We start from the raw sequence: 72089 nt of genomic DNA, 5'->3' as shown, positions 1-72089 counted from the left end.
AACTGAACTTCTCTCCCTCTGGTGCCTCTTAGATTGTTCTGTGCCAGAATAACATCCGTAATCAGGCCCATATGAACAGAGTGGTCACCCATGAGCTCATTCACGCCTTCGATCACTGCCGCGCTCACGTCAACTGGTTCACCAATGTCAGACACTTGGCCTGCTCTGAGGTAAGTTCTGGTGTAGAAGATACTTCCCCCCAAGCCTGACATTGTGTGTTTGAACATTTTATTCAAGTATGATTTATTTAAACATCTTTGTTTTCTTGTCATAATTCCATGTTAGTCTTCGATTTCTGTTTCCAACTATCGAATACAATTTTTGTCTTAAATATAACCTTTAAATCCTAATAATACTGATTTGACTATTACATGACTATGACTAATTATAATACAAAAAAATGGTTTTTCCTGTGGAATAAACATTTTCTATATCATAAAATTTATATAAACATTTACTGAGGGCTGTGTGCCTAACACTGTTCTGTTTGTGGATTCTTATTTAACCTTCACAACAATCCCTTGAGGTGTAGATACTGTTATTCCCATTTTATTTATGTGAAACGTGAGGCAGTTGTTTAGATACCATAGTTAGTAAGTGGCAGAGGCAAGATTACAATCAAGGTTCTTGATGGGTTTGCTGTGCTGCCTTCCACAGGTAAAGTTGCTAGCTTTCCCTGGAATAAAACAGTTCATTTCAAAAATACAACATTAGTTCAGTCACTCAGTCGTGTCCGATTCTTTGTGACCCCATGGACTGCAGCATGCCAGACCTCCCTGTCTATCACCGACTCCCGGAATTTACTCAAACTCATGTCCATCGAGTCGGAGATGCCATCCAGCCATCTCATCCTCTGTTGCCCCCTTCTCCTCCTGCCCCCAATCCCTCCCAGCATCAGGGTGTTTCCCAATGAGTCAGTTCTTCACATGAGGTGGCCAAAGTTTTGGAGTTTCAGCTTCAGCATCAGTCCTTCCAATGAACACCCAGGACTGATCTCCTTCAGGATGGACTGGTTGGATCTCCTTGCAGTCCAAGCGACTCTCAAGAGTCTTCTCCAACACCACAGTTCAAAAGCATCAATTCTTCGGTGCTCAGCTTTCTTTGTAGTCCAACTCTCACATCCATACATGACTGTTGGAAAAACCATGGGTTTGACTAGATGGACCCTTGTTGGCAAAAGTAATGTCTCTGCTTCTTAATATGCTGTCTAGGTTAGTCATAGCTTTTCTTCCAAGGAGCAAGCGTCTTTTAATTTTATGGCTGCAGTCACCATCTGCAGTGATTTTGGAGCCCCTCAAAATAAAATCTCTGTTTCCACTGTTTCCCCATCTATTTGCCATGAAATGATGGGACCAGATGCCATGATCTTAGTTTTCTGAATGTTGAATTCTAAGCCAACTTTTTCACTCTCCTCTTTCACTTTCAAGAGGCTCTTTAGTTCTTCTTCACTTTTTGCCATAAGGGTGGTGTCATCTGCATATCTGAGGTTATTGATATTTCTCCCGGCAATCTTGATTCCAGCTTGTGCTTCTTCCAGCCCAGCGCTTCTCATGATGTACTCTGCATATAAGTTAAATAAGCAGGGTGACAATATACAGCCTTGACGTACTCCTTTTCCTATTTGGAACCAGTCTGTTGTTCCATATCCAGTTCTAACTGTTGCTTCTTGACCTGCATACAGATTTCTCAGGAAACAGGTCAGGTGGTCTGGTATTCCTGTCTCTTTAAGAATTTTCCACAGTTTGTTGTGATCCACACAGTCAAAGGCTTTGGCGTAGTCAGTAAAGTAGAAATAGATGTTTTTTGGAACTCCCTTGCTTTTTCTATGATCCAGTGGATATTTGCAATTTGATCTCCGGTTCCTCTGCCTTTTCTGAATCCAGCTTGAACATCTGGAAGTTTATGGTTCACGTATTGCTGAAGCCTGGCTTGGAGAATTTTGAGCATTACTTTACTAGCGTGTGAGATGAGTGCAATTGTGCGGTATTTTGAGCATTCTTTGGCATTGCCTTTCTTTGCAATTGGAATGAAAACTGACCTCTTCCAGTCTTGTGACCACTGCTGAGTTTTCCAAATTTGCTGGCATATTGAGTGCAGCGCTTTCACAGCATCATCTTTCAGGATTTGAAATAGCTCAGCTGGAATTCCATCACCTCCACTAGCTTTGTTTGTAGTGATGTTTCCTAAGGCCCACTTGACTTTGCATTTCAGGATGTCTGGCTCTAGGTGAGTGATCACACCATCATGGTTATCTGGGTCATGAAGATCTTTTTTGTATAGTTCTTCTGTGTATTCTTGCCACTTCTTAAATCTTCTGCTTCTGTTAGGTTCATACCATTTCTGTCCTTTATTGAGCCCATCTTTGCATGAAATGTTCCCTTGGTATGTCTAATTTCCTTGAAGAGATCTCTAGTCTTTCCCATTCTATTGTTTTCCTCTGTTTCTTTGCATTGATCACTGAGGAAGGCTTTCTTATCTCTCCTTGCCATTCTTTGGAACTCTGCATTGAAATGGTTATATCTTTCCTTTTCTCCTTTGCCTTTAGCTTCTCTTTTTTTCTCAGCTATTTGTAAGGCCTCCTCAGACAACCATTTTGCCTTTTTGCATTTCTTTTTCTTGGGGGTGGTCTTGATCACTGCCTCCTGTACAATGTCACAAACCTCCGTCCAGAGTTCTTCAGGCACTCTGTCTATCAGATCCAATCCCTTGAATCTATTTGTCACTCCCACTGTATAGGGATTTGATTTAGGTCATACGTGCATGGTCTAGTGGTTTTTCCTACTTTCTTCAATTTCAGTCTGAATTTGGCAATAAGAAGCTCATGATCTGAGCCACAGTCCGCTCCCAGTCTTGCTTTCGCTGACTGTATAGAGCTTCTATACAGCTTCTGACTATATAGAGCTCAGTGATCAATGCAAAGAAACAGAGGAAAAGAATAGAATGGGAAAGACTAGAGATCTCTTCAAGAAAATTAGACATACCAAGGGAACATTTCATACAAACATTTCATCTTTGGCTACAAAGAATATAATCAATCTGATTTCAGTATTGACCATCTGGTGATGTCCGTGTGTAGAATCTTCTCTTGTGTTGTTGGAAGAGGGTGCATTCTCTTGGCAAAACTCTGTTAGCCTTTGTCCTGCTTCATTCTGTACTCCAAGGCCAAATTTGCCTGTTATTCCAGATATCTCTTGACTTCCTACTTTTGCGTTCTAGTCCCCTATAATGAAAAGGACATTTTTTTGGGTGTTAGTTCTAGAAGGTCTTGTAGGTCTTCTACAAGTAGGAGAACCGTTCAACTTCAGGTTCTTTGGCATTACTGGTTGGGGCATAGACTTGGATTACTGTGGTATTGAATTGTTTGCCTTGGAAACAAACAGAGATCATTTTGTTGTTTTTGAGATTGCACCGAAGTACTGCATTTCAGACTCTTTTGTTGACTGTAAAGGCTACTCCATTTCTTCTAAGGGATTCTTGCCCACAGTAGTGGATATAATGGTCATCTGAGTTAAATTCGCCCATTCCAGTCCATTTTAGTTCACTGATTGCTAAAATATTGATGTTCACTCTTGCCAGCTCCTGTTTGACCACTTCCAATTTGCCTTGATTCATGGACCTAACATTCCAGGTTCCTATGCAATATTGCTCTTTACAGCATTAGACTTTACTTCCATCACCAGTCACATTCACAACTGTGTGTTGTTTTTCTTTGGCTCCATCTCTTCATTCTTTCTGGAGTTATTTCTCCACTGTTCTCCAGTAGCATATGGGCACCTGCCGACCTGGGGAGTTCCTCTTTCAGTGTCCTATCTTTCTGCCTATCTTTGATGGCAGAGTAGAAGGACGTGTGCTCATCTTCTGTGAGAACTCCCAAATTGCAACTCGCTGCTGAACAACTGTCGACAGGAGAATGCCAACCAAAAAAACATGCCCCATGTCCAAGGGCAAAGGAGAAGCCCCTGCTAGACGGCAGGAGGGGCAAAATCAAAGCCCATACCTGCCAGAGACACGCGCAGGGCTCAAACGAAGCCGTGTACACCCGGAGACCCACAGAGACTGAGCCAGACCTGCCCCGAGTGTTTGAACGGCTTTGCTCGGAAACCTGCCTTTCTCCAAGGTTCATGTCCATCGTTCTGTGGCCTGGGAGAACTCACCTTGTGCCAGTGTTATCTCAGAATGCATGTTGTGGGTGAGGGGCCTGGCGCCAGTCTCTGAGCTTTCAGACATTTCCTTTCTCTTCTGCAGCCTGCTAGTAGCTATATAGATCATTTAAGGTGATATTAAACGTTTGAGTGTGTCCTGTGGAGGTATAGGTCAGCAGCGGCCTGCCGCTGGGGCAGGGGCTCTGGGTGAGGCAGACCTGGGTTTGGCTTAAGCCCTCTTGGAGGAGGTCTCCATTAACCCCACCACAGAGCCGCCAGGACTTACACAGGACTGGGAAACAGGTCTTGGAGGGCACAAGCAGAACCTAGTGCACCAGGGCCCAGGAGAAAGGAGCAGTGAGCCCACAAGAGGCTGGCCCAGACTTGCCCGTGAGTGTCCAGGGGTCTCTGGCGGAGGTGTGGTTGGCGGCGGCCTGCTGCAGGGTCAGGGGCACTGAGCGTGGCAGTGCGTACCTGGGACCCTTTGAAGGAGGTGACATTACCTTCATCACCTCCACCATAGTTTGGCCTCAGGTCAAACAAGAGGGAGGGAACACAGCCCCACCCATCAAACAGAAAAGTAGATTAAAGATTTACTGAGCATGACCCCGCCCATCAGAACAAGACTTGCAGTATCCCCCTGTCAGTCTCTCCCATCTGGAAGCTTCCATAAGCCTCTTATCCTTCTCCATCAGAGGGCAGACAGAATATAAACCACAGTCACAGAAAACTAATCAAACTGATCACATGGACCACAGCCTTGTCTAACTCAATGAAACCATGAGCCATGTGGTGTTAGGCCACCCAAGGCAGATGGGTCTTGGTGGAGAGTTCTGACAAAACATGGTTCACTGGAGAAGGGAATGGCAAACCACTTCAGTATTCTTGCCTTGAGAACCCCATCAGCAGTATGAAAAATACAACATAGGAAGATAATAATATCTTCCTATGTTGACTGGATTGCTTTCAGAAATACACATATATATGCTCCTAGAAAGACATTTGTATTTCATACTTGCATTTCATTAATTGAAGAGTGCAATGTGCTGAGAAGCTAAAAAAAAAAAAACTAATATAAATTTCAAGCCTATATTTCATAACTTAGATTATTTTCTCTTTCCCTTGAAATTAATAAGCAGCCTCACTGTGTCTGATTATAACTCATATGATTTGGAAAAAAGACTGAAACCTGAGCTTTTGAATATTTCTCTGTCTCTGGGGTGTTACAAGAATTAATGCCTGTTAGCTAGTTAAACTGTGTTAAGTGCTTTGAGCTCCTCAGAGGAATGAAGCTATGTTATTATAGGAGTAAAAAGAAGTGGGCCATCTGATTGCAGTGAATGAGCAAAATTGTGGCCAGGCTGGCTATAGAATGTGGGTAGTTCCACAACTATTTCACATATTAAAGCTGCTTTTCAGAGTAGGAAATGGCAACTCACTCCAGTATTCTTGCCTGGAAACTTCCATGGACACAGGAGCCTGGCAGACTATAGTCCATGGGGTTGCAAAGAGTCGGACACGACTGAGCACACACACAAAGCTTCTTCTTAACTTAAAGATACAGCAAATTAGAAGATATGTACTACCTTCAGGCTGTCATGTTCGTAGCATGAACAGTTTGGAATGTTCTTGATTCTTGTACCCACTAATTTTTCATAGGCCAGCTGAGGCCTCGGAGGAAGGTCATGAACTTACACGGGTTTAAGGGAAGGTCCGAGAGCGCGTCAGTGGTTTGGGCTGGGAGGCCCGGGAGGTTTGTGTGCCCGAGTGTCTTAGGTAGTGATGTGTTGTTTTATGCTCACACTGAAAATCAGTTTGTAGGTCTTTGGAAGAATGCTTTCTTGAAGCCCTTTTGGTCATTTCTAGAAGTGAGAATAGAGTATCTGTAAAGACTGTAGAGAGCATAATCTTTAACTCAGAAGTCCAACTCTGACTTTTGGTTCAAACAGAAATTAGTTCGGTCGTTAAGGTTCCAGAGAAACATTTTGAAAATCCCTTTTGAATAGGTGATTCCCCTCAGTATATTTGGTGTTTTGTAGCATAGCTCATAGATGTCTGGTCTTTTTTTTTTAAAATGCTTTTCTGAATTCGGTAATTCTTTATTTGTTTATTTATTGGTTGCTCTGGATCTTCGTTGCCATGCCGTCTTTTCTCTCGCTGCAGCCAGCAGGGGCTACACTCTGCTTGCGGCGTACCAGCTTCTCATTGCGGTGGCTTCTCTTGTTGCAGAGTGTGGGCCTTAGTAGTCACGGCACAAGGGCTTGGTGGTTGCGGTTTCTGGGCTCTAGAGCACAGGCTCAGTAATTGTGGCGCGTGGGATTAGCTGCTCCGTGGCACGTGGGATCTTCTTGGACAAGGGATCGAACCCATGTCTCCTGCATTGGCAGCGGATTCTTTAGCACTCAGCCACCAGGGACGCCCTCTGCTCTTTTTCTTAACTTAAGAACTTCTTGTCAATAGAGTTTAAAAAAAACCTTACAGATACTCTGTCCTCAGAAAAATATGCCAATTTTATGTTCTTTTATAATAAAAAAAAATCAGTTGATATAAAGGTATAGAGCACAAGTGCTTACTTTCTTTTTGTCTGCCTTCTGTCTTGTGATAGGTTCGAGCTGCTAACCTTAGTGGAGACTGCTCACTTTTAAATGAAATATTCAGGTTGCATTTTGGATTAAAACAACACCATCAGGTAAAAACTAACGTATGAAATCACTTAACTGTCAAGAGTGCTATGAGTGGAAATAATGAATAGAGAAATGAGAAGTACATTTAGTATTTGAAATGTGAAAGAACTATTATTTGAAAAGAACACAACATGTATATCACTTAAGCCAATAGAGGGAATTCAGTTATGTTTTACAATTATGGGCAAGCTCTGTGACTGGGAGATTTTCGCAGTGAAAAGGCTATGATATCTCGCATGGGGTCATTTTGGATGGGGGTAGATAATGAATGGAAATGAAATCACAGCCTGTCTTACTTCTAACAGTCTTGGACTTCTGTTTTCAAACTATCATTGTTCTTGAGACAAAAGAGTAATACGTGTCAGAACAGGGACTGCAGTTTAGTGCACTGTGTATTTGGGCACCTTCATAAGGCTGCGTGATGTGACAGCGATGCTTTGGATCGGCACAGACTTCATTATGAAGGACTGAGCTGAGAGATTTTGTGAACAAAACAAAATGAAAACTATAGGCAAGACCAATCCTGCTGGAAAGCTTTTAAGGTCACCCACAGATGGACATGGGGAGAGGAAATGTAGAACTGATGGGCTGGTGAAGGATGTGAGCAATTCTTCCCACGGCAACCAAGGGGCTCTGTGTCCACACTGAGGAGAGAGGCTGGTCAGAGCCTCTCTGTGGGAAGAGGTTGCCGGGCCAATTTGTGACGTACATGGGCATCAGGAGAGCAGTTTCGACCAGATGTAGAAAGGACAGGATTGGAGCAACAGGAAGGTCCTTGGTGGAGTAACTCAGCTCAGCTCTGGGGAGGAAGGCGAAACGTCACAGTGAACTGAGAGCAATCGAGAACTCAGTGAAAGGGCGTTAGAAGGCAGACCGGGGCCTGGGCAGGGTGACTGCTCGGCTGAGGCCGTCACGCCTTCAAGCTGTGCCGAGGTCACCTGTTCACTGACTCGTCCTGAGCACGTGTCTCCTGAGCCCTCCAGTCCCTGCTCTGCTGTGGAGTCGGCGTGGGCAGCATGTGACCGGGCAGTGTGTTCTGACTCAGTGGAGAATGGAAGCCGGGTACACCTCGGCACATCCCCGAGAAGAGGCTAATGCATTCAAGGAATGTGATCCGGGGCCGACAGTGTTTGAAGGAGAAATCCCTCCTCTTTTTACCTTGGGTTGGAAGTAGCGGTGGATGAATGCAGCTGGCAATGGGATGGAAGATAGGTGGGAGCAGGGGGAGAAGCTTTTGTATAGCATGTGCCCAAAGAAAAGTTGTTTGATTTTTTTTTTTCCCCGATGAAAAATTAGAAAACCTTCAAATTTTGTGTAGTTTCCTGTTGCCTCCAGGGGAGATTCCCCTCTCAGAGGAAAAGTTATCCAGCGATGGTCAGCTATGAAAAACTGAGAGAGAGAAAGGTACAGCAGTATATTTCAGATTTATTCAAGTTAAAAAAATTCAATCAGAACCTTATTTATAGACTTTTTAAATGATTTTTCAAATTGGGAGTTACTGTTTAGCAGATATTGCCTAGAACTTATCATCATTGGGAAAGATAAGAAGGGAGGAGAGGAAGAGATCTTTCTTATACCTCAATAATTTTAGATTGAGCTAAACATGCTCCATAATTGAATCTTTATTTTTTGGACTTGTAGAAATTAATAAAATAACATGAGAGAAAATTAATTTTGACCGTGGTTCAGACATTATGTGAAGTGTTACTATTTCATGAGTAAATTTTCATATAAGATTAACGCTCTATACTTTCTCGCTCCTTAGACTTGTGTGCGAGACAGAGCCATTCGTTCTATCCTGGCTGTTAGGAACATTAGCAAAGAAGTGGCTCAGAAAGCTGTTGATGAAGTTTTTGAGTCTTGTTTCAATGACCATGAACCTTTTGGAAGGATCCCTCATAACAAGACCTATGCAAGATATGCTCATAGAGACTTTCAAAACCGGGATCGATACTACTCAAATATATGAAGACAATGATATTTTATACTATAGAGCTTCAGTGGTCATGAAGAAAGTATGGTTCCTAAGCGGACAAACATAAACGATCAATTAAATACACGGAAGACACAGAAGATGCTGATTCTAACATCAGAAAAAGTAACTGTGGTGAGAAACGAAATTGCCTTAAATGCAAACATTGTATCTTTGTAGCTTTGGATCTTTATTTACCAGTTGGTAAATAGAGCAAATAAATTGTTCATTTAAAATTTTCTACAATATACTTGTTATTACTTGTGTTTTGTTTTTGTGATAGTGATTTGTTTTTATTATATGTGATTATTTTAATACTTGATTATGAAACCTGTGAAGTATGCCCTTGTGTGATGTGTATGTCTTCTCTGGAAAAATGTCTATTCAGATCCTCTGCCCATTTTTAAATCAGGTTGGTTGTTTTTTGATGTTGAGTTGTATGAGTTTTTCTATATTTTTTTAAGTAACCCCTTATCAGATATTGTTTGCAAATATCTTCTCCCATTTAGTAGGTGATCTTTTCATGTTGTTGATGGTTTCCTTTGTTATGCAAAGCCTTTTTAGTTTGATGTCCCTTTTGTTTATTTTTGCTGTTCTTTTGCTTGCCTGAGGAAACATATCAAAACAAAAATTACTAAGGGTGACGACAAAGAGTTTACTGCCTGTGTTTTCTTCTAGAAGTTTTGTGGTTTCAGGTCTTACTTTTAAGTCTTTAATTCATTTTGAATTTACTTTTGTGCATTGTGTGAGAAAATAGTCCAGGTTGATTTTTTTTTTTGTATGTAGTTGTTCAGTTTTCCCAGTACCATTTATTGCACTGAGACTGTCTTTTCCTCAGTGTATATTCTTGCTTCCTTTGTCACAGGTTAGTTGCCCATATAAGTGTGGGTTCATTTCTGGGCTCTATTCTGTTCCATTAATCTGTGTGTCTATTTTTGTGCCAGTGCCATTACTGTTCAGATTAGTATAGCTTCTGTAGTTTAGTTTGAAATCAGGCAGCATGATAACTTTAGCTCTGTTCTTCTTTCTCAAGATTGTTTTGGCTACTGTTTCTTGTGTTTCTGTACAGATTTTAGAAGTATTTTCTGTTTTGCTGCTGCTGCTGCTAAGTTGCATCAGTCGTGTCTGACTCTGTGAGACCCCATAGACGGCAGCCCACCAGGCTCCTCTGTCCGTGGGATTCTCCAGGCAAGAATACTGTTCTAGTTGTGTGAAAAATACTGTGGTATTTTGATAGGGATTGTGTTGAATCTGCAGATTACCTTGGATAATATGGTCATTTTAACAATATTGATTCATCTGATCCATGAGCATGGTATGTCTTTCCCTCTGTCTGTGTCATCTTCAGTTTCTTTAATTAGCATCTTATAGTTTTCCAAGTACAAGTCTTTTACTTCCTTAGATATATTCCTAGGTATTTAGTTCCTTTTGATGTAATTATAAATGGTATTATTTTCCTATTTTCTCTTTCTGATAGTTCATTGTTAGTGTATAGAAACACAACAGATTCAACAGCATATTAATAGGCTCACACACTGTAACCAAGTGGGATTATTGCTGGGGTCCAAGGATGGTTCAACATATGAAAACTGGTCAGTGTATTATAACACATTAACAGAGTGTGTATACATATGTGTGTATACATACACACATAACATGTGTATCTCAATCGATGCAGAAAAAGCATTTGACAAAATTCACCACCCATTTATGATAAAAACTCTCCAGAAAGTGAGCATAGAGGGAACCTACCTCAAAATAATAAAGGCTGTATATGACAAACCCACAGCTTGCATCATATTCAACAGTGAACAAGACAAGGGTGTACACTCTTGCTACTTTTATTCAACATAGTTTTGAAAGTACTAGCCATGGCAATCAGATGAAAAATAAATAAAAAGGCATCCAAATTGGAAAAGAAGTAAAACTGTCACTGTTTGCAGAAGGCATGAACTATATATAGAAAATCCTAAAGATGCTACCAGAAGATTACTAGAGCTCATCAATGAGTTAAGTGAAGTTGCAGGATATAGGATTAATACACAGAAATCTTTTTCATTTCTATACAGTAACAATGAAAAGTCAGAAAGAGAAATTATGGAAACAATCCCATTTACCATCACATCAAAAAGGATAAAATGCCCAGGAATAAACTTACCCAGGGCTCAGACAGTAAAGAATCTGCCTGCAATGTGGGAGACCCACGTTCTATCCCCGGGTTGGGAAGATCCCCTGGAGAAAGGAATGCAGCCCACTCCAGTATTCTTGCCTGGAGAATTCCATGGATAGAGGAGCCTGCGGGACTACAGACTACCCCAGGGTTGCAAAGAGTTGGACATGACTGAGCAACTCACACACACACACAAACTTACCAAGGAGACAAAAGACCTGTACTCTGAAAACTATAAGACATTGATGAAAGAAATCAAACATAATACAAATGTAAGATAAATAATATTTTTTGGATTGAAAGAATCAATATTGTCAAAATGATTATACTACCCAAAGCAATCTACAGACTCAGTACAATCCCTATCAAATTACTATTTGCATTTTTCACAAAACCAGAACAAGAAAAATTTAAAATTTGTATAGAAACACAAAAGATCCCAAATAGCCAAGGCATTCCTGAGAAAGAAGAACCGCTGGAAGAATCAGGCTCCCTGACTGGAGACTATACTACAAAGCTGTAGTCATTGAAACAGTACTGGCACAAAAACAAGTATAGGCTAATGGAACAGGATAGAAAACCCAGAAATAACCCATGCAGCTATGATGAATTAATCTACAACAAAGGAAGCAAGAATATGTAATAGAGAAAAGACAGTCTCAAATTAAGCAGTGCTGGGAAAACTGGACAGCCACATGTAAAATAATGAAATTAGAACATTCTCTAACACCACACACAAAAATTAACTCAAAGTAGATTAACGACCTAAATATAAGACTGGATACTATAAAACTCTTAGAGGGAAATAGGCAGAACACTCTTTGCTGTGAACTGCAGCAGTATCTTTCTGGAGCCACCACATCCTAGAGTAATGCAAATAAAAGCAAACAGATGGGGCCTAATTAAACTTAAAAACTTTTGCACGTCCAAGGAAGCCATAAGCAGGACGAGAAGACAACCACAGAATGGGAGAAAATATTTGCAAATAAAGTGACTGACAAGGGATTAATCTTCAAAATATACAAACAACTCATGCAGCTCAATATCAAGAAAACATGTAACCCTGGGCAGAAGATCAAAATAGACATTTCTTCAAAGAAAACAGAGATGGCCAAAAAGCACGTGAAAAGATGCTTAACATCCCTAATTATTCAGTTCAGTTCAGTCGCTCAGTTGTGTCCGACTCTTTGCAACCCCATGAACCGCAGCACGCCAGGCCTCCCTGTCCATCACCAACTCCCGGAGTCCACCCAAACCCATGTCCATTGAGTCGGTGTTGCCATCCAACCATCTCATCCTCTGTCGTCCCCTTCTCCTCCTGCCCCCAATCTTTCCCAGCATCAGGGTCTTTCCCAATGAGTCAGCTCTTCACATCAGGTGCCCAAAGAACTGGAGTTTCAACTTCAACATCAGTCCTTCCAATGAACAACCAGGACCGATCTCCCCTAGGATGGACTGGTTGGATCTCCTTGCAGTCCAAGGGACTCTCAAGAGTCTTCTCCAACACCACAGTTCAAAAGCATCAATTCTTCTGTGCTCAGCTTTATTTAGTCCAACTCTCACATCCATACATGATCGCTGGAAAAACCATAGCCTTGACCAGATGGACCTTTGTTGGCAAAGTAATGTCTGCTTCTTAATATGCTGTCTAGGTTGGTCATAACTTTCCTTCCAAGGAGTAAGCGTCTTTTAATTTCATGGCTGCAGTCACCATCTGCAGTGATTTTGGAGCCCAGAAAAATAAAGTCAGCCACTGTTTCCACTGTTTCCCCATCTATTTGCCATGAAGTGATGGGACCAGATGCTGTGATCTTAGTTTTCTGAATGTTGAGCTTTAAGCCAACTATTTCACTCTCCTCTTTCACTTTCATCAAGAGGCTCTTTAGTTCCTCTTCACTTTCTGCCATAACGGTGGTGTCATCTGCATATCTGAGTTTATTGATATTTCTCCTGGCAATCTTGATTCCAGCTTGTGCTTCCTCCAGCTCAGCATTTCTCATGATGTACTCTGCATATAAGTTAAATAAGCAGGGTGACAATATACAGCCTTGATGTACTCCTTTTCCTAATGGAACCAGTCTGTTGTTCCATGTGCAGTTCTAACTGTTGCTTCCTGACCTGCCTATAGGTTTCTCAAGAGGCAGGTCAGGTGGTCTGGTATTCCCATCTCTTTAAAAATTTTCCATAGTTTATTGTGATCCATGCAGTCAAAGGCTTTGGCATAGTCAATGAAGCAGAAATAGATGTTTTTCTGGAACTCTCTTGCTTTTTTGATGATCCAGTGGATGTTGGCAATTTGATCTCTGGTTCCTCTGCCTTTTCTAAAACCAGCTTGAACATCTGGAAGTTCACGGTTCACATATTGCTGAAGCCTGGCTTGGAGAATTTTAAGCATCACTTTACTAGCATGTGAGATGAGTGCAATTGTGCGGTAGTTTGAGCACTCAGAAATGCAAATCAAAACTACCATGAGGTATCACCTCACATGGTCACAATGGCCATCACCAAAAATATCTACAAACAATAAATGCTACGAGAGAGTGTGGAGCAAAGGGAACCCTCCTATACTGTTGGTGGGAATGTATATTGGTGCAACCATTATGGTAAACAGTATGGAATTTCCTTAAACTAAAAAAAGTTGCAATGTGACCCAGCAATCCCGTTCCTGTCCAGGGAAAGCTATAATTTGAGAAGATACATGCAATCCATGTTCATAGCAGCACTATTCACAGTAGCCAAGACATGGGAGCAACCTAAGTGTCCATCGACAGAGGAATGGATAAAGAAGATGTGGTACCTGTATACAATGGAAAATTACTCAGCCAGAAAAAATAATGAAACAATGCCATTTGCAGTAATATCGATGGAGTGAGAAATTATCATACCCAGTGAAGTAAGTCAAAGAAAGACAAATATCATATGATAATCACTTACATGTGGAATCTAAAAAATGATACAAATGAATTTATTTACAAACAAACAGACTCATAGACTTTGAAAACCAACATGGTTTCCAAAGGGGAAAGTTAAAGGGGAGGGATAAATTAGGAGTTTGGGATTAACATATACACACTATTATATATAAAGTAGATAATAAACAAGGTCTTACTGTATAGCACAGGGAACTCTTTATTCTGTAATAACTTACATATACTGGAAAAGAATGGATGCATGTATATTTATCACTGAATCACGTTGCTCTGTGTTGTTGTTCAGTTGCTAAGTCACGTCTGACTCTTTGCAACCCCACAGACTGCAACCTGCCAGGCTTCCCTGTTCTCCGCTGTCTCCTGGAGTTTGCTCATGTCCATTGAGTTGGTGATGCTATGTTGCTATACCTGAAACTGATACAACATTGTAAATCAACTATAATATAAAATCAACATTTAAAGAGAATAACTCTGAAAATCTGGCAAACCATGGATTGGAAGAAAATATTCATTTATCTGACAACTCTAATGTGAAAATGAGTTTCTATGGCTCAAGATAGGGGTGGCTCAGATGGTAAAGAATCTGCCTGCAATGTGGGAGACCTGGGTTTGATCCCTGGGTTGGGAAGATCCCTGGAGAAGAGAATGGCAACACTTCAGTATTCTGTGTGTGGAGAATTCCATGGACAGAAGAGCCGGTGAGCTACAGGCCATGGGGCCGAAAAGAGTTGGACATGACTGGGTGACTAATACACACACATATCTATGACTTAAGAATAAAAAAACAACCCATTTTAAAAATTGGCAAAGACACTTAACGGACACTTTCCAAAGGAAGCTACATAACTGACCAATAAACTCTGCAGTAAGAAACTACACACTACAGACCCACTAGGAAAGCAAAGACTTAACAGACCGCTGGCAATATTTGTTACGATGTGCAAACAGAACTCTCATGCGTTACTGGTAGGAATATAAAATAATGTCACTTCAAAAAAAGGTTTGGCAGTTTCATATGAAGTTAGACATTCATCTGTCCCTTGACTGTGTTGTCCTGAACTCGGGGTTTTATTTAAGAGAAATGAAAACAAATCCACAAAAAGACTTGTATAAGAATGTCTACAACATAATAAGTTAACTTATTGATAATACCTAAAGCCTGGAAACAATGAAATGTCTGTCAACAGGAGCATGAGTAAACAAATTATGGTGTATTTTTACCTTGGAATACTCTTCTCAGCAATAAAAAGGAATCAATCACTGATATATACAATAAGCTAGATGAAGCTCAGACATTATGCTTATTAAAAGCATGAGATGAGAGTACATACTTAATGATTCTGTGTATATGAAATTATAGTATGGGTAAAAGTAATCTGTGTTGAAAAAAAAAAATCAACAGTGGTTGCCTGGAGTGAGGGAGAGGACAAAGAATTGACTGGGATTAGAGAGAAGGAACTTTCTGGGCTGATGGAAGTGTTCTATATCTTCATTGTGATATGGGTTACACAGATGTATCCACTGTCAAAATTGTTCAGTTAATATTTAGACATCTAAACATATGTAACATTTACCTTAAAAAATAATTGAGGGCCTCCCTGATGGTCCAGTGGTTAAGAATCCTCTTTGCGATGCAGGGGACACCAGTTTGATCCCCAGTCTGGGAAGATCCGGCATGCCGTGGAGCATCTGACCCCAACGCCACAACTCTATCAAGCCTGCGCTCCGGGGCCTGCGAGCCTCACCTACCGAGCCCGCGGCCGCAATTACTGAAGCCCGGGCGCCCTAGGGCCTGTGCTCCGCGACAAGCCACTGCCGTGAGAAGCCTGCGCATTACAGCTGGAGAAAGTCCCCGCATAGCCAGAAAGACCCAGCACAGCCCAAAGTAAAAATGAGTAAAAAATAAATTCTTAGAAAAGCCCATGGACAGTGGGTGGAGGTATACATTAAACAACATGGAAGAATGTTGATAAGTGTCAAAACTGATTGAGGTAGAGAATTCATTATACAATTCTATATACTTTGTAAATGAAATTTTCCACTATTTTTTTTAAACTGGAGGAAATGAATTAAAGATTAATATGCACTGAATTCTAAGTACTATATATATTTTTTTTAAAGAAAGTGAGAACTGGTATAACTACACAGTCTTTGCTAGGCAGAAAACTGAGTGCTAAACAATTAGAAAATCATTGTTTTGTTCATTCCTGCCCTTGGGAGAGAGAAGGAAGGGCAGCCTGAAGAATGAAACAGGATAATCTTTGTCTGTAGCAACCAGACCACACTATTCCGCAATTCAACTTCCTCTTCTCAAGGGGACAGAGATATCCAGGCAAGATATTACCAAACCTAGTTATTTGTTAATTAAAATCACTCTCAGAACAATACCTTGAGTGAATAATTAATTAAATGTTAATTTATGTTGATGATAATATTGCACTTGAATTTTGGAACTTTTTCCCTGAATTTTAAATATCTGAGAAGCAAGAGCTAAGTATTCTGCTAATAACCTGCATTTTTTCCCCTCACATTTTCTGTTTTCTTTTCCCTGCTGATTTCTACTGCTAATTTTAACAATGCAAGTGGTAGAGTTCCCACACAGAATGAATTTGGTTCTATAGAAATGAGCAAGTAGAGTATCTGGGATTTTATAAGGATGATAATATTTTTTCAACAGGTATTAAGGCTAAGTTGAGGAAAAAAAAAGGGTGGCCCAGTGGGTGAGGATCTGCCTTGTCGTGCGGGGACGTGGGTTTGATCCCTGGTCAGAGAACTAAGATTCCACATGTTTTGGGGCAGCTACACCCCTGCACCACGACGACTCAGCCGGCGAGCCACGACAGAGGTCCTGAATGCTGCAGCTGAGGCCCCAGGCAGCCAAATAAGTAACTCAATGGAAAAAATTAGTGCTTAGTGACATCCTGAGTGATAACTTGCAGCTTCTGAGTGCGATCTGCATTTATGTTGCCTCACATCGAAGCTGGTAAAATAGTGGGGAAAAAAAAATCAAACTGGGTCTAGAAAACTCTAACATAATGCTTCCTTTTCTGAACATTAGTAAATCCCAGAGTTCCAGAGCAAAGGCCAAAGCTTTGTGTACGTCCCTTCCAAATCTGGATCGGCAGGGTCAAAGCCAGGAGTGCCTGGAGGGGCCAGGCTGGTCACTGGAGTGGCTAGTTATTGGTAGCAGGCCCTGAGGAGTTTGCGTCAAGAGGCAGGACTCAGGACTCACTAAGAGAAGCACAGCGCCCCTCACCTCCATTTTCCCAATCACGGCAGGAGGAGGAGAGTCAATCTGAGGGAAAAAATAGATATTGCATTAATTCAGTAAATTCTTATTTTAATTTTGACTTTTTGGCCGTGCTGCCTGGCATGTGGGATCTTAGTTCCCCGACCAGGGATCAAACTCATGCCTCTTGCATTGGAAGCATGGAGACTTAACCCCTGGACCACCAGGGCAGGCCCAGTAAATATTTACTAAGTACTGACTGTCTACTATATACTATATGCTGCTAAGTCACTTCAGTCGTGTCCGACTCTGTGCGACCCTAAGACGGGTCCCCAGGCTCCCCCGTCCCTGGGATTCTCCAGGCAAGAACACCAGAGTGGGTTGCCATTTCCTTCTCCAGTGCATGAAAGTGAAAAGTGAGAGTGAAGTCGCTCAGTCGTGTCTGACTCTTAGCGACCCCATGGACTGCAGCCCTCCAGGCTCCTCCGTCCATGGGATTTTCCAGGCAAGAACACTGGAGTGGGGTGCCATTGCCTTCTCCGGATACTGTATACTAGGGATGCTGAAATGTCCAACTTGGATTGGATCTTTGTTGTCATGGGGAATAGCTGCACCAAAGAGGAAGAAGTGTGGGGTGGTTTGGGGCTATAAAATCTGCTACCCAGCCTAGAGGAACTGACATTTAAACTGAGGCCTGAGTTTGAGGAGGAACTAGCAAGTCCAGGGGGAGGGGAAGGAGACTCCCACACAAGGGGAAGCTGTGTGAAGGCCTTAGAAGGGGGCAGGGACAGTGAGGTTGTGGGAGGGATAGTGAGGAATAAAGTATCTGGTTCTCAAGGACACTGGTACCCAGTTCCCAGGGAGATGAGAAGCTTGTAACCTGAGTGTCAGAAAAGGTAAACCGTGGGAAAGAATGAAATATTCTGTAAATGGTTTGGAGAAAACTGGACATCTGGAAAAAAGTTAAATGCTTAAGTTATTTCTATACCAAAATAAGTCCCAGAGATATCAAAGATGTTAATAGAAAAGAAAGCCATAAAAATACCAGAACATGGGAGAATTTTAAACATAATCTTAGATTGGGAAAGCCCAAAGTGACACAAAAATTACAAAACCATAAAAGGTGCTATCGATACTCTTAACAGCATTTTTAATCTTCAAAAAGAGAAGATAAAAAATATTTTCAACCCAGTAGCATGAAAGATGTTATAGTAAAGTGATGACTTTACATCTATATAAAAAACAACAGAAAAATGAGCAAATACCATGAACAGAGAATACAAATAGGTACCTCTTTAAGCATAAGATTTATGTGACCTTATTTGTAATAAGAGATGTACAAGCTATGACATACTGTTTTCACCTAAGAGGTTTACAAGGGTCAAAAGTATAATATACATCAAACTAAAGTACTTCTTCATAACAAAGGGAACCACTAACAAAATGAAAGGCAACTTACTGAATGGTAGAAAATATTTGCAAATCATATATCTGATAACTGGTTAATATCCAAAATATAGCAAGAACTCCTATAACTCAATAGTACCTCCCCCCAAGCAACCTGATTAAAAAAGCAGGCAGAGGGTCTGAATAGACAGTTTTCCAAAGAAGACATATCGATGACTAACAGGTATTTGAAAAGACGCGCCACATCATTTATCATCATGGAAATGCAAATCAAAACTACAATGAAATTATCACCCCCCGCCTGTTAGAATGACTGTTGTAAAAAAGACAAGAAATAATGTGTTGGTGAGGATGGATGTGGAGAAAAAGGAATCCTTGTGCACTATTGGTGGAAATGTAAATTGGTGCAGCCACTGTGGAAAACTGTGTGTGTGTGTGTGTGAGTCACTCAGTAGCGTCTGCCTCTTTGAGACCCCATGGACTATAGCCCACCAAGATCCTCTGTCCATGGAATTCTCCAGGCAAGAATACTGCAGTGGGTTGCCATTTCCTTCTCGAGGGGATCTTCCCAACCTCGTGATTGAACACATATACATACAGGTGTCTAGAATATTCCTGTAAGTAAATACAATGAGCTATCTCAGGTGGCTCAGTGGTAAAGAATCTGCCTGCAGATATAGGAGACACAGAAGACATGGGTTTGATCCCTGGGTTGGGAAGATCCCCTGGCGAAAGAAATGGCAACCCACTCCAGTGTTCTTGCCTGGAGAATCCCATGGACAGAGGAGCCTGGTGGGCTACCGTCCATGGGGCTGCAAAGATTCAGACACGACTGAGCACGCACGCAATGAATAGGTCTCCACCAGGGAACGTGAACTAGATGTTGGAGAGGGAGGAAATCTTACTATATGCTGTGTACAATTTTGAACCTTTTGAATTTTGTACATGTGCACCTAGTAACTAAAAAATTAAATGCTCATTTACTTATTCATAATTTAAAAAAAACTTATGTCAGTATAACCAATGCCTTTGTTCTAAGTGTGAGCAAAGCATTGCAATGTTAACCTCAATGTTGTTAAATATACGATAAATTTATTTTCATCATATTAGTTTCATTTTTCAAGCTATAATCCCAAGCACACCTATTTTTGAAAGTGTCTACCATTAAATTCCCATTTTAATTGAATTCTCTTTCAGGAGTCTTATTGCTGGCATTACTTATCTTTGATAATGAGGAGTCCCAAATTCCCATTTCCAAAGCTACAGTGCATACTAATTTCACCGTAATCTCAACAGTACTTAGCACAAAGCTTGTTTGTTTATCCTCATTGCGCTCCCGTACACATAAAATGTACCATCGTAGCCATTTTTAACTGTACAGTTCAGTGGTAAGAAGTACATTCATATTGTACAGCCAATACCATCCTCCATCTCCAGCACTATTTCATCTTGCAAAATGGAAACTCGATACCCTTTAAACAATTCCCCAATTTTTACTCCCTGACCCCCCAGTAACCAATGTTCTACTTTCTGTCTCTGTGATTTTGACTACTGTTAAATACCTGAGAAATTTGTGAGGATTAAACTTGTTTACATATAAAAGACTTAGAAGGATGACTGGCATATGTATTACTAGCTGTTGTTGTCTAGCTGTTACTGTCCAGTAGAACTTTCTGTGGTGATGAAATGGTTTTTACCTGAACTATCCATGTGGCATACAGGAAATGTATGTGGTTATTCAGTCTTGAACTGTGGCTAGTGAGACTGAGGCATGGCGGTCCAGAGGTTGGGACTGCAAGCCTCCAATACAGGGGGTGTGGGTTTGATCACTGAACAGGGGAACTAAGATCCCGCATGCCAAGTGATGCAGCCAAAATAAATAAATAAAATCATTGAGGTTTTTTTTTAAAAAGGAATGGCATTTTACATTTTATTTAATTTTAACTCACAAAAATTTTTTAGTCACATGTGATTAGTAACTGCCCTATTGAACAGCAAGGATCTAGAGCTTAGAGGAGAGGCTAGGCCTGGAGTTACAGATGGAGTTGTCACCTTATGGCTGATAGTTGAAGCTGTAAGAATGAAGGGAGATAAATGAAATGGGAAGGGCAGAGAGCTGAGGATTAGAAGCTAGCGAATAGCAGCATTTCAGGTTTTTTCAGAGAAAGAAGACATGGAGACATGGGAAAAAGACCAAGAGTAGACGAGGTACCCTGTAAGAAAAACAGAAGACAATTCCAAGAGAGGGAGTGGTCACCAGGTTACGTACCATGAATGGAGTGAATACGATAAAACTGAAAATGTCGTTGACCGTATCTGCGTGCTGGAGGTGGGTTTTGTAACTTTGCAGGTGCTGGTGGGAGATGGGCTGTGCAGTGGAATCTGAGGCGCCCTTTGTAATGCCTCTGCCTTCTCTGGTGAACGTGCGCAGAAGCCCTAAGAAGGCACTGGCTTTGAGTGCTTGCAGAGGAAAAATTTCAGTGCTAATTTCCATGACTGGTTCTGGAGACATTTTAAAGACAACACTGTATGCACTGCTTTCTACAACATAACCCTGTTGGTCTGCACCCCACAGGCTGACAAGGTCTGCACCTGCCCAGCTTTAAGGCCTAAGAAAGAGCTTGGAGTCAGCAGCTGCATCCGTGGTTTAGTGGATGGGAGAGCCTACGTGTCTCAAGCAGGGTCCCGGGGTTGGACCTGACTGTGCGGCAGACAGACGGCCGGCAGGTCCTGCTGGGTGGGGCGGGGAGAGCGCCAGTCACTGGGGGAATTGATGTCAGCTTGGCTCACGAGCTCCCAGGGGAACCAGCAGAGGGGCATGCCCCTCACATCCCCTTCGATAAGAACAGTCACTAGGTGGGGCCCTGGGCAAGTAGGTAGGAAGGTCAGTCATGAGCTGGGGAGGCAGGCAGAGTTCGAGCAAGGGATATACAGAGAGTGAGAGGACAGTCATCCTGAGCGGCCTCACCGTACACCCCATAGATCACTGCTATAAGGCATTGGAAGATTATGGTGGCTGTTTCCTTACTAAAATGTTAACGCGTGAGTCCAATTGGTGGTTTTCGAACCAGAAGGATCAGTCTCATTTAATTATATTGACCAAATTGATTTTTAAACCAGCAGAATTCTTTGTAGTGTTCAAGAAGTCATTATGCTCTACCCCAGCAAGAGGAATGGGTCACCTTGGGATTGGCTGCTGCAATTCTCCTTTATGACAATACACTGGGAACTAAATAATTTGTCCTAAAGAGACTCTCTCATCAAGGTTCACCAAACCTGTCTTGATTAATTTTTCAAAAGCTCATGAGGAGGTTTACCGATTATACTTTCAAGGGTTCGTTTGATGAGCTTCACTTGGTTGCAGTCTGCATATTGCTCCAATGGACGAAAATGGTTACGAAAGGTCTGATGGAACTACACTGTGAACTAAATTCTAATATGACCTAAAGTTGTGTGGTTTCAATTACTGCATAGCAAATTCTCATACCATTTCTGCAAAAGTAGGGAGCAAATATCAAGTCCTTTTGGGCAGTGAGGGAGACTGTGACAGAAAACAGGAAGATCACTCAAGATGATACAATAACCTACTGCAGAACTATTCAGGTCAGTTTTTCTCTGAGCCGCCCTCCTCCTTTTGTTTCTACAGCAGCTATCATTATGGTGTTGTGGTTGTAAACAAACTGCATTTTCAACTCACACAGACATGCTGTCGTTCCATATTGAAACAAATTCCCTTCTCTTCTGTGGCCTCTCTTAAAATTTTGCTCCTCAAAGTGGCCCAGCAGCAACTTTATTAACTGGAAGCTAATTAGAAATGCCCAGATTCTACTAAACCAATCTGCGCTGATTCACATGCAAGTCAAAGGCAAGAAGCCCTCTCTGAAGGGACTTGATGGGTTCAAGACAGTGGTTGGCCACCCTGGCTGCATATTAAAATTGCCAGAGCTGCTTTTAGCCATGAGGTTCCTGGGGATCCCAAACTCAAGGGTTCTGATTTCATTGATTTGCAGGTGGGACCTGGGTATGCTTGCGTTTTAAAACTTTCACAGGTGATTCTACTGTGTAGGCTTGAGATTTCCTGCTTTAGAATCATGTTGCATCTGCTGCTGCTGCTGCTAAGTCGCTTCAGTCGTGTCTGACTCTGTGCGACCCCATAGACGGCAGCCCACCAGGCTCCCCCGTCCCTGGGATTCTCCAGGCAAGAACACTGGAGTGGGGTGCCATTGCCTTCTCCATGTTGCATCTAGGTGCCCTTATTTTCAAATTCATTATTCTGAAAACAAAGCAGAACAAAATATTCTATATATTTCATATAGTATTTTTTGTTGCTGCATAAAAGAAATCCAGGAATTCAGAATTTTTCTCATTCAATCCATTCACTAATAACTTAAAAAAACAAAACCAAATGTTTTCAGTCATGCCTAGCAGACCCTGCTAATGCAATCTTTTGCTTTAGGCTTTGATATGTTAAAACCTTTTCAGTGTCTCAGAAAATGCAAGGGAAGAAGCAGAAGACAAAGAGAGATGTTTTGCTTTTATCCATTATTATGGTAGGATAAGCACTGCGTATCACAAGAGAAAAGAATTTCAATTATGAAATTCAGAGCACATGTGAAAATAGGTAAGGTCTTCGGATAAATACAGGCAACCCAATTAAATCTGAATTTCTGATAAACAATGGATTCTTTTCTACTCAGTAATTTAGTATTTTTTAGTATAAGTAATCAGTATGAGTATATGTCATGCAGGTACATGGGGTATATTTTATTTACCAAATTTGGCAGCCAAAGCAATAGGCCATGTAAAATGAGGCAAAAATTGCATCTATAATTAATAAAAATTAGAATCTATAGATGTGCCAAGAGGATGCCTGCACAAATCCTTTATGGAATACGTTACAGTTTAAACAGCAATAATATATACTCCATGATTACAGCTCAACAGGAAATCCATAGTGTTTGATTAAGATACCTCTTTAGGGAGGATTGTCATGTTCAGAGATGATAATTTTAAATAATTCCATGTATTTTGATTCTACAATAAGTACCATTTTACTAACACTTTTTACTAATTTATGTGTAAAAAAATTTAGTCAAAATGAAACATGGCATGTTCTCAGGAAAAAACCAAACCAAACAAAACCAAACACGAAAAAGCCGCCCTGGGCAATCTGAGCTGGTGGAAAATATAGCCAGTAGAGGGCGCTGGAGTATCACGGATGACTTTCGACTCATAAAAGGCTCGTTTTTTGCAATGCTTTGTGCTACTTTGATTTTATTTAAATATTTATTTCAGTCCACTTTGCCGCTTGCGGCGTTGCTAACACAGATTAGAAACTACAGGCAGGACGAGTGTACTGTTTAGCCCTAAATGACACATTTCTTTTGCCGAGACCCTTGATAGCAATACACTTTAGCCCATGTTGGCAATTGAAGGTACTGAGCTTTCTATTTAGGCTTGAATGCCCGGGTCTCTGCAAGTGTGTGTGATTGTGTGAGTAATAATGGGTCTAATTAACAAAGGCAGTGGCAGGTGGAGGTTTATCAGGTGAAGGATGTGGCAATCCCAGCTGGGCTGGGAGATGGCCATGGCTGGCCTGACTTGGCTCCTGAACCAGAGAATGTGTCACATGTCACAGTTCTGTCCTCCTGTGTACACACCTAAAAGACGTACGGAGCTCTAGTGAAATTCAAGACAGTTTCATTTCCCCGCCGTGCTGCCTCTGCGACAGAGAAGGAGCATTCACTATGTGTCTGCTTTGGGCTAGGCTTGACCTTTTGTGAGGTGGCTTTCCTGGTGGATCAGACAGTAAAGCGTCTGCCTGCAATGTGGGAAACTCAGGTTAGATCCCTGGGCTGGGAAGATCCCCTGGAGAAGGAAATGGCAACCTACTCCAGTATTCTTGCCTGGAAAATACCATGGATTGGAAGAGCCTGGTAGGCTACAGTCCATGGCGTTGCAAAGAGTCGGACACAACTGAGCCACTTCACTTGACCTTTTATAGATTTGATTTTATTTTTATGACAACCCTGTGTGGTGGATGTTATTATCATCTCATTACAGATAAAACGACAACTGAGGATGAGAGAAAGAATGGATTTCCATGGACACTATTCTTGCATATAGTGAGTACTCATCGAACATTAGTCTAAGGCAGCATTTCCCAAACTTTGTTCTGAAAGGCACTGGTGCCCTTCAAAGTTTCATAAGGTTTCTTTATTAAACAATTTTGGAAAATATTGCAAACTTTGACCCTCTCTTAGAGTTTCCAATGCACAAATGTGTTATAAAGTCTCTTAAGAAATTCTGTGGCAGGAAAACATCTTTAACTGTGCAAGCTCAGGTTTCATAATTTTGTTTTTTTTGATGAGGAACATTTTTAAAAGTCTTTATTGAATTTGTTACCATATTTCTTCCATTTTATATTTTGGTTTTTTGGCCCCGAGGCATGTGGGATTAGTTCTCCGAGGAGGCATCAAACTTGCACCCCATGCGTTGGAAGACAAAGTCTTAACCACTGGCTTGCCAGGGACGTCCCAGGTTTCACAATCTTATTTGATCTAAGGAGCCCTTTTTGTTCCTTCATTTTTAGAACTATCAATATTACAAGGCAGGTGGAACATGTTTTGAGAAGTATGGATCTAATGAGTAAATATGTGGAATATTATTCATGGCAGGAATTAAGGGGAGTTAGTTCATCATTGCTATTATCATCATCAGGAAACATATTCAGGCTTCCCGAGTGGCCCAGGGGTTAAGAATCCACCTGCCAAAGCAGGGGACAGGGTTCCATCCCTGGTCTGGGAAGATCCCACCATGCCTCAGGGCAACTAAGCCCGTGGACCAGAACTGCTGAGCTCACGGCACCTGCTGCAGCCTGATGTGCTCCATGGTGAAAGAAGCCACGCAAGGAGACGCCCCTGCGCTACAACCAGAGAAAGCCTGCCTGCAGCCGTGAAGGCCCACCGCAGCCAATAGCACGTTTAAAGAATGCATTAAAGAAACATGCGTTCAGCCCCTTCTGTTCGTAGGACATTCGGTTAGAACCCAGAGACGTGACTCAGACCCTACTGTAGAGGACTTTACAGTTTAGGGGCTTCCCCTGGTGGCTCTGACAGTAAAGAATCTGCGGGCTGCAGCGACTCGAGTTTGATCCCTGGGCCGGGAAGATCCCCTGGAGAAGGAAATGGCAATCCACTCCAGTATCCTTGCCTGGAGAATTACATGGAGAGAGGAGCCTGACGGGCTACAGTCCATGGGGTCGCAAAGAGTCGGACACGACTGAGTAACACTTTCACACTTTACAGTTTAGACAAGGAGCTAAAACATCTTTAGTTTGAATGAAAATATAGCTTGAATTCCTATGATATTATCTTGCTAACTTTTGGAGTTAGGATAGTGTTAATGGATAACAGGGTTTCCAGTGATTTCTTAATGTGGCATTCTGTTTCATTCCCCTAGCGAACAATTACCATCTTCTGTCATTAATTTAGTATGGCTCAGATGTTTGGAGGATGAGACATTTAAACATTTGATTATGAGTAGATCCTAGGAGAAGTTGTTAAGAATCATACATCTTTGACACACCCTGGGAAAACAGATGTTCTCCTTCTCACATGCAAGCGCGCGCACGCGCACACACTCAATTTCAGCTCATCAGTGCAGCTCATCCTCAAGTCATTTGTGAGATGAACCAAAGCAAATGAAGGATGTAGATGTCTATATCGGGGGTTGGTCAAACGATTTGGAGCTTACAAAATACAGAAATGTTCATTTTGATGGCTGGCAGTTGTCAGTAGCCTTTCTTCTCTAGAGATGTGATAGTTCACAGGATTCTGGCACATTTTCTCTAAGATTCTTTTAAAGCCTTCTCAAGCAACGTGGTATACTTACCGGCAGGGAAGAAATCCATTCACGGTTGCACCATTCATAGAGGAGCTGGAAAGGAAATATTCAGTTGTGGTTAAGGTGTGCAAAGGGAAATGTGAAATGATGAAAAATGACCTGGGAATTGTCCCGAGGTATGCAGACGCCTATCACAAAAAGTTATTTTTTCCTTTCAAATCGCCTTTAGTTAAGCCAGCCCCATTACTTCACCCTGACGTCCCGTGAAGTAGGGCTCTGTGTGGAAAGTCTCCAGGTGGACAAACATGCTTTTGGAAGTACTATGACTTGCATCTCCATCGAATCAAGTTTGTCATCTTGGAGAGAATAGGCAAGAGTTTTATCTTTGCCTCTACCTATCTTAGTAGCCTTCTCATCCTATTAAATCACCAGGCCTTATTTATTCAGGTCACAAATGACAGAGCAATGTAGAAATAGTAGGATACTTGAGGCAAATTGTGTTTTTCCACATCATGACTATAAATAAGTTACCTGAGACAACTTTTCAGAAGCCAATTTCAGTCTAACAGTTTAAACCAAAATCCGATGAAAGGAAGTAATTTTTTCATGTAATGCAGTCATGATTAAGAATGATTGTTTTCTCTTTATGTTGATAGCCCTTAATCCTTCTTATGAGATTTGCTTTAATATCTAAAGATAGTGGACATTTCTGAAAATGGAAGTGGAACTTGCAATGGAGCTAGGAATTGCAGAGAATGTCCATGTGGGTATTTTTCATATGATACCTGGTGTGTCTCATGACATTACTCTGTATCATATCCTAGGGGAACGTGACACATATCTGACAATATAGATGGAATAATTCATATATTAGTCCAAATCTTCACCATGAGCAGGCTGTCTGCCTTGGTGATTCTGAGTTCCATGTAAGTGCACTGTGGGGGCTGGAAAGAAACAGGCTAGTTCACCATTTAAACCTTGTTTTCTACGCTGAGAAACTGAGAATGCAAAAGAGAAGGAGCTGATCCAGAGTCAACGGTTACAATCTCTCTCAGCATCACTCTTGTAGTCCCAGATTTCATGTAAATTTGTTAGAGCAATTTGGGCAACTCAGGACTCTGTAATCACTTGTTTATAACAGAGATTCATGTTTTTAACCCCTGTAACCTCAGTTGCAGCATGAAATCATCACTTAACCAAAACCTTTCAGTTCATCCCAAACCTCTCTTCAACATTTACGTTCATTTCTCTAATGTATATCTACTGAGCACATATTATGTGCCAGGTGTCATTCTGGATGCTGGGATGCCGGTGAAAATGATGGATGAGGTCCTAGGTATCTTGTTTACTTACCCGCTTATTTTTGGCTGGGCTGGGCCTTCCTTGCTGTGTTTGGGCTTTCTCTAGTTGAGCGGGGGCTGCTCTCTAGTTGCAGCGCTCGGGCTTCTCATTGCCGTGGCTCCTCTTGTGGGGCATGGGCTCTGGGGCGCACGGGCCTCGGGGGTCACTGTATCTACTACTGAGAGATGAGAGATGAGAGCAGAGATGAGCATCAGAGTCACGTTAGGCGTGACCTTGACAAGAGTGAGGCCCTTGCCCAGGATGACAAAGAGGACGACTCAATCTTTGTCTTTGAAGAAATGACGACGTAGCCATGGAGACAAAGCAGCATTTCCTTCTACGGCTATGCTTACCTTCTCAGAGAACCTGTGTTGTTGTGGAAACCCAGAGCTGCTCTAGAAATCATATTCACTCTCGATTTAAGGGCCCCTGGAGGTCCAGTAGTCTGAATGGTCACCTTCTGCCTTCTTGACGGGCAGCCACATGTGAACATTCACACAAACTTTTTCAGAGACACAAGTCCACTTATAAGAGAGTCCTGTCCATAGCTGCATGGCTTTGAACGTGGTGATTTATTGTGCCAGGATTTTAAATGTGATTTATGTTTGAGGTGTGCAACATTATAAGTTGACATCTGCATATATTACTAAGTGATCACTTTGTAGTTACAAGTCTGGTACCATCCATCACTGTGCAGTTGATCCCCTTCACCTGTTTCCCCTGTGTAAGGGTGTTTTAATGCATGTCTGCACATTGTCTGTACTTACTGTTCCTCCCTTTTCTCCTCCTGCTGGGGTGTGTGTGTGTGTGTGTGTTGAGGGGGAGTGGGGAGTAGGATGAGCATCTCCTGAGTTGCTAGCTTGGCTCTGGCACCTGCTAACTGTCCAATTCTAGGTGAGTTGTTTTCCTTTTTGCTATCAGTCTCTTGATCCGTGAAGTGGGGGCGACACCACATATTTCACGGGGCTATTGTGGGTAGAGGGAGATGACCCGTGTAGAATACTCACCAGGTGTCTGGTTAAAGGCAGATGTCAGCAGGGGTGTATCACTCTCCCCTCTTTTAGCTCCATGGTGAGACAGCCTTTGGCTGGGCTGGGGGCTTCCTCTGCAAAACTTTCCTTGACTCTCCCCATCCCTCCCCACCACACTCAATCAAGTTTTCTTCCTTTTTAAATTGTGTGTATCTTTATCCTATCATTTATCACATAGTATTGTGATGGGTTCCTTCATTTCTACCCAACTAGGCTATAAGTCCCCCAAGTTCAGTAAGTGTTTTCACTTTTAGGGCGGTGACGGAGTGTAGTGATTAGGGATGTCGCTTGAAGCCATATTACTTGGGTCTGAATTTCAGCTCCATTCTTGTCGGCTAAATAGTCTCAGGTAATTTCTTTAATCTCTCTGGGCCTTGCTTCCTCCTTTGAGAGGATGGACATCCCAGGACTGACATACTTGGGTGAGGATTAAATGAAATAGTTCTGATGAAGTTCTTGAGACAGTATCTGGCACGTCGTCAGCCCTCTGTGAATGTTTGCTTATTATGAGGACATTTGTGAAGCCCTTGCAATGCCTGCTCTGGGACAGTTGACCTAAGGCTCTGGTGTGTGGAATGACTGAACTAAAGGGACCAGTTAGAGATCACAGATAACAATTTTAGGCGATCCTTTAAAATATAAAATTTCAGAAGTTACACATAAAAACATTTTTATTTTTCAAATTCTTTACATTTTCAAAAAATGTAGAATTATCTCAAGTGAGGAGAAAAAGTCTCCATTCATAGTCTTTCTCCTCCCCTGCTCCTCACCTTCTCAAGATTTTCTAAATTTACAGTTTACTCTTTATGGTTTAGGTGTGTGTCGTCAGGCTCATAGATTGAAAAACAAAATCTACTACCCATTCACCAAAAATGTCAGAGATGAATTAAGCAATTAGAATTAGAAATTAATTCTAAATTAGAAAGTTATTAGGAACCACTCATTTTAAAAATAATTGCTTTATGCCTGAATCCAACCTTTGTCTCCTCTTCAAGATGACAATGTGTGCAGAGTAAAGAGACTGCCCTTGAAGGAGTGTTTGGAGATGAGAAGAGGGGTTTTGTTCAAAAATTCTCTCCCACAACTCTATCCAATGCTATTTGATTATTATAGCTGAATTAGGGGCTGCCCCGGCAGCTCATCGGTCAAGAATCTGCCTGCGATGCAGGAGATGCAGGAAACGCGGGTTCGATCCCTGAGTTGGGAAGATCCCCTGGAAGAGGAAATGGCAACGCACTCCAGTGTTCTTGCCGGGAAAAACCCCTACGGACAGAGGAGCCTGGCGGGCTACAGTCCATAGGGTCGCAGAGTCGGACATGACTGAGCATGTACGCACATTCTTGGAGTGAGGGAGTGTGCCAGAAGGCCCCGGTAAAGTTGCAGGTGAGCAGTTTCTCAACAAAGCAGCTTGTGGGGAGGGAGGGCCCCGAGGAGCCCAGGGAGCCCCATCCACGTCAGATTTCGGCCTCTGGCTCGTTCTGCTCGAGGAGTTGGAGACCTAGCTCGGACTTAGAAGCTTCAACTCTCTTGCTTGCTACTCGACTTTGTCATGCTCTGGTTCTCTAGTCTCTTCAGACTCCTTTCATATTTTGAAAAAAACAGTAGGAGGAGCTCTTTGGATGGGCTAAGGCTGAAGCCATCCTTTGGATAATAAATTTTTATTTCTAAGGTGCTATGCGTGGACCTAGAGGTATTTTACTGTGGTCGGTTTTTTATCTTTTTTTTTTTTTTTTTAAATAGAAAGGGACACATGAATTTTTATCAAATCATCGATCTAAAAACAAAGCCCATGGTAACACAATGCTATTCTATATTTTCTAGTAATGCTTTATTGCTAACATTTTCTTATTATCCTAAAAAGTACTTACTTCTCTTCTGATTTTATGATAACATAAAATCACTGGTTGGAACAGTATTATAGCTGTTTCACAGTTGATGATTTATTTTGGGACTGGAGTCACATCTTTTAGAAAAACATGATTTTATATTCGTAGATGTTGTTGATTTCTTAACTAAATCTTTTGATTTTTTAAAATAACATTTTAATTCTTTCATTTCCTGAATGTTGGAATCATTGATAAGCCAATGCTTAGTGCTTAGATGTCATTGTATTTAGGGCAATAAATTTCATATTGCTAATTCAGGGATCCCCATCTAGGTGGTCCTAATAAATTGTAAAGTCTCACTGATTGAAGTCTGGGTGGATGCTGTGTTATGATTCCCTCTCTCTCTGTGGCCAGTATTTGATTTTGAATTTTTGGAAGTAAAGTTGAAAGATTCCTTACAGATCCCAGAAACCAGGAACAGGGAAAGGGAGGCAGTGAGCCGGGGCAAGGGCAGCCTCTGACCCAGTTCACTTGTGAGCAGGAGGCATGCGTGCTAAGTGGCTTCAGTCCTGTCTGACTCTTTGTGACCCCATGGACTGTAGTCTGCTAGGCTCCTCTGTCCATGGGAATCTCCAGGCAAGAATACTAGAGAGGGTAGCCATGCCCTTCTCCAGGGGATCTTCTGCACCTCGGGATCGAGCCCATGTCTCTTACACTGGCAGGCAGGTTCTTCACCACTAGTGCCACCTGGGAAGTCTGTGAACAGGACAGTGAGAAACTATTATGTCTGCGGTGGTTGGGGTGCAGGTCACTAACTTTATGTGGGTTTAACTCTAAGTGGTCATTTTAAAAGGTGCCTCAGGAAAAGCAAGTGGGAATTTAGTGCAGGAGTTCTAAACTCAGGTCCTTATCTAAATGTCCAGACTCTGGGTCATTAATACTGTAAAATGCCTAAGCAGCAACTCAAAATAGTTGTTTTCTCATTTAGCTCAGAAATTGAGGGCATGACATTTGGGTGAAAATTGATCAGGGTTTGGCCAGTATTTTATATGGAAGTTAGCCGCTATTAAACTCCATTCCCTATGAGCACTTCTATCCTTTCAAGTGATTATAATGTTTTGATGAATTAAAAAGCAGTTCTCACAAAGATGTGTAACTGGAAAAGAAATTCATTCATTCAGTGATGGATTAGTGAACAAATCCTTTTCCAGAATGGGGCACCATAGTAAGTCATAGCTGTCTTGGCTGAGGTTGCTCTCCCCCAAAGCACAGACTTGTTGGTAGGGAGTTTTATTCCAGGGAATAAGAGTGGGAGCTGAAAACAATGAAACAGGAAGGAGGAAGTGTTCCTGAGCTGACTCACCACTGTGGCCAAGGAGGATTCAGCCCCACTGTGCACCCTCTAAGAAGCTGCATGGGATGGCCCTCAAAATTACCCACCTTCAGGAGCCCTCCTGCACTGTTGGTGGGAATGTAAATAGACACATCCACTATGGGGAACAGTATGGAGTTTCCTTAAAAAACGAAACACAGAACTACTATATGACCCAGCAACCCACTCTTGGACATATATCCTGAGAAAACCATAATTCAAAAAGACACATGGAGCCCAGTGTTCATAGCAGCACTACTTACAGTACCAGGATATAGCAACCTAAATGTCCATCGACAGATGAGTGAATAAAGAAGATGTGGTATATATGCATAATGGACTATTACTCAGCCATAGAAAGGAAAAAAATTGGGTCATTTGTAGTGATGTTGGACGGACCTACAGTCTGTCATACAGAGTGAAGTTAAGTCAGAAAGAGTCTCTTAAAAGAGACTTAAAAGAGTCTTTAAAGAGTCTTAAAAGTCTCTTAAAAGAGACTTGCATATATGTGGGGTCTAGAAAAAGGGTATAGATGAACCTATTTGAAGGGCAGGACTAGAGAAGTAGAAAACAGACATACAGACTCAGAGGGGAAGAGGAGTGGGGGATGGATTGAGAGAGTAACATTGACATATATACTTCAGTTCAGTTCAGTCGCTCAGTCGTGTCCAACTCTTTGTGACCCCATGGACTGCAGCACACCAGGCCTCCCTGTCCATCACCAACTCCCGGAGTTTACTCAAACTCATGTCCATCAAGTCGGTGTTGCCATCCAACCATCTCATCCTCTGTCGTCCCCTTCTCCTCCCACCTTCAGTCTTTCCCAGCATCAGTTTCTTTTCCCATGAGTCAGTTCTTCACATCAAGTGGTCAGAGTATTGGAGTTTCAGCTTCAACATCAATCCTTCCAATGAATATTCAGGACTGATTTCCTTTAGGATGGACTGGCTGGATCTCCTTGCAGTCCAAGGGACTCTCAAGAATCTTCTCCAACATCACAGTTCAAAAGCATCAATTCTTTGGTGCTTGGCTTTCTTTGTAGTCCAACTCTCATGTACATACATGATTATTGGAAAAACCATAGCTTTGATTAGACACACCTTTGTTGGCAAAGTAATGTTTCTGCTTTTTAATGTGCTGTCTAGGTTGATCATAACTTTTCTTCTAAGGAGCAAGCATCTTTTAATTTCATGGCTGTAATCACCATCTGCAGTGATTTTGGAGCCCCCCAAATAAAGTCAGCCACTGTTTCCATTGTTTCCCCGCCTGTTTGTTACCAAAGGCAAAATAGATATAGCTGGTGGGAAGCTGCTGTGTGGTGCAGGGAGCTCAGCTTGGGGCCTTGTGATGACCTAGAGGCGCGGGATGAAGGAGAGGGACGGAGGCCCGAGAGGGAAGGGATATACGTAAACATAGAGCGGATTCACTTTGTTGTGCTGCAGAAGTGAAGACAGCACTGTAAAGCAATTATACGCCAATAAAAATAAAGAATTGCCCCCTTGAGATATGGAAGTGGGCACCAGTCAATCTCTTGGATAAGAATTATCCTCTACTTCCAAGTCTGTGTAAGAATCAGAACGGCCGGGTGACTCTTGGGGTCCCCTAGCAGAGGCAGAGGACTCCCGATAGAAAACAAGAGAAACGGGATGCAGCTGAGAGAACAGACTGTCAGTTTTCTCCTGCTGCTTGCCGTGGCCCAGGCTGAACTAAAAAGTGGGCCAAGAGATGTGAGATGAAGCAGAAGAGGAGTATGATAAAAGCTGTCCATGTGCTCATGAAACTTATTGTCTAGTGGTAGACTCAGACAATAGGCACCTACAATTAATACAATATGATAAGTGATAAAAGGGAGAGCTGATCAGCTGGAACTGTGTTGGTCTACATTTAGGAGAAACTCAACAGCAGCAGCTTAATCCAAGGGAAGGTTATTTTCCTCCTGTAATGAGAAGTCCAGAGGAAGGCAGTCCAGGGCCAGTGGCCATGCTCAAGGGATCAGAGAGCACCAGCCTTCATCCAACTTCCTGCTCTTCCATCCTCAGGGCCGGGCTTCCATTCTCATAGAGGCAAGATGGTTGTTCCCCTCCTGGGTACCCTGTGTTCTAGGCAGGAGGACAGGGAAATGGTAAATGGCGAGGGCATGTGCCTGCTAAGTCTGTTTTTCATCAGGGAAACCATAGCTTCCTGGAAGCCCCACCCAATAAAATTCTACTTCCGTATTGTTGACCAAAGTAGGTCACACGCTCACTCTTGGCTCAGGGGAGTCCATGTGATGAGTATTTTTACATGGACACCTTGTACGCTGCACAGAATTGGAGTCTGATTGGTGAGGAGAGGGGAGAAAGGATACTGAGTAGGCAACTTATCGTCTCTGCTTCAGACGTCTAGAGTGCTATGGACCATGAAGGAGAGACCACAAACTTGGACTGGGGTTGTGAGAGGGAGGTCAGAGAAAGGTCCTTACAGATGACTCTTGAGCTAGATCTTGAAAGATGACTTGGAGTTAACCATGTAGAGAATATGTGAGCTTGTGTTGGGGTATGGTGGCAGAGGGGCAGGGGTGGGTGAGTGGAAGGACAATCTAGACACTATGGAGAAGAACAAGGAAATATGAAAGATTATAAGCACTTAGGCATTTTAGAGAAATACAACATAGCTAGAAAATTGAGGGCAAATGGGTAGTGGTGAGGTACAATTCTGGCAGAAATTCTAGAATCAGTCTAGACTATAAAGGGCCTTGTAGGCCGTAATAAGGAATTTGGATTTTATCTGAAAAGTTATGTGAAGTCGTTAGTGTTTTAAACAGGCAGGTAATGTGATAAAATCTATTAAAAAATGAATCTGGAAAAGTTTCAGAGGATGAGTTGGAGGACTCAAGGCGGCAGTAATCAAGTACTTGCCGTAATCTAAGGAAAAAATAATGTGGACTTGAATTAACAAGAATGAAGAGAAAGGGGCAGATTCAAGAACTGTTTTGGAGACAGAATTGATAGGACTTAGTGGACATCTGTGTGATAGAGTTTCTCTAATCCAGCAACATGGGAGGAGGGTGAGATGATGAATGGACATGCTGAGGTGGAGGTTTCTGTGAGAGAGTCAAGAGGTGATGTCCGGTTCAGTTCAGTTCAGTTGCTCAGTCGTGTCCAACTCTTTGTGACCCCATGGACTGCAGCACGCCAGGCTTCCCTGTCCATCACCAACTCCCAGAGCTCACTCAAACTCATGTCCATTGAGTTGGTGATGCCATCCAACCATCTCATCCTCTGTCATCCCCTTCTCCTCCTGTCTTCAATCTTTCCCAGCATCAGGGTCTTTTCTAAGGAGTCATCTCTTCGCATCAGGTGGCCAAAGTATTGGCATTTCAGCATCAGTCCTTCCAGTGAATATTCAGGACTGATTACCTTTAGGATGGACTGGTTGGATCTCCTTGTAGTCCAAGGGACTCTCAAGAGTCTTCTTCAACACCACAGTTCAAAAGCATCAATTCTTTGGTGCTCAGCTTTCTTTATAGTCCAACTCTCACATCTACATATGACTACTGGAAAAACCAAAGCTTTGACTAGATGGACCTTTGTTGGCAAAGTAATGTCTCTGCTTTTTAACATGCAGTCTAGGTTGGTCATTACCTCCAAGGAGCAAGTGTCTTTTAATTTCATGGCTGCAGCTACCATCTGCAGTGATTTTGGAGCCCCCCAAAATAAAGTCTGTCACTGTTTCCATTGTTTCCCCATCTATTTGCAATGTCCAATAAGTAGTGAGAATGCTGGGACTGGAATCTTTGCAAGATATTTGAGCTAGAATCATAGATTGAAAGTCACTGGCATATGGCTGGCACTGGCATGAATGAGGTCCTTCAGATCACAGAGTATAAGAGAGAAGTAAGGAAGAAGAGCTTGATGGCAGCACCCTAGGGCACACTACCATTTCAAAGGTGGAAAGAAGATCAGCCCGTGGAGGAGACAGTAAAGGAAGATGACAGTGATACAAAGAGCCCTGGAGAAGTGATACCTACTGCCAGGGAGGGGAGAGAGTCAGGGTCTAGTGGAGGGGTAGGAAGCAGTATGGACCTCAGAGTCAGACAGCCCTCATTTCCAGTCCATGTTCCAATCATTACTGATTGTGTGACCCTGAAACCAAGCAAGACCCTGTGGGGCTCTTGGGCATGAAAGCCTTTTTCTCTCCCATTTCTTGTAGCTAAGACTCCAGCCTCTATGACATTTTCCCGAGTTCCAAAGGGCAGATTCAAACAATTGCTAATCAAGCGAGGAGCAGCCAAGGAACCATCTGCTGCTGCTAAGTCACTTCAGTCGTGTCCAACTCTGTGCGACCCCATAGACGGCAACCCACCAGGCTTCCCCATCCCTGGGATTCTCCAGGCAAGAACGCTGGAGTGGGTTGCCATTGCCTTCTCCGAGAAACCATCTGAGGCAAGATGAGAGGAACTGGAGAAGCTCACCAAGTTTAGGAGACCAGACTCCTCAGTCCCTCAGGAGACTGAGACCAGGGACTGCAGGCCCCGCACACACCCTAATCCTTATCAGCAACTCCATCCTTGTTATAAAATCCTCGTTAAATCCTCCTGGGTTGGAACACAATTTTGTGAGGCATGAGCCTGCTGTGTCCCCCTTTGCCTGGCAAAGCAATAAAGCTACTCTTTTCTACTTCACTCAAAACTGTCTCTGAGATTCAGCTGGGTACCAGCGCTGAGCTTTTGGCAATCTCAGTCAATTTATCTGGCCTTCCTGTGTCTCATTTTATTTCCTCAAAGTGAGGAACATTTACCAGTCTTGTTTCCTCCTTTTGAAAATGGAGACTATACTAGTACCTACCTCAACACTGTTTTGAAGATTAAATGATGTATAAAAGTGCTTGGCACAGATAAATTTCTCAAGTGTGGTAGCTATCATATTAATATATATTAGAAGTATTTTCTCAAGAGTGTCTGGAGATTCAGATAAATCAGAAGGATGACATTTAAAAAGTTTGGAAAACATCCCCGGGACTGCGATTCAAGGAAGTCTTTGGGAACCTTGATGAGTTTCCACAGTGTGGTGCAGGCAGAAGCTGGAATGGAAAAAAGAAAAAGAAAAAAAGAAAAAAAAAAAGAAGCCACAATGAATGCGGAAGGGGACTGGCAGGGAAAAATGGATTTTGAAGAGGTGGGTGATGATGGGTATACAGGAGTTCACTGTACTCTTCCTCTAGTTTTCTGGATGTTTGAAGATCTCATAATAAAGATTTTTAAAAAGACCATTTACAGTAAAAAATATTTTACTTTTCCTCCAAAATATACACTTGATAGAAATAGTAGAGGACTCAGCCATTGCCTGAGGGAGAGAAGCTGTCTGTACCCAAAGCAGAATGATTCCCAGAGTTAGGATGTTACCAAAGGGAAACTCAATTGTTTGTACCTATCAATCAAACTCAAGGTATGTATGTACCAATCTTCACACCAGCGTGGGTTTTGGAGTTAGACTGCTGTATTCAAATCCTGGCTCCACCAGTTGGCAAACCGTGAGATCTTGGTGACATACTTTACCACTCCATGCCTCGGTTTTAGAAATTTATAACATAATGGTAAGAGCTCATACCTCACGTGGTTGTTATGAGCTAATCCATCAGCTAATGCATAGAAGGTGCTTAGAATAGTGTCAGAAACATACTAAGTGCTCAAAAATATTTCTTTCTATATATAATTCTTTCTTTAGCTATGTAAGCTAACACTTTTTCCCTTAAAAAAGTCTTATATGAATTTTTTTCCCTAAGGGAATTCAGACGTGATGCAATCTTTCTGACCATCGCCCCTCTCAGAACAGCGGCAAGCATCTCAGTGATGTTTCTCATGACACATATGCTCACACCCACCACCACATACACACATCACAAAAACACATTTCCTCCACCCCAACCATTACTGAAGCTGTCAACCTTCAAAAGTATCTATTCCACCTTCAAAACTGTCAGATAGCTTTGTGGTAGATACCCAGGGATAGGTCCGTTCAAGCGGGAAACTGATCTTTTGGGCCTGGTCCAAGTCCCTTTTGGAGGGTAGGCATTCACACAAACCCTCGAAACCTGGCTGGCTGGAAAAAATTCTTTCTGATGAGTAATTCCATGGAGCACCTATGCTCATGGTTTGTGACCATTCACATCCCGACCCCTTTGCCCCCAACTATGAAGGTAGGATTAAGCTGAAATTGAGTACCTTCTATTTGCATCAAAGAAATGTGCTTATTGAGTCATACTGTTTCCCACGATGGTCAGCCTGTTTCTCTGGTGTGGCATGCTCACTCGCCTTTCTTCACCTTACAGATCCTATCCATCATTTAAACTCAAGTCTGAAGTGTGAGGAAATAAGTCAAGGAAACTTTTTTCCCATTGATGTAGGAATCACACAAAGAAGTTCCCCTGAGACAGACGTCCCTTCATTGATAAAGTTCTCACGTGTGGTAGCTATCATCTTAACAGCTAGGGAGGATTGAGCTGAAATTGAGCCACTTTTATTTTAGCATCCTGTTAGTCAGGATAGGCCACGCTATGCTGCAGTGACATGCTAGCTCCCAGTTCTCAGGGCCCAGCCCACAGAGCTTTCCTTCTTGCCCAAGGAGCATATCCAGCATCAGTAGGCAGTGGTGGGTCCCCGGGTGTGGGGTAGGGTGTTGGTGGAGCTCTGCCTCGGACAGTGGCTCGGGGACCAGTCTGACAAGCTCAGCTTGTCCCCGCAGCACAGGAGAGAGGCCAGAGAGCGGCTGAAGGGTTGCTGAGTCTTGTCACTCGCTGCCTAAGCCTTCAAGTGACACGAGTCACTTCTTACATTTTGTTGGCCAGAACCACTCACACAGCCCCGTCTAACTGCCAGAGGACTGGGAGGTGTGGTCTTCTGAATGTCCAGAAAGAACAACAAATTTGTACGTGGCTGAGAAAGGGCAGAGTCAATCAAAGCACATACACACTCAGGCCGCTGGGTTTGCTGCTCAGAAGTGGAGGAGTGACGTGAAGGATCATGGGTTTCGTTCTCAGAAACAACAGAGGCGCCACTGAGTCTTTTGGGGGCTGGCAAAGTATACCGAGACGTATCTCGCCTTTGGATAACCTAGTCTTGCAATCCATGGAAGCCTGAACCCTCAAACAGATGGCTGAGAATGGGCTGCGTTATCATATAGGTTTATTAGAGCTTGCAGCAGGGAAAGCCAGGATCACCCAGTCCCCAGTCATGGGCCACAGGAAGGGTTCCGAGCTCCAAAACCCGGGCACCAAGGCATCACTCTTTTGGTTAGTAGTTTGTCCTTTACCATAACATTCGGCTTCTGTTGGCAAACAGTGACTCTGAGCAATAATAAATCAACTGGAGTCAGCTGTCCAGTAGTTTAGATGATGAAATTTAAATGTAGGCAAATGCTAATTTATTCATTTATGCTTGTCTAACTGCTAAGACATGGAAATACCCTTTCTCGAAAACAGAAAATAGCAACCAAAGTGCCCTTGGCAAAGAAGTAGCTCCTCCCCTCCCTAAGAAGTAACTTCCAAATAGGACTTGAATCGGCTTTGAATATTTACATTAAAAGTTAAAAAACAAAAACAAAAACAGAAGTTAAAAATGTTATTAAAAGATGAACCAGGAATGAAGGAAGTCTGATCAGGGTGGCTGGTGTTAGTAGAAAGCATCTGGGTAATTTCATTACCTAATTGAGCCAAGAATTCTAGTGGCGTGGAATCTTTAGAGGCAGTGTCCTTTCTGAGCAGAATTCTCCGTTCTTTAATGAATGAATCCTTTCTTTTTTGCTATTAAAGAATGTTAGTGAGGAGCACATGTCCTGCCCAGTAGGAAACCTACTTGGAGTGATGTGTGGGCCTCCTCCATTGTGTCAATAAATGATAACACATTCATCTGATTTTTTTCTTTTAAATTACCTAGAGCCTGGGACCCTAGGGGTTTCAAGGGAGTGTTAAGGGGGTCTATAGACCATTTACTGCTGAAATGACTAGGAATGTAATTTCTTTCTTTCTTCACTTTTAAACACGTGAATTTGAAGCAGTCTATTCTAGATGAGAATCTGAAGCTGATCCCATGCAAAAAATGAGCTGTAACCCCAGCTGACTGCATTTTGTTTTCACCAGAGCTTTTCTTTTCCATGTGGCTGGCAGAAAGAATACATTTAACTGAGGCTTATTATTTGTGAATTATCCATGTCAGGATTCTTGCAGACCTAAAAATAAAACCTCGGCAACTACTTGAGCTGCTGACATCTGAACTGGAGGGGCTGACCTTGGGCCGAATCAGACGGAAACCTCGGCCAGTGGAGAGAGATCACAGTGATGATCTGATGGGCAGGAACGGCCCCAGTGGTGAGGAAAGTTTGACCTGGGGACGGACTTCACAGGTGGCCGGTTCATTCATAGATTATTCCTAGTTTTAACTACTTTTGCTCCCTTTGTAACTGAGGTCTAGAATAAATTCTCTGACAGCAAAGCCTGTAGCAGTTCATGATACATCTACTTATGTTCCATTCCAAGGCAAGTCACAGGGCTGCTTCCAAGGTACATTCCAACCACAGAGAGGGTGGGGGAGGGAGGGGGGTTCTGGGCAAAGATCTAAGCCAGCAGAGAAAGCCACAGGAGGGGTGCACAGAAACTGCCCCTCCACCCGCTCTGCAGCTCATGGTGTGAGTAGGGGCGAGTCCTGGGGTAGTGGGGAGGGATAGAAAGACTTTTAGGGGTCCCGTGTGGACCAGCTGTTCTGTTGAGCTGGAACTCTACACTGCATATTGTAGACATGAACAGCACTGGGGGGACCAAACATTTTTAGTCTATATAATAGCTTAATATGCCAAGTCTGTATTTATATCAGTGAGTGTCATTTATTGAGCCCCTACTATTGCGCCCTGTGCTAAAGGAGTTTCATGCTCATTTCAGAGGTCAATCAACTTCTTCTGTGGAGGTTCGCACAGTGAATATTTCGGGCTCTGCAGGCCATGAGGCCTCAGCTGCAAATATTTGACTCTACTGTTGTGTGGACACAGCAGAGACAATACAAAATGAACAAGTGGTTCTGTGCTCCAATATCATCTCATGTGTTGAACTCTGAAGTTTAAATTTTATACAATTTTTGCATCATGAAATACTGTTATTCTTTTGATAAAAACATTTAAAAATGTAAAAACTGAGCTGGGAGGGAGGCTCAGCAAGGAGGGGACATATGCATACATATAGTTGACTCACTCCGCTGTACAGCCGAAACGATCAACATTGTAAAACAATTATACTCCTATTTAAAAAAAATGTAAAAACCATTCTTATGTTGTGGGCTGTTAAAAAAAAAAAGATGGTGGGCCAGGTTGGACTCACAGTATGGACTCAGGGTCCACACTGTGCTCATCAACGCCTGCTTTATCTCATTAAAGCATCTCAGTAAACCTCATGAGGTGGAGAAGGAAATGGCAACCCACTCCAGTATTCTTGTCTGGAAAATCCCCAAGGACAGAGGAGCCTGGCGGGCTACAGTCCGCTGGGTCACAGAGTCGGACACGACTGAATGACTAAGCAGGAACCTCGTGAGGTAGTTATATTATCCCTGTTATAGAGGAATATTTCAGTTTAGTCCTCCAGTCTCTAGCGCTCAGACACTATCATACCGAGAAGTTAGTGGGATTTTGTTTTGTTTTCAACTAACAAGATGTTTGTAGTGTGTTACAGAATAATACAAATTTTCCATGTTTTCTGAGGATATTTTAAATGTCATCTAAACCACAGAAAGAAAATCCATTTATCTTTCTTTTTGGCTATACCATGTGGCATGTGGGATCTTAGTTCCCCCACCAGGGATTGAACTGGCACCCCCTGCATTAGAAGCACAGATTCCTAACCACTGGACTGCCAGGGAAGTCCCAAGAAAATACATTCATCTTATTTTTCATGTTGTGTTGTGTTGTGAAAGTTGTGTATTTGTGTCGGATTCTTTGCAACCCCATGGACTATAGCCCGCCAGGCTCCTCTGTCCATGGAATTCTCTAGGCAAGAATACTGAAGTGGGTTGCCATTTCCTTCTCCAGGGGATCTTCCTGACCCAGGGATTGAACTCATGTCTCCTGCATATCCTGCATTGCAGGAAGATTCTTTACTGTCAGAGCCACCGGGGAAGCCCTTGAAGATGCTTAAATTATTTGACTATGGCAGATAGCAAATCACTTATTTTAGACTTCTCCTCCATGTAATTGTGTTTTGTTTAATGTTAAAATGTACTGATTTCTCCTGAATACACTCTGAGGAGGAAGGAGGGTGGTTGTGAAGAATGGCCGGTGATGTGCAGACAGATATGAATGCATGTGCATGCACACACACCCCACAAACCACACACACACACAAACACACACACCACACACACACACCCCACACACCACACACACACTTTTTCCAGAGAACGAATTCCCTTCCTGAATTTGGTAAAGCCTGGAAAGCATACAAAAGGAGGTTTTCTATCTTTCACATACTCAGTATGGCACATTACTAACGCCTCAGTGAGTTTAAACAAAACAACTGGACTCATAAGAATTCATACGTATTTCCAGCATATTACATTTTATACTGTAATAAAATTCCTTTATGATATGGATTTTTTGGTTAAATGGGCTTAGTTAGAATATAAGCCAAATAATGTTCTTTGAAACACAGTCTCTGTATACAATAGAGGTCTGATCCTCCTCAGATATTAGTTTTAGCAGCTAGAATACTCCTATATTAAAAAGTTTGAAACTTCATTCTTAAATAATAGGCAATTAAAAAATTTCAGAATGCATCCATTGCACATGACCATGGTGTTTAGATCCAAAGGACTACAGATAAAGGCTGAATAGCTACAATTTGCATATTTAAAAACAATGTAACTTGCCTAGCATGGCTGTGTCTAATTGCGTATCCCCACATCAGTGGGTAATCGTGCTTTCTATGAGAAAAATTTGTTCCAAAGTCAAAATGTCATCTTGCTGTCAAATAATCCCACCGATTACTATAAACAGAGCTGGAGAAATTGTGCTGTGACTGAGAAGATGTGATGCGAATCCTGTTCATTACCTGAGACATGACTTCCATTGTAATTATGTACCTATCATAGTAGTTTCCTTCTGCCATCTCCTGCTTACTTGCTGCCACACACACAACTCATTAACATTCGGTCAATACGGGACCATCCATACAGTTAACCTCTGAGCAAAGTGAGGTCGTTACTTCATTAAGATGGATTCTGTAATAACACAGCAACTTGCATCATGGATTAATATTTCCCTTTTCTTCATTTATGGCTAAATAGTAATTAGTCTAACACCTGGTTCCATCATGTTCTTGTAGGTCTGATCTTGTGTTGAGATTTCAATGGGCTTAGAGGAAACTTCAGAAATCTTTTGCCAAGGAAGAGCTACATTCCTCTCTGGTTATGTCTACTTTAAAAAAGTAGAAAAAATATTTAGCATCAGGTCTGGTGATGAATATGAAAGTCACTGGTGATGTGAAATGAACCAAAGGAACATATGGTCTGGAAAGTCCATTGTGGTCTATGAAAATTGAGATTAGATTAAACTAGATGAAAGTTCTAACAGCTTTATTGTGGTGAGAAACTTGAGTCTGAGTTCATCCTGGTATTTCTACCCAAAGAGTACAGATCTCCGGTTGGGTTTTCATTTTCACAGTCCTTTAGAGCAGCATCTCATTCCATTTGTTAAACTGATGTCAGCAGCTGCATTCTAAATAGAGAAGTGGCTAGTTTTCCTAAAAGAAGTTATTTGACTTTTTAAGTTGAGAATAAAATTACCGCAAGACATTTAAGAAGAAAGCAAATTTCACTTAAAAAATATATCTCATTATAAAGAATAACAAAATTCAGGGAGAGGCAGCCGGACAGCTAATGTTTCTGAGAATCTAATCTGTTAACCTTTGGTGCCTGTGCCTATTAGTTTTTTCTCCCCCAACAACTCTGGAATATTGTTTAGAAATTCTGCAGTAATTAGTGGACCATTTTACAAAGCTTTGTTTTATGCTTCTGTGACTGTCTTTGGAATGAAAGTTTGAATTAACTTGGCATCCTCACCGTGTTCACCATGGGCTGTTGAATAAAATTCCTAAAGATATGAGAGCAGCAAAAATCATAGATCCAGGCCATATTTCAAAGTAGGTACTTTCTCTGGGGCAATTGCTCTGGAAGATGGTCCTGAGAGTTTTTTTAAACAATGCAAGGTGGGTGTTATTGCCCTGGTTGGAGATGAGGAAGTGGAAGCTTCTAGAGATTAAATATTCTGCTTAAAGCCACACATCCAGAAAATAATGGAGTCAGAATTTAAAATCGGGTCAGCCCCAAAGAGAACCAAAGCTCTTTCCATTATGATATATCTTACCAGGCTATTCATTCATAAAACATCCAAGCAGAAGAGGACAACAACAACTGCATGCTTATCTCAGAAAGAAGAAATAAAAGCAAATACTAAGAGGCAAGAATTTAAAGTGAATAAAATCAATTGAATGTATTATTATATACCACAGCATGCACCCAGACTTATATAGGACATTATTTAACAGGGGTAACTTTTAGTGCTCTAAATAGATATTCAGGTATCTTCTAAGTGCCAAGGGTTCAGAAAGGATAGACTATACTTTGTTTTTCAGAACCTGGAGTTTCACACTTACATGGTTTCAAGAATTTTTGGTTGAGGGGGTTTATTGCATTAGAAAGTTGCCACCTTTTGAAAAGTATAGTAGTACAGTTCAACAGGTTATGCTGCAAATATTGCAGCTGCATAAGAAAAGAGGGCATGTCAGTTATCAGTTTATTGTTTTTCAGCTTCAAATCCATTACTGCCTGCTCTATGAAAATGGAGTTGTTTAGTTGCTCAGTCATGTCCAACTCTTTGCGATTCCGTGGACTGCAGCACTCCAGGCTCCCGTGTCCTTCACTCTCTCCCAGAGTTTGCTTAAACTCACGTCCATCGTGTTAATGATGCCATCCAACCATTTCATCCTCTGTTGTCCCCTTCTCCTCCTGCCCTCAATTGTTCCCGGCATCACGGTCTTTTTCGGTGAGTCAGTTCTTCGCATCAAGTGGCCAAAGTATTGGCGCTTCAGCTTCAGCATCAGTCCTTCCAATGAATATTCAGGACTGATTTCCTTAAGGTTGACTGGTTTGATCTCCTTGCTGTCTAAGGGACTCTCAAGAGTCTTCTCCAACACCACAGTTCAAAAGCATCAGTTCTTTGGCGTTCAGCCTTCTTTATGGTGCAACTCTCACATCTATACATGACTACCGGAAAAACCATGGAAATATTTGAAATATTTCATGGAAATACTTGAAATATTTCTCCCGTGCCAACTGACATGATGTTGATCTTGTCAGTAGAGGGTACTAGAGGGATACTGGATGGGGAGAGGGGAGAAGGTTTGTCTCCTCTAGTTTCCTTCCTCACCTCCTTCCTCCCTTTCTTCCGTCCTTCTATCTTGGTCCTGGTCCAGAGTGTCCTCTGAGCAGGGGTCTGCTCGCATCATGACTTCTGTCTTACAGGCTGGCAGCAGGGTGCAGCTTTCTTTAGGACTCAGTCTCCGCAGGCGGCTCAGCAGTAAAGAATCTGTCTGCAACGCAGGAGGTGCAGGTTCAACCCCGAGGTCGGGAAGATGCCCTGGAGGAGGAAATGGCCACCCACTCCAGTATTCTTGCCTGGGAAATCCCATGACAGAGGAGCCTGGCAGGCTCCAGTCCATGGGGTCGCAGAGGCTCAGACACGATAGAGCGACTGAGGATGCAGGCATGCAGTGTCTGCAGGGTGGGGCTGCTCCAGCCTCGGCTCCGTTAGTGAGTGGTTCCCCCAGGGCTTGGCTCCAGCACTGAGCGCAGGCGGCCAACAGCACCCCGCAGCTTTCTCGGGCGGCTCCCTGGGCAGCCGGGCGCCTCTCTGCGAACGGCTTCCCCTGGCACCTTGGAGGGTGGCTCGCTCGCAAGTCCCAACAGCGACGGCCCCTCAGCAACTCCCCTCAATCCACTGAGCAATGACTGTACTCTTTCTGACAAGGTGCACGGCTCAGCCCTAGGAGGAGGGGAGCTCTGCCTTGGAACCTCTGTTTTAGCCCTAAGCAAGGTCACTGCTCCTTATACCTGTTATTCCTATATGCTTAACAATTTTTTTTTATATTGTAGTGGTTTTTGCCATACATTGACATGAATCAGCCATGGATTTACATGTGTTCCCCATCCCGATCCCCCCTCCTGCCTCCCTCCCCACCCCATCCCTCTGGGTCTTCCCAGTGCACCAGCCCTGAGCATCTGTCTCATGCATCCAACCTGGGCTGGTGATCTGTTTCACCCTTGATAGTATACTTGGTCCAGTGCTGTTCTCTCAGAACATCCCACCCTCGCCTTCTCCCACAGAGCCCAAAAGTCTGTTCTGTACATCTGTGTCTCTTTTTCTGTTTTGCATATAGGGTTATCGTTACCATCTTTTAAAATTCCATATATATGCGTTAGTATACTGTATTGGTCTTTATCTTTCTGGCTTACTTCACTCTGTATAATGGGCTCCAGTTTCATCCACCTCATTAGAACTGATTCAAATGAATTCTTTTTAATGGCTGAGTGATATTCCATGGTGTATATGTACCACAGCTTCCTTATTCATTCGTCTGCTGATGGACATCTAGGTTGCTTCCATGTCCTGGCTATTATAAATAGTGCTGCAATGAACACTGGGGTTCACGTGTCTATTTCAGATCTGGTTTCCTCAGTGTGTATGCCCAGGAGTGGGATTGCTGGGTCATATGGTAGTTCTATTTCCTGTTTTTAAAGGAATCTCCACACTGTTCTCCATAGTGGCTGTACTAGTTTGCGTTCCCACCAACAGTGTAAGAGGGTTCCCTTTTCTCCACACCCTCTCCAGCATTTATTGCTTGTAAAAAAATACGGAACGCCTCATGAATTTGTGTGTCATCCTTGCACAGGGACCATGCTAATCTTCTCTGTATTGTTCCAATTTTAGTATATGTGTTGCCAACGTGAGCACTCCTATATGCTTTTGAGTTTTCTTCACTCCTTACTGGTTATGCCCCATGACTCTAATCTTCTCTTACTGTTCAACTTTCCTTCTTAAAATCACTGTGTGATTTCTGTCTCCCCGTTGGACACGGACTGATACAGCTGACTAGCAGAGCTCGAGGGGTGAGACAATGCCTGGATGCTGCAGGGATTTTTAGTTCTGTAGGACGTGTGTAGATAGGCTTTGAGAACTGGGGGACCGGGGGCGGGGGAAGAATGTTTTGTTATTGGATATATTTTGAAATGGAAGAATGATTCGAGGGAAGATGAATTCTTAGGTGGGAACATTGATTCTCTGCAGCGTGATTTTCCCACCTCACTTAGAGAAAAAGCCAAAGTCTTCACAGTGGCCTACAAGGCCTGCCGTGGCCCGATCGCACTCTTCGTCTGACCTCACCTCCAAGCCCTCTCGCAGGGCTCACTCCAGTGGCTCCGCTACGCTGGTTTCTCTGTGGCCCTTGAATGCCCCCGGTGTTACCTGCCTCAGGGTCTTGGACCTGCTGCTCCTTCCGGGGGTACTTTCCTCCAGATACCTGCTCACTTAATTCATCGCTCCCTGCCAGACTTCTCTCCAATGTCACCTCAGTGAAGCCTTTCTTTTTAAAAATATATATTTATGGTTGTTCTGAATCTTGTTGGAAGCAGGCTTTCTCTAGTTGTGGCAAGTGGGGGCTACTCTCCAGCTGCGGTATGCAGGCTTTTCATTTTGGTGGCCTCTCTTATTGCACAGACCCTAGGTTTACGAATCAGTAGTTTCAGCCCATTGGGCTTAGTCGCTCTGCAGCATGTGAGATCTTCCTGGACCAGGGATCAAACCCATGTCCCCTTCATTGGCAGGTGGATTCTTATCCACCATACCACCAGGGAAGTCCACGCCTTTCCTTAGAGGAAAAAAAAATCTTTTGGCTACACTCTGAGCCATGTGGAACCTTAGTTTCCTGACCGGGGATAGAACCTGTGCCCCTGCATAGGAGGTGGGATCTTAACTACTAGACTCTCAGGGAAGTCCCAGTGGGGCCTTTCCTGATCACGCTCTTTAAACTTGAAACTCAGCCTGGCACTCCCTATCCCCTGTCAACATTTCCTTATTTATTCCTCACACGTCAACTTCTAAGGTGCTACAAAATTTACTTATTTATTTTGTTTATTGTTTCTCTCTTTCTCACAACAGTCAGGCTAGGATTAAAATATTTTTTCAGTCCTGTATCCTCAATACCTAGAATTGTGCCTAAATATTTGTGGATAAATGAATGGATGAATTCCTTAGATAATTAGGTCAAATATAATAGAAACTTAACACACTTTATCTGTAATTTTTACAGATATTTGTGTGTGTGTGTGTGTGTGTGTGTGTGTGTGTGTCTGTTCAATTATATAACCAGGATTAAAGAGATGACAGACTTAGTATTATGGACAGCCTCTTTTTCTTGAATATGAGGAACTACTGTGATTGACTTTCTTTTAAGTTATATTTTAAAATTAATGATCTAACAAAACTGCAAGGTACTGGCACAAAAGCAGACATATGGATCAGTGGAACAGAAGAGAGCCCAGAAATAAACTCATACATCTACAATCAATTAGTCTTCGACAAAGGAGGCAAGAATATACAAGACAGTCTCTTCCTAGCAAATGGTGTGGGAAAAGCTGGACAGAGGCATGTAAATCGATGAAGTTAGAATACACCCTCCCACCATACACAAAAATGAACTCAAAATGGCTTCAGGACTTAAATATAAGACAGGACACAAGACAGGACATCATAAAACTCCTAGAAGTGATCATAGGTAAAACATTCTCTGATAAATCATACCAATGTTTCCTTAGGTCAGCCTCCAAGGCAATAGAAATAAAAAGAAAAATAAACAAATGGGACCTAATCAAACTTACCAAGCTTTTGCACAGCGAAGGAAACCATAAACAAAATGAAAACAATCTACAGAATGAAAGAGAACATTTGCAAATGATATAATGGACAAGGGCTTAATTTCCAAAATATAGAAACAATTCAAACAGCTCAACAACAAATAATCCAATTGAAAAATGGGCAGAAAATCTAAATAGACATTTCTCCAAAGAAGAAATACAAATGGTAAATAGGCACGTGAAAAGATGTGAATGCTACTAATTATTAGAGAAATGCAAATCAAAACTACAATGAGGTACCACCTCACACCAGTCAGAATGACCATCATTAAAAACTCTACAAATAAATACTGGAGGGGGTGTGGAGAAAAGGGAACTCTCCTACACTGTTGGTTGGAATGTAAGTTGATAACAGCTGTTATGAAAAACATTATGGAGGTTCCTCAGAAAACTAAAAGTAGAATTACCATATAACCCAGCAATTCCACTCCTGGGCATATATCCAGATAAAACTTTAATTGTAAAAAACACATGTGAAAAAAAAAAGATAATGCATCCTTATGTTGATAGCAGCACAATTCACAACGACCAAGACACGGAAACAATCTAAATGTCCATCAACAGATGGATGGATAAAGAAGATGTGGTACATATGTGAAATGAAATACTATTCAGCCATCAAGAAGAATGAAACACAGAAAGTCCCCTATATAAGAACGAGTTCCATTCCAAGAGCATGTTTGTAAGTCCAACAAAGTTAGCCTAGGTACCCAGCTAACACAATTTGCTATATAATAATACTGCTTTCTCATGGGGCTACAATTGCACTTATCTCACCCGCTAGTAAAGTGATGCTCAAAATTCTTCAAGCCAGGCTTTAGCAATATGTGAACCGTGAACTTCCAGATGTTCAAGCTGGTTTTAGAAAAGGCAGAGGAACCAGAGATCAAATTGCCAACATCTGATGGATCATCAAAAAAGCAAGAGAGTTCCAGAAAAACATCTATTTCTGCGTTATTGACTATGCCAAAGCCTTTGACTGTGTGGATCACAATAAACTGGAAAATTCTGAAAGAGATGGGCATACCAGACCACCTGACCTGCCTCTTGAGAAACCTGTGTGCAGGTCAGGAAGCAACAGTTAGAACGGGACATGGAACAACAGACTGGTTCCAAATAGGGAAAGGAGCACATCAAGGCTGTATATTGTCACCCTGCTTATTTAACTTATATGCAGAGTACATCATGAGAAACGCTAGGCTGGAGGAAGCACCAGCTGGAATCAAGATTGCTGGGAGAAACATCAATAACCTCAGATATGATACCACCATTATGCCACCATTATGGCAGAAAATGAAGAAGAACTAAAGAGCCTCTTGATGAAAGTGAAAGAGGAGTGAAAAAGTTGACTTAAAGCTCAACATTCAAAAAACTAAGATCATGGCATCTGGTCCCATCACTTCATGGCAAATAGATAGGGAAACAGTGGCTGACTTTATTTTTCTGGGCTCTAAAATCACTGCAGATGGTGACTGCAGCCATGAAATTAAAAGATGCTTACTCCTTGGAAGGAAAGTTATGACCAACCTAGATAGCATATTAAAAAGCAGAGACATTACTTTGCCAATAAAGGTCTGTCTAGTCAAGGCTATGGTTTTTCCAGTGGTCATGTATCGATGTGAGAGTTGGAATATAAAAAAAACTGAGTGCCGAAGAATTGATGCTTTTGAACTGTGGTGTTGGGGAAGACTCTTGAGAGTCCCTTGGACTGCAAGGAGATCCAACCAGTCCATCCTAAAGGAAATCAGTCCTGAATATTCATTGGAAGGACTGATGCTGAAGCTGAAACTCCAATACTTTGGCCACCTGATGTGACGAGCTGACTCATGGGAAAAGACCCTGATGCTGGGAAAGATTGGGGGCAGGAGGAGAAGGGGACGACAGAGGATGAGATGGCTGGATGGCATCATCGACTCGATGGACATGGGTTTGGGTGGACTCTGGAAGTTGGTGATGGACAGGGAGGCCTGGCATGGTGCAGTCCATGGGGCCGCAAAGAGTTGGACACGACTGAGCGACTGAACTGAACTGTGTGGTAAAGAAATTGCCTGCCAAATGCAGGTTAGATGTAAGACATGCGGGTTCAATCCCTGGGTCTGGAAGATCCCTTGGAGAGGGAATGCAATCCACTCCAGTATTCTTGCCTGGAGAATCCCATGGACAGAGGAGCCTGGCTCATAGGGTCACAGAGAGCAGGCCACAACTGAAGTGACTTAGCCCAGCACAATAGGTTTGTAATTCTTTTCACACAAATAATATATAAAACACAAACACACAAAATAAAGAAAACATTTTAGTCTTACAGTATAGTGCCTTGAAAAGCACAGCGGTACAGTACAAGAGCTGGCATACAGGGGCTGGCCTCGACTGAGCAGGGAAGAAGAGTTAGTGTCTAGGGGAGGGAGAGGAGGGGGAGATGGAGGAGCTGAAGGACCCTCAGCAACAGGCGATGGAGGGCGAGTTGCAATTTTCCTCACACCTGACATTGATGGAACACGTGTGCGCATCTTTGAAAGTTCACAACATGAAGATTTGTAGGTAGGGAACTTATTGGAATGTCATCTGCAGCAACATGGATTCAACTAGAGACTCTCATACTAAGCGAAGTGAGTCAGAAAGAGAAAGACAAACACCGTATGATATCAATTACATGTGGAATCTAGAATACGACACAAATGAACCTATCTGTGAAACGGAAACAGACTCACGGACGTAGAAAACAGACAGAGTGGTTGTCGAGGTGAAGAAGGAAGACGGAAGGATAGAGTGGGAGGCTGGGGTTAGCAGAAGTGAGCTATCATAATGTAGAATGGGTAAACACCAAGGTCCTGACGCATAGCACAGAGAACTAGATTCACTATCCTGCGATAAATCATAATGGAAAGTAATATTAAGAATGTACACATGTGTATAACCAAATCACTTTGTACAGCAGAAATTAACAAAACACTGAAAATCAACTATGCTTCAATTAAACAAAAAGAAAAATAAATAAAATTCGTTCGTGATTTCAGGGGATGTTTGCCATTTTTGCCCCCATCTGCTATTTCCCATCTTAACAGCACCCCAGCTTTGCTTCGATGGACTACTGATTAGTGACATCATGACTCCTGACATGAGCCAGATGGCTGGAGGCATTCACTTTCTTGAAAAGAGTGATTTAAGACCCCAAATGGCCAACACTATTCACCTCTGCGGCATTTCTCAAAGTGACCATTCATCAGGTCTGGCTAGCTCCTGTTTTCTCTGAGGTTGTGGTAGGTCCTGCCCTTTCTGAGTCTCTTTATTCCACATTTTGTTCCATATTGTGAGTTACCCTCTCTTCTTCCCATACAGTCTTTTTCTGTTTAAGTTCCCCAGGCAGTTTCTATTTCTTGCAACCGGATCATCTTAACTGATAAAATAATTCACTTTATCATTAGAGGAGAATCTGTATCGTATTATACAGATGGAAAATAATATGCCCAGATCACTCGTTCTGTAGTAAATATGTTTTTAAAGATACTGAATATTGAACATAAAATGACAACTTTTGATAGTGTATTTCAATCCTGATAGACTAGAGGCATTTAGGCACATGAGATCAGGAAGTAGGCGTGATGTAATCTCTGCTCAAGTTATATTAGATACAACATATATTTTGGATGCCTCCTCTAGAGTTCTTGTCACTACCAGTAGTTTTAGGACACATGATTGATAGACTTAGACGCAATTATAGGAGAGCTTAGTTGTAGAGGAACTGGAGTCTGCAGTGAATTTATGCAACAAAATGGCATATTCCAGACTGTCTTGCCACACAGACAGCATCTTTGCTCCATAATAGCTGGAATAAATTTTAAGAATAATGGAGACATGCTCCACATACCTCATCTCCAAAACAATAGCAAACTATTCGCTGGCTTAATGAGAAGTTTAAAAAATCTGCTGGTGATGAGGTTAAGAAAGTTGGTACATTTTTCAACTCAAATTAACTCAAGACATCATCATAATAAATAATGTGAATCATCGTTGAAATGTCACAAAATCTGGAAAATAAAATCTGATACTTACAAAAAACCAAGTATTAGGAAAAAATGTTCCTCTTTTTTTTTTATTTAACCTTCATTTATTGCTTCTTTAATGCTTTTCCTTTTTTTAACATGGATTAAAGTTTCTGATTTTTAATGGTTTCCTTCTTTTTTTTTTTTTGTCATACATTGATATGAATCAGCCATAGATTTACACGTATTCCCCATCCCGATCCCCCCTCCCACCTCCCTCTCCACCCGATTCCTCCGGGTCTTCCCAGTGCACCAGGCCCGAGCACTTGTCTCATGCATCCCACCTGGGCTGGTGATCTGTTTCACCATAGATAGTATACATGCTGTTCTTTTGAAATATCCCACCCTCACATTCTCCCACAGAGTTCAAAATTCTGTTCTGTATTTCTGTGTCTCTTTTTCTGTTTTGCATATAGGGTTATCGTTACCATCTTTCTAAATTCCATATATATGTGTTAGTATGCTGTAATGTTCCTTATCTTTCTGGCTTACTTCACTCTGTATAAGGGGCTCCAGTTTCATCCATCTCATTAGGACTGGTTCAAATGAATTCTTTTTAATGGCTGAGTAATATTCCATGGTGTATATATTTTTTTTATTTTTTTTTTTAACTGAGGAATAATTGACAGATAACATTATATTAGTTTCAGGGGTACAATGTAATGATTTGATATTTGTATATATTGTAAAATAATACATTCTTGATAATAGAGGTGTTTTCAGATCAAAGAACTGATTTTTTTTCCCCTGAAAAATTGATAAAGATGTTCAGATGATAATACATATAAAATAAACTTGTTGTGTGTGTGTGTGCTCATTCGTGTCTGACTTTGTGACTCCATGGACTGTAAATCGCCAGGCTCCTCTGTCCATGGAATTTTCCAGGCAAGAATACTGGAGTGGGTTTGCCATTTCCTTCTCCAGGCTATCTTCCCAACTCTGGGATCGAACTCACATTTCTTGCATCTCCTGCATTGACTGGCGGTTTCTTCCACAACTTTTGGTGGGTTAGCTCCTGTTTTAATAATAATGCTTTTCAAAAAAGCCCAGGATCAAACAAAAAATGTGTGTGTGTGCTAGTCGTGTGTTGTGAGTTAAGTAATTAATCTAAGAAGCATTTCAAGAGAGGTTGCGAACAGTTGCTAGTATAGGTTCTGTGTGATGGCGCCTGTGACCTTCCTCCGGAAGGTCTCAACCAAGATTTCTGCACTTTGAACTTTCACTTGAATCCTGCTTATCAGGGTGTCCTGTCCTACTTCCCCCCCGCCAGTTTTCCAAGGACGCTGCTTCCCTGACTACTCCCAGAGGCACAGTTTTGGTCTGATGCTGCATCCTTACTTTTAGTATTGCATCTCCACTCACCTCTTCCGATCTGAAGTTGTGGTCTTTCCTGGGCATGCCTTAGGTGTCCACAGTGGGGAGAGCAAGGGCCCAAGAGGCCAGGGAGGCAGACGTCTGCAGCGGGCTCTGAGCGGGCACCTGAGCCACTCCCAGCAGCTTGACACCCTTCTCAATGCTGCTGACAGAAATGTGGCCAGGATTAAGCAGCGGTTAGTGTGCATTAGAATCAGCTGGAGGGCTTAAACCAGATTGCTGGGATCCACCCCCAGAGTTTCTGATTCAGTAAGTCTCAGGTGGGGCCAGAAATTTGCGTTTCTAACAAACTTGCAGGTGATGCTGCTGCTGCTGATCTGGGGCCCACACTTTGAGAATCACTAGTTTAACCTACCCATCCTCAGCTTACGATCAGCACAAGACTAACCTTGTTTCGTTTATATCACTCACTCACATGCCTCTCCTCTTCAATCACATTCTTCCATCCAGAAGCTCTTGTGAATGCGTCTGTAAGACAGAGTGTGACAAAATCCATGCAGTTGTCTATTTTTGTAAAGAACATAGCCGCAGCCATTTATTATGTGTTGTTTTGTTGGCTACTTTCAGGCCACAATGGCAGAGTTGAGGAGTGGCAACAGACTGTGGGCCCATACAGCCTAAAACACTATCTGGCCCTTTATTGAAAAGATTGCTGACCTAGAAATGTAACATATGTGTCCTAATATCATCAAATATCTAGCAGTATTCAGATTTCCTTGATTGCCTTGTAAATTTTTTTTAAACATTTGCTTCGTTCAAATCAGGCCTATGTATTTGCATTGGTTCTGTCTTTTTATGACTTTTCATCTGTCAATTCCCTAGTCTGCTCTCAACCTACTCTCTTTCTCTGAGTTCTTTTTTCCCCCTAGATTTCACATGTAAGGGAGATCATACAGTATTTGTCTTTACTTAACTTATTTCACTTAGCATAACGCCCTCAAGACTTATCCATGTTGTTGTAAATGGTGGGGTTTCCTTCTTTTTGAAAGCTGAATAATATTCCACTGTAGCTGTATGCCATATTTCTCCCCTCCTTCAGCTCTACTCAGGTATAATTGACAAAATCACGAGGTATTTAAAGTATACAAAGTGAGATCTGATATATGTACATGTTATAAAATGATTTCTCCCATTGAGCTTATTCACATATCACTTCACAGATTAACTATTATTTTTTGGTGAGAACATTTACGTTCTACTCTCTTAGAAAATCACAATTATGTTCATTATACAACACAGTGTTATCAGCTGTAGTCACCATGTTATACATTAGATTCCCAGACTTTGTTAATCTTATAACTGCAGCTTGCCACCCTTTTGCCAACCTCTCTATATTTCCCCCACTCTTTAGCACCTGGTGACCACTTATCTACTCTCTCTTTCTACATACCTGTCAGGCTGATCTGCTCTGGGAGATTTCTTCCTGCAGCCAGAGTTCTGATCTCCATCCAGTCTCTGTTTGTAAACTTTCTCCATATTCTAAGTCAGTGATTCTCAAACCTGGCTGTGTATTCTCAGTTCTGGCTGTGTATCAGAATCCCTGATGGAGATTAAAAAAAAAAAAAAAAAATCTCTGGGGATGGGTCCCAGGCACATAGATTTAAAAATCTCCCCAAGTGATTCTAACGTGCAGCCTGAGCTGCGAATCAGTTTCAAAAGCCAAAGTTCGCATTTCAGTATTGCTAAGGGGATTTACTCCCTCAAAAGCAGTTCTGCAAAAGGCCTGCTCTTAATCTTTTGAACTTGGGAATTCCTCCTGTTTGTGTAGCTCTGGGTTCTGTCTTTTCCTAGTGCTCAGATCTTGGAGGGTTGCTTGCTGACCAAATGGAAGGACTGTTTCATTTCACCATCTTTCACAAGATAAATAATCTCCCTATTGCAGTACAAGCTGAAAATAGATTTTTTCCCATTAGGCAGAAACTTGGCTACCAGAATACACCCCGTGCTATTGGGTGGCTGTTTTTTTTTATGTTCAGATGGTTTGCGCTGGGTGTTGTTCCTGGTTATAAGCCGTGGGTGGAGTTTTTAGGCCCATCAGGACAGAGGCAGCAAAGTCTGTGCAGACGTCAGCCAGAAGGAGAAAAGAGGAATGGAAAGGCCAGTTGCTGTTGAGGATTTTAAAGGCTTTAAAATGTTGCCAACTGAGAAATGAGTTGTGCTGTTGCCCAATTATCCTTCTACCTTCTCTGGTCCACTGGCTCCGTGGGATTCGTGCACAGAGAGAAACAAACGATTCTTGGGCAGAGATTTGGAAATCAACCTTTAGAACCATTGGCCAAATTCTAACATTAAATATGCTGAGATCCATCCCTCTTCCGTTTCTGGAGGCATCTCTTTGTGTACTGAGCACCTTGTTTAAATGCTTTTATAAAAAGGTGGCATAAACACATTTCAGATTCCCTTTTGTATCCTAGATCAAACAAATATGTATTGTTCCCAAACCTTTCCCTTGCCAGGAGGAAAAGAAGAATCCTATCTGCAAAGGAGAAAAAAATATTGGCTCTAAGATCCTGCCTAATTTAAACTGTGCTTGTAAAAGTCTGTCAAGCAGGTCTCAGGAAAGAACTAATGTTAAAGTGCTTAAAGGCTTCTGTGTTCCTGAAGAGGCATTTGGAGGTAAACCGGTGAGGTATTAATCGAAGCATTGTCGACTTGGACGGGTGGCATGCAGGACTCATTTTGTGGCATTGCTCAAGTCAGGGCTGAAAGGTGGGAAGAATTCCCACAGAGCAGAATCGAAACGAAGTCAATGATCACAGCCTAGAGACGGGGTCATTTAGGCATTCCAGGGAGGAAGACAACTTCTGGGGGGTTCCTTCATGGGGAAGTGACACAGCCCTTGGAAATCCCTCACCTCAGAGAATTTCTTGGTGGGGCCTTGTTGTTTTCAGTCTTCAGAAACACCAGGCTGTGTGTGTGTGTGTGTGTGTGTGTGTGTGTGGGACACACAGGAGAAGGTGGGATGTAAAAACTTAAACAAGGAATTGACTTTGTTGTCCGAAGAAGAAGAAAGAACTGAGCATTGACTTAGCATTGGCTTTATTTTTGATGCTTTATGTGTTACTGTGTTAATCTTCATAATAATCTCTGTGGTGGATATTAAGCAATAGTAAAGTTATTAATCACAAGAAATTTAATATGTTTACTCATTTACTTTTGGCTGCACTGGGTCTTTGTTGTTTTGCATGGCCTTTCTCCAGTTGCCACGAGCAGGGGCTACTCTTCGTTGCGGTGTGTGGGCTTCTCATGGTGTAGCCTCTCTTATTGGCCCAGCAGGGGCTGTAGACATGCGGGCTTCTCATGGTGTAGCTTCCCTTGTTGGGAGACAGGGGCTCTGACTCTAGAGCCTGTTATTCTGCCACACGTGGAATCTTCCTGGACCAGGAATGGAACCTGCGTCCCCTGCATTGGCAGGCACATTCTTTTTCACTGCACCGCCAGGGAAGTCCCACAAGCAATTTTAACATGAAACTAGACCTGAAAGTGAATGTGATAGATAGAAAATTTTATTTTCCTCTTTCTCCATTTCCTCTAAGGACGTCAGAGCAGAATAGCTTTACGTGGCTATGGATAGCCTGGTATTGGTGGAATACCTGTTTGTTTTATTTTTCTGTTGCTCCAAGTAATTTCTTTGGGAAATCCTTCTTATTTCTTAACAAAAACCTCTTCCCCCTTCTCCCATTTCCCTGATAGGAACCAGACTCACTAACATGGAAAATACAGGTAACTGCCTTCTTCAGAGAACAACAGTGAATGTAAATTGGTTCTCTTAAATCATGGGCTGTCAAAGAAAATAACTCCCCTGGACAAGACAGCCCCAGGAACCTCTTTTCCTTCCCATTTTATTATGAGTGGTTGAGAAAAGGTGTTTTCTCTGAGAAGACTGGGAAAATGTAACATTCAGGCTTATAAAACTTCTGTGACATGGTCTGACTCCCAAGGCTGGCCTTTATTCTTTCAATAAAACCTGAGTTTCTTCTTGACCAAACATTTTTGTCTGTCTTTAAACCCTCAAGGACTCTGACAGCTAAAGGCGGGTCTAAACCCTAGAGCTATACGTACTATTCTGTAGACGCAGAACTTGGGGCTCAGGAAGAATACAGTATTAGTTTGCTAGGGCTGCCATAACAAAGACCACAGACAGGGTGGCTTAAGCAACAGGAATTAATTCTTACAGAAGACCAAGATCAAGGGGTCTGCAAGTTTGGTTTCTCCTGAGGCCTCTCTCCTTGGCTTTTCGATGGCCACCCTCTCTTTCCTCCATGTGAATGTGCCCTGGTGTTTCTCTCTTTACAAAAACACTGGTGATGCTGCGTTAGGGCCCATCCTGATGGCCTCTTTTAAGCTTAGTTATCTCTGTCAAGGCCCAAGTACAGTCACATTCTAAGGTATGAGGGATTAGGGCCTCAACATGATTTGAGGGGAACACAATTCAGTCCATAGCAGGCAGGTAGGTAAAGTGGCCACCGGTAAGGGATGGAGTTGAGGCAAGAACCCATGTGTGTGTGACCGTGGAACCTGCCCTTTTAATAGCACCCTGAGGTTTTAGGGTCATTTCAGAGATGAGGCATTGTGGGTCAAAGAACCTGTGTTAATGTAGGTTCCTAAGTCTTTTTACTTCATTCTCCAGCAAGTTTTCAGGATTCGTGAAGTGTTTTAGAGATAATCAAGATGTCCTCCTGTACTTTGTGACTTTGCTGGTCTGATTCTGATGAAGACTGTATCTAAACCCACCCGACTCATATAGTCCCCCCACATTATCCACTCACAAATATTGTGTGGATTCAGCAAATACAAATCTAGTAAAATTCAGCTGACCTTAGACATTTCACTTGTTATACTTGATTACAAATAACTTGTTCCATCAAACCAGTATTAGTTCTCAACAGCTGGGTAACACTTTACCTCAAAACCCAAGTCTTAAAACAATGACGAACATTTATCATATTTCTCAGTCTCAGTGAGTTAGGAGTTTGGGGTGTGTTGACTTTGCTGGGTCAAACTGTGTCCTTCAGAATTCCCTTTCTAGTATATTTCCAGATAGGGTGGGCACCGGGAGATGCTGTCTTTTGAGAGCTGGAGGATAGAGAAGAAGCATAACCATTTTGTAGCATGCATACACCTCCTCCCATTTATTCAATAGAATGAATCTGGATGCTGCTGGGGAGGGATTTTGCAGATGTAATTAAAGTCTTTAATCAGTTGTCTTTAAGTTAGGGAGATTATTTGGGGTGGGCCTGACTTATCCAGTTGGAGGGGAGATTATCCTTTCCTTTGTGGGCATGAGTCAAACAGTTGGAAGGCCTTTTAAAAGAGGGTTAGGTGAGAGAGGGCTGGGGGGAAAGAGAGAGAGAGTGTGCCCACACGAACGTGAGCGAGACGCTTCCATCTGTAGGTGACAGCCCTGCCCGCGTCCATGGAGTTCCGCCTTTGCTCACTTACTTGCCATTTGCTTTTGATCTTCTCTTCCTGCCTGTAGATGAACAGCTTTGGTCTGTGTGCCTGGGGCTTCCGTCTGCTTGTGACCGTTTCTTCCCGATTGCCTGCCTTCCCGATGGACTTCAGACTTGCTAAGCCAGCCCCCACAATTTCATAAGCCAATGCCTTAAGTCCCTATATTGCCTACTGATTCTGCTTCTCTGATTGAACCCTGACTTACATAGACCGGTTTGGCTGGGCTGCTCGGGCTCGGGGTTTCTCCTGAGGCTGTGGTCAGAATGTCGGCCAGTGCTGCCGTCATCCAAGGCTTGATTGGGACTGGAAGGTCTTTTTCCGAGATGGCTCATTCATACAGTTGGCAAACTGGGGTAGGCTGTTGGCTGGATGCCTCAGTTCCATGCTGCAGAGACCTCTCCGTAAAGCCACTTGAGTGTCCTCAGGACGCTCAGAGTGAGCGACCCAAAGAGCGAAGCAGAAGCAGACATATCTTTTATTATCTAGTGTTAGGAGTCACACAGCATCATCCCATTGGTTCTGTTGGTGACCCAGACCAGCCCTGAAACAGCGGAAGGGGACTGGGCAGGGGCGGGAGCGCCAGGAAGCAAGGGTCAGCAGTACTCATCGTGCAAGCCGGCAACCACCAGGTTCTTCTCAGTTCCCTTTTCCGGTGTTACGTAGACACAGGTATAATAATACAATGGATAAAAAGCCCCATGTAAAAATTTAAATCTTTAGCTGCAATTTAATACATTTTAAATAATTACTTAATTTAAAGACAATTTAAATAAAAGTATAAATATGTATTTTAAATAAAAAAGTAAAGGATTAGTAAAGTGAAACTCATATACCTATTGGCCAGATTCAACAAATAGAGAGGTGGTGAATTTTGCCTCATCTATTTCCTTTACCGCGACTTTTTTTTTGTTTTTGGCTAAAGCATTTTAGAGCAAATTCCTGAAATTGGGTCATTTCACCTGTAAATACTTTCGTTTGCATTTCTGGTAAGTTTATTTTATTTTTATTTTTAAAATATAACCTCTGAGCTGTGATCACACTCAATAGAACTAGCAGTTCTTTAACATCATTGGATGTCCAGTCCATATCCAAGTTGTCCTCATGTCTTCTTGTTGTTGGTTTGTTTGAAACAAGGGCTAAAAGCAAGGATAAAACAGTGCACTTGATTCTTTGTTCACAAGGTTTCTTTTAACCAATGCATCTCCTCCTCCTTTCTCCACAGCATTTCCACTTTTTCAGTGCTTCCTAGCACTGGTGAGTTTCAACCCATTATAGTTACCATTTTTTCTGATTTCCTTTAAGCCAGTGGGGACCCATTTAAGGGCTTCTATTTACCTGTGACGCACATTCATTCATCGTTGAAGCTTGTGTCCAAAAGGTCTTCTTGGAATGAGTAATTTATCCAAGAAGCCCTTTTCCTTTTAGTGGGAAATGGTAAACAAACTGCTTTTACGGGTGCTCATCACTACTGCGATATTTTGGAAGGTTATTTTATAACCCACTCAATAAGGCAGCAGGTAAAAATAGCTGGATGTTCCATTTCTAATTTAATCTGATCTGACATATTGTAATACACGTTAAAGAAGCAGAGAGCACTGAACTGAAATTTCAGACAGGAGGTCTTGAAGGTGTGGGTTTCTACCGGGTGACATTGTAGATAGGGTTCTTAGAAGTCAAGCTCAAGTGAAGGCCCACTCGAGGCAAAACTGCAGTTGACGTCATTCTTTTTGTTGTTTTAAATATTTGTTTATCTGGCTGTGTCTTCATTGAGGCATGCAGGATCTTCGTTTACTGCATGAGGGCTCAGTAGTTGCGGCTTGGAGCTCAGATCCTGCGGCATGTGGGACCTTAGTTTCCCCATCAGGAATCGAACCTGCATCCCCTGCATGGGAAGGTGGATTCTTAGCCATTGGACCACTAGGGAAGCCCTGGCCTTAGTCTTTCGACACCTCCCAGCTTCCTTATCGTGTCCTTTCACCGTTTCCTGTGTCTTCATTTCTTCTGACTCAGTGTTTTCATGTACTGATTTTTTTTCTCTCACTTGGGAAAACCCCACTTATTTTCTTGTTAGTGACCATCCTCTAATGGAAGCAGTATATAGTAGGGGAAAAGTGCAAGAGTGTTGCAGCAAGGAACTGAGTTTCAATCCTGGCTCTCCTTTTTGCATTTTACAAAAAGGGCTCCCAGACAGAGACTGCTGAACCCCAAATAGCACATAATTAATGGAGAACCTTCAGGCCTTCTGAAGGAAGACATTTCTAGCTTAAGAGTACCTTCCAGATGTCTCCAAAATTCTACCTTTTAATTATTTAATTCTGTTTGATAAGAACTCTTCATCAAGTTTTGCCCCAGAAAAAAATCCCTTCCATAGGTATTAAAAAAATCTTAAAAATTTTTCCCAGTGTAGAAAGGCTTTTTGCAGAAAGACTCAGAAGATGGAAAACCCATGATTCCAGGGATTAAAGTGAAAAGGACTTTTCTTTTTGGCACTAGAGTAAATATGTCAAGTACAGTCATATTTGCATATGTTGTATTTTAGAATCATGCTTAAAATTGCCTCCTGTATTCTGAATCTGGCGAGTGGAGGGCAAGAAGGTCACCGGTACAGCTGGTGTAAGTAATGGAATTCCCCCAGGCACGTTTAGAGACTCCAAACTAATATGACAGACAGAACACTCCATCTGTTGGTTGCCCATTGAGATGAGCACCAGATCTACGGACGCTTTAATATGGGCGGTGTGTCTTGAGAATAACCATTTATATTAAGTATCTTTCATTTTTACTTCCTTCTCATCTAAGTGTTTTAGAAGTAGCCACAAATATGAACTCCATAGGCATACATGTGGTGGCGAGTGAATATTTCAATCTTAATTATACTACATAAAGAAAACGTGGGAACATATTTTGACACAAGTCACTTTATAAATCATGCCTACTGAAAAGTGTGTAATAAAAGCTTGGTGACAGTTAATTCATGATATTCAAAATAACTGTGAGCAGCTCCATGAAGAATGTTTGAGATAAGAAAATGTAATAAACTATTTCTGAAACATGCTGTCCTTTTAAATACTTTGGATCACTGAAGAAAAAACTTAGGTAGTTAAACAGATTTTTTAAAGTGGACTATAAATTATAACATAAGTGAATACAGGTGATAGGATAAGTAAGGTTATTGCAACTTCCACTAATAACACTTAGCATCAATATTTTTAACTAATTTCAGTGTCTCTCACCTGGAGCAGCACTTCACCTGCAGCAGTTCCCAATTGAGATCTGTCCTTTGTGAGGTGGGTCACAGGCAATTTGTGATTAATAATCAGTTCAGTTCAGTTCAGTTCAGTTGCTCAGTCGTGTCCGACTCTTTGCGACCCCATGAATCGCAGCACGCCAGGCCTCCCTGTCCATCACCAACTCCGGGAGTTTACTCAAACTCATGTCCATTGAGACAGTGATTAATAAAAGTTCCCATAAAAGTTCTGGTAAAAGTTTTGAAATGAATCACTTACTAGGAATTAGAGCAAACTCAAAGTGATCTGTACAACGAGGTCATACAAGGACGTGGGACTCACTATTTCTTCACGCGATGATGTGAGCTGGAGAAGGGGGAATGTAAACCATGTGGAGCATAGTCCATCTGTGCCAAAGCCCTCACACTTAGTGGTCCCATGAAGGTCATCCATAACGGGTGTGGCAGTGGATGTAACAAGGCTGAGAACTGCCGGATGCTTGTTGAGCAAAGGTTGATCATGGCGCTGGAGACGCTTTGTGGGCTGGACTCATACAACCACCCTTGCTTCTTAGCTTTTAATGGTTCTCAAAGATAGATGATGCTTGATATTTTGAGAGGCCCTATTGTTTGTCAACTAAACCTCTTTCTGCAATACTTGTATGAAGTGTACTCTCAAAAGAGAGTGCTTGGGTGCCCAGAAATGTATATTTTCTTGGACTATTGAGTAAGGATCCAGGAGAAGCAAAGTGTGACATCAACAAAAGTAAAAAATAAAGTCATAAAAAGTAATAATGGGCCCTTTCTTGAGCTCTTTCTAAAACACACAATGTCATACATCCATTAAATGATTTGTGTATACATTTATCCTTATAAGACTCCTCTGAGATATTATTAAGAGGTTTTATTATCTACCTTTTACAGATGGGATAACTGAGCCCGAGGGAGGTTAAGACCCTTTCTCAGGGTCCCAGCTGGTAAGTGACAGAGCCAGGTTTAAACCCAAGTCTTCGTGACACCAACGGACATAGCCTGGCTACTCTGTTCTATTATCGCCAAGTAAGGGCAAGGGTCCCAGTTTTAGAGATGCAATAAAAGTGGTAATTCTATACTAACATTGATTTACACTTTTAAAGCTTATTATACATTACAAAACTTTTCGCACATACTGTCTTTGTTGTTGTTCAGTTGCTAAATTGTGTCTGACTCTTTGTGACCCCATGGACTGCAGCATGCCTGATTTCCCTGTCCTTCACTATCCTGGAGCTTGCTCAAACTCGTGTCCATTGAGTCGATGATGCTATCCAACCATCTCGTCCTCTGGCATCCCCTTCTCCTGCCCTCAATCTGTCTTCAGTTCAGTTCAGTCACTCAGTCATGTCTGACTCTTTGCGACCCCATGGACTGCAGCACACCAGGCCTTCCTGTCCATCACCAACTCCTGGAGTTTACTCAAACTTATGTCCATTGAGTCGGTGATGCCATCCAACCATCTTATCCTCTGTCATCTCCTTCTCTTCCTGCCTTCAATCTTTCCCAGCATCAGGGTCTTTTCTAATGAGTCAATTCTTTGCATCAGGTGGCAAAGACAGCGATGCAGTTATTGAAAGCCAGGCTTGGTTGAAAAGAACATCCTTTCTAAATTCTAGAAGCTTCTCTTTAAATATCAATGGCCCCAGATTTGGAGGGTTGCCCTTAGTGCTCGGAAGGAGCAGAGAGTTGGAGAGGAAAAGTGCAAAGGACCTGGCCCAATGATGGATGAGAGTTTAGGGAAGCAATGATAGTGGGGCTTCCGTGGTGGTCCAGTGGCTAAGACTCTGCACTCCCCATGCAGGGGCCAGAGGTTTGATCCCTGGTCAGGGAGCTAGATCCCACATGCTGTAACTAAAAAGACCCCGCATGCTGCATCTAAACATCCTGTGTCCATCAACTAAGACTCAATGCAACCAAATAAATAAGTAAATAAATAAACATTAATAAAAGTAATTAGAGGTCTTTAGGGAAATCCTGGACAGCAATCCCATCACTGGGAACTAGGCTCCAGAGGGTCTTGAGATCAGTGCTAGAAAGTAAATGGGGTTACTTCTTCGTTTGATGTTTGAGTCTTGGTGGGGTTGATGTTTTGGTTCACAGGCTTGTAGTGGCCCCCTTGAGGGGAGGATCGGGCAGTCTCGCCCTGTTAAGCTCTGACCATGTGACTCACTTTGACAAATGAAATGTGTGCAGAAATGGAGGGGGACTGTTCCAGACAGAAATGTTAAGACATATGACTAGTCATGCTTTAAAATGTGTTGTTATTATTATTTAATTTTATTTATTTGCTTTTATTAGCGGTGCCGGGTCTTTGTTGCTGTGGGCAGGTTTTCTCTAGTTGCGGTGAGCAGCAGTTCCTCTCTAGTCGCCTCGTACGGGCTTCCAGCTGCGGCGGCTTCTCTTGTCGCCGCTCACAGGCACAGAGTGCACAGACTCGGGAGTCGTGGTACACAGGCTGAGCTGCCCCGAGGCATGTGGGATCTTCCCGGACCAGGGATAGAACCGTGTACGCTGCATCGGCAGGCTGATTCTTAACCACTGGACCACGAGGGAAGGTTCTTAAAATTTTTTTAAAATTAAAAAATAACCTCTACCTTTTATCCCTGTGGAAGCTTGTGATGAGATGGAGCTCATGTCAAGGACCAAGATGGGCAGAACTCCTTTGTCAATTTATGGTGAGTGAGGAGACTTCCTTCTTAGAAGTTATTGCAGCTTTTGGCTTGTCCCTGCACTACAAACTACCCTTTTCTGACCAATATATAGTGTGAAAGTTTTATCCCCATGATATAGTCTATACAACTCCATTAGCAATAATTATTCTTAATTTAAGTTGAAGAGTGTAGTTGGATTAAATTTCCAGCCTAAGGAGGAAGCATGTGACCGGGGTTTCCATAAGTCTTATTTACTGCCTTTTAAGTGGCATCTGTTACTTTCTACTCCTATTACAGTTGCTGATAATACATTTTAACTCTTTCACTAGGATGAGGATTCCTTGAAGAGAGGAAGCAGGTCTGTGTCACTTCTGAATGAAAGTTCATTCTTTGCAAAAATCATGTCATGTCATACCATAGTAGAAGCGATTGACAGAATCTTGGTTCATCTGAAACCACTGAAAACAGAAGCACCGCAGATGTTTTGGAGGTGATGATTTCCTAAAATACAAACAAATTCTTCTTGTTACATTACAGGGATAACTGTCAAGTGGAAAAGAGCCTTCCTCAGGCATGCTGAATGGGAGATTCGCAATTATAAGCTCTTCAGATAAAGGGAAAAATTTAAAAAAATATCATTCAGTTCAGTTTAGTTCAGTCGCTCAGTCGTGTCCGACTCTTTGCGACCCCATGAACCACAGCACGCCAGGCCTCCCTGTCCATCACCAACTCCTGGAGTCCACCCAAACTCATGTCCATCGAGTCGGTGATGCCATCCAAACAACCATCTCTGTCATCCCCTTCTCCTCCTGCCCCCAATCCCTCCCAGCATCAGGGTCTTTTCAAATGAGTCAGCTCTTCACATCAGGTGGCCAAAGTATTGGAGTTTCAGCTTTAACATCAGTCCTTCCAATGAACACCCAGGACTGATCTCCTTTAAGATGGACTGGTTGGATCTCCTTGCAGTCCAAGGGACTCTCAAGAGTCTTCCCCAACACCACAGTTCAAAAGCATCAATTCTTCTGTGCTCAGCTGTCTTTACAGTCCAACTCTCACATCCCTACATGACTACTGGAAAAACCAGAGCCTTGACTAGACGGACCTTTGTTGGCAAAGTAGTGTCTATGCTTTTCAATATGCTCTCTAGGTTGGTCATAACTTTCCTTCCAAGGAGTAAGCATCTTTTAATTTCATGGCTGCAATCACCATCTGCAGTGATTTTGGAGCCCAAAAAAATAAAGTCTGACACTGTTTCCACTGTTTCCCCATGTATTTCCCATGAAGTGATGGGACCGGATGCCATGATCTTAGTTTTCTGAATGTTGAGCTTTAAGCCAACTTCTTCACTCTCCTCTTTCACTTTCATCAAGAGGCTCTTTAGTTCTTCTTCACTTTCTGCCATAAGGGTGGTGTCATCTGCATATCTGAGGTTATTGATATTTCTCCTGGCAATCTTGATTCCAGCTTGTGCTTCATCCAGCCCAGCATTTCTCATGATGTACACTGCATATATGTTAAATAAGCAGGGTGACAATATACAGCCTTGACGTACTCCTTTTCCTATTTGGAACCAGTCTGTTGTTCCATGTCCAGTTCTAACTGTTGCTTCCTGACCTGCATACAGGTTTCTCAAGAGGCGGGTCAGGTGGTCTGGTATGCCCATCTCTTTCAGAATTTTCCACACAGTCAAAGGCTTTGGCATAGTCAATAAAGCAGAAACAGATGTTTTTTCTGGAACTCTCTTGCTTTTTCGATGATCCATTGGATGTTGGCAATTTGATCTCTGGTTCCTCTGCCTTTTCTAAAACCAGCTTGAACATCTGAGAGTTCATGGTTCATACATTGCTGAAGCCTGGCTTGGAGAGTTTTGAGCATTACTTTACTAGCATGTGAGATGAGTGCAATTGTGTGGTAGTTTGAACATTCTTTGGCATTGCCTTTCTTTCAGATTGGAATGAAAACTGACCTTTTCCAGTCCTCTGGCCACTGCTGAATTTCCCAAATTTGCTGACATATTGAGTGCAGCACTTTCACAGCATCATCTTTTAGGATTTGAAATAGTTAAACTGGAATTCCATCACCTGCACTAGCTTTGTTCGTAGTGATGCTTCCTAAGGCCCTCTTGACTTCACATTCCAGGATGTCTGGCTCTAAGTGAGTGTGAGTGATCATACCATCATGATTATCTGGGTTGTGAAGATCTTTTTTGTACAGTTCTTCTGTGTATTCTTGCCACCTCTTCTTAATATCTTCTGCTTCTGTTAGGTCCATATCATTTCTGTCCTTTATTGTGCCCATCTTTGCATGAAATGTTTCCTTGGTGTCTCTAACTGTCTTGAAGAGATCTCTAGTCTTTCCTATTCTATTGTTTTCCTCTCTTTCTTTGCACTGATCGCTGAGGAAGGCTTTGTTATCTCTCCCTGCTATTCTTTGGAACTCTGCATTCAAATGGGAATATCTTTCCTTTTCTCCTTTGCTTTTCGCTTCTTTTCTTTTCACAGCTATTTGTAAGGCCTCCTCAGACAGCCATTTTGCTTTTTTGCATTTCTTTTTCTTGGAGATGGTCTTGATTCCTGTCTCCTGTACAATGTCACGAACCTCCATCCATAGTTCATCAGGCACTCTGTCTATCAGATCTAGTCCCTTAAATCTATTTCTCACTTCCGCTGTATAATTGTAAGGTATTTGATTTAGGCCATACCTGAATGGTCTAGTGGTTTCCCCTACTTTCTTCAATTTAAGTCTGAATTTGGCACTAAGGAGTTCATGATCTGAGCCATTAGCTAACATTAATATTTACCATAGGCCAAATACTGTTCGAAACCTTTTACACTTACATCCTCAGGAAAACCCCACAAGCTAGGTGTTTTTATGATTTTCAGTTTCCAGATAAAGACAATTAAGAGCAGAGACGTTAAGTAACTGGCTCAAGGTCACAAAGTAAAGTGGTGAATTTGAGATTCAAATCTAGTCTGACTCTAGAAATCTTGCTCCTAGGCACTGTCTTGGACTACTTAGCACAGAGCAGAAATGTTTGTTATGTTTCTGATCATAACAAATTTTGAAAACAAAAGCTAGATAGAGGCATAATAGTGCTTTTCTTAATGTTTCTACATTTTTGTTAATTACCTTTTTAGTCATATAAATGGTCTATAGCAAAAGAGCCAACTCTAATTAAAGTGTGAATTAGCTGGTCATTCTGCCATGTGTCAAAAGATAGAACTTACCCAGTAGATTTGCTTAAAGTCAGTTCTCCTTCAGGATGTCATTTGAATACTATTACAATAGACACTATAAAAAAATGTCTGGGAGAACCCAAACAAGAAAATCCTCTTTAAGGAAAATCTTAAAATCACTATTTTAAGATTGGGGTACATATGTCTCTTTTGCTTATGGTTTTTTCAGGGTATATGCCCAGTAGTGGGGCTGCTGGGTCATATGGTAGATGTGTTCCTAGTTTTTAAAGGAATCTCCATACTGTTCTCCATAACTGCTGTTATCAGTTTACATTCCCACCAACAGTGTAGGAGGGTTCCCTTTTCTCCACATCCTCACCAGCATTTATTGTTTGTAGATTTTTTGATGATGGCCATTCCGACCAGTGTAAGGGGATACCTCATTGTAGCTTTTTCTCTTATAATTAGGGATGCTGAGCTTCTTTTCCTGTGTTTATTGACCATCTATATGCCTTCTTTGGAGAAATGTCTGTTTAGGTCTTCTGCCCATTTTTTGTTTGGGCTGTTTGTTTTCCTAATATTGAGTGGTATGAGCTGCTTATATATGCTGGAGATTAATCCTTTATCAGTTGTTTCATTTGCAATTATTGTCTCCCATTTTGAGCCAGAACATGGAAGCAACCTAGATGTCCATCGACGGATGAATGGATAGAGAAGATGTGGTATATGTATACAGTGGAATATTACTCAGTAATAAAAAAGAATGAATTTGAGTCAGTTCTGGTGAGGTGAGGTGAGTTATAGAGAGTGAAGTAAGTTAGAGAAAAACAAATATAGTACATTAATGCATATATATGGAACCTAGAAAAATGATATTGATGAACCTATTTGCACGAAGGAATGGAGACACAGATGTAGAGAAGAGACTTGTGGACACAGCGAGGGAGGGAGCGAGGGGGTCGGATGGAGAAAGTAGCATCAGCATAAGCACACTCTCAGGTGGAGGATGGGGAGCTGGTGAGGAGGTGCAGTGTGGCGCCGGGAGCCAGGTCTGTGCTCTGTGATGACCTGGAGGGATGGGATGGAGGCCGGGGAGGGAGGCTAGGGAGGGAGGTGTGTGTATAATTACGGTTTATTTGTGTTGTTCTGTGGCAGAAACAAACACAACCTTGTAAAAATTAAGAAAAAATATATTTAAATAAAAAATAGAAAAAACCATAATTTTATACATTTTTTAAGTGAACAACATGCCCACTAAGCTTTGCCAGGCCACGGTCAGTCGCGGATGCTAAGTGGTTAAACTCTGCACTGCATTTGTCATATTATGTGAATTATGGGATGCGAAGTGACAGAATTTATGCAACCTTATGAAACATTCCAGAGCAGTGTAGCATTTAAGTGAAGATATTTTAATGGCCCAATTTGCTCAGACTGCTTAAGGATAAAAAGTGATTTCACAGGATTTGTTGCTGTTAATCACTGCAACCCTAGTGTTTAGTAGATGGTGGGCAGGTGTTTTTAGGATTATACTAATAACAAAGGAAAACAACAGATAGGTTTTAACTAGCCTAATTATAATTAGATACAATTAATGTAGCATTTAAATTTAGAATAAAAGGGCAAGGTTAACATATTATAAAATATTATAATTAATGTGTTAAATGCAGACACAATAATCTTCATTTTGCAATTAATCATTCTGCTTACCATAAGTCATTAGTAACAGATTCAAACTAAGCTTGGGAGAAAATGAAAAGCATCACTACTGAATTCCTGGTGTCTAGAAGGAGACAGGATGAATCATATTTTAAGAGACCTCTGAAAAAAGTCCATTTTAAAAAATGCCAAGACTTGGGTTTGTTATTATTCTCCTGGGGCACACACTTTGAAATGATATTTTCACACAAGATGGAATCAAATTTGAATCCTGTCATAGCCGCAAAATGCAGAAAGTCCAGATCTCACAGGGAGTAACATTTAAATATTAAATGTTTGTGTCCGAGGCAGAGATGACAAGAATAAAAACCATCCCATTTCAAGCGAAATCTCTGTCCGCTTTGTTTTTTAAACTGGGTTAAATTAGCATTTCTGTTCAGGTTGGCCTGAATGAATACAAAGTAAATATGATAAGCAGCAAAGAGTTTGAAATTACAGGGTTCACATAGTCAAAATGCTTCTCCATTTCATGGAAGGCCCTTCTTTTCATGGAAGCATAGGATTGTTATTTATAGGCTGTGGGACCAAAATGACTGATGGGCCCATCAGCCAAACTGGATGCTTAGTGCAGTGAGAAAGACCAAAGAGATAATTAACTGTATTTTTTACTTTCTGATAAATAGTTGGCATCAGATAAGTAGTCTTAGGGTCATCACTGTTCGGCCCTTCCCTCCATTTTAGGACCTATGTCTTACACACGTCAGATTATCTTACACGTGTCACTGGGTGTCCTGAGGAGCTCCAGCTTCAGGGAGCCACCCTTTCCTTATACATTTAAATCAGAGAAGCCAGAGTCCCCGCATCCCATATGTTAGAGTGTTTGAGGAACACACAGCAAGAGTCCATTTTTCCTTACTTAAGTTCTAAATTAGTGGAGGAAAAGAACCCAAATGATTGTATAGCATGTGTATATTCGAGTGATTGTAGAAATAGGCCAAAGTATCCCTTAGCAAAAGAGAAGTCTTTGCAAATAAGTCCAGGTTGCCGTGTAGGACACCCTGCCATGTGATCTAGTGGATCCAATGGTATCTGACATGTCTCTGTAGATCAAAAAGTGATCTACAGTGAAAGTCAAAGAGTTTTACAGTGAAAGTGAAAAAGGAGAGTGAAAAAGCTGGCTTAAAACTCAACATTCAAAAAACTAAGATCATGACATCCAGTCCCATCATTTCATGGCAAATAGATGAGGAAACAGTTGAATCAGTGAACGACTTTATTTTTTTGGGGCTCCAAAATCACTGCAGATGGTGAGTGCAGCCATGAAATTAAAAGATGCTTGCTCCTTGGAAGAAAAGCTATGACCCACCTAGACAGCATATTAAAAAGCAGAGGCGTTATTTTGCCAACAAAGGTCTGCATAGCCAAAGCTATGGTTTTTCCAGTAGCCATATATGGATGTGAGAGTTGGACTCTAAAGAAAGCTGAGTGCCGAAGAATTGATGTTTTTGAACTGTGGTGTTGGAGAAGACTCTTGAGAGTCCCTTGAACT

General features: G+C 42.0%; 1 protein-coding gene, 1 long non-coding RNA gene and 1 other non-coding gene across 5 annotated transcripts in view; 1 reads left to right on the top strand and 2 right to left on the bottom strand.

Annotated features, from left to right (window-relative positions):
* The window catches only part of ATP23 (ATP23 metallopeptidase and ATP synthase assembly factor homolog), an 18849-nt gene extending 9805 nt beyond the window's left edge, over positions 1-9044 (top strand). For 2 of the 3 annotated variants that reach the window (XM_043888571.1, XM_043888585.1), the window contains exons 4-7: positions 33-170; positions 6748-6831; positions 8123-8230; positions 8592-9044. In XM_043888571.1, coding sequence (XP_043744506.1) covers positions 33-170; positions 6748-6831; positions 8123-8230; positions 8592-8795 — 534 coding nt within the window. In that variant the 3' untranslated portion in view covers positions 8796-9044. The remainder of the gene's footprint in view (positions 1-32; positions 171-6747; positions 6832-8122; positions 8231-8591) is intronic. The other variant, XM_043888578.1, reaches the window with a different exon arrangement.
* An 18809-nt stretch (positions 9045-27853) lies between these two features.
* On the bottom strand, positions 27854-59955 carry LOC122678201. The gene is made up of 4 exons (XR_006336028.1): positions 59787-59955; positions 54733-54812; positions 54333-54486; positions 27854-27895 (listed from the first exon to the last, which is right to left on the bottom strand). It is a non-coding gene; the product is annotated as an uncharacterized LOC122678201 (long non-coding RNA).
* LOC122686607 lies at positions 46866-46972 on the bottom strand. Its single transcript, XR_006338853.1, has one exon. It is a non-coding gene; the product is annotated as a U6 spliceosomal RNA (small nuclear RNA).
* Positions 59956-72089: the final 12134 nt, after the last annotated feature.

The sequence above is a fragment of the Cervus elaphus genome, chromosome 3 (genome assembly GCF_910594005.1).
Source record: "Cervus elaphus chromosome 3, mCerEla1.1, whole genome shotgun sequence".
NCBI classification, from domain to species: domain Eukaryota; kingdom Metazoa; phylum Chordata; class Mammalia; order Artiodactyla; family Cervidae; genus Cervus; species Cervus elaphus.
The sequence above is the reverse complement of the archived record's forward strand: the minus strand, read 5'-3'. Positions and strand labels throughout refer to the sequence as shown.